The sequence below is a fragment of the Wyeomyia smithii genome, chromosome 2 (assembly GCF_029784165.1).
Source record: "Wyeomyia smithii strain HCP4-BCI-WySm-NY-G18 chromosome 2, ASM2978416v1, whole genome shotgun sequence".
NCBI classification, from domain to species: domain Eukaryota; kingdom Metazoa; phylum Arthropoda; class Insecta; order Diptera; family Culicidae; genus Wyeomyia; species Wyeomyia smithii.
Genome location: NC_073695.1, coordinates 269,126,963 through 269,191,950, shown reverse-complemented (window position 1 = coordinate 269,191,950; position 64,988 = coordinate 269,126,963). Strand labels below are relative to the sequence as shown.

Here is a 64,988-nt window from a genome sequence, read left to right as displayed (position 1 = left end):
ATAATCTGTATAAATGAATGCATCAAGATTTTAGTTTTTAACATTTTTGATTTTCTCGTCATTGTCGGTTTATCGATAACTGAATACCTACGTTACTCTTCGTCGACCAGGTAAGCACCTTGCGATCAGCTGTTGAAGGGTACTTCGTTAGCGTACGCTCCAACGTTACAAATCATTGTAATGCTATGTTTCAGAAACATTTATTTTATTTTTCGAAATTTCGCGAAATTTAGAGACCAATTTCGTTTCGTCTCGAGAACTCGAAATCCACCTTGATTTCGTTTCGACTAATTTGGCGAAATCGAAATTAAGGGTTAATTTCGTTTCGTTTCGTTTCGACACCAGAAAAGCCAGTTTCGCACACCCCTAGTTCCTTAATTGACGGATGTTCTATCGTTTACAAGATTGTTTCTAGTTGTTTTAAGAAATATCAATAAGACGGTTACCAATAGCAGTAAAATAGCAATGACAATACCAATAATCCAACAATTGACACAATTTTTCTGCCGTTCGTCACCTCGGTAGCACCGAATCATTTCATCCTTGAAGGCATCCAATGAGGTTCCTACATTACATATCGCTGATTCAAAACAGAAGCCAACCTTGTTTGACCATTTGGCGAAAGGGTTTGTGTTTTCAGGATACAGTGCGATGAATTCTTTTGAATCACAGTTTTCGAAATAGAAGAATAACCTGGATGTGACAGACAAGCAATTTTTTTGTCGATTAACTATGACGAAGAACGTTTCATAAATAGTCGAGTGTGTGAACCGAACTAGCAGGTATTCACTTTGATTATTGCCAAACCACAGATCATCAATGTCGCACGAACAATGATGCACGAAAGGAAACGATTCGTCGTTCGACAACTGGTATGAAATTTTTTTAGCCGAACTGCTCGATATGTTGATGAAGGGACAGTGAGGAGCGCTGATGCAGTGACCATAGTTCATAGTGATTATGTGATTAATCTTTAGGGAAGAAACTAATCCAAAAGTTAGCAAAAACATGCCACTGGAGAACCCACATTTAGTTAGCAGCATTGCTGTTGTTGGAATGTAGTCTAGAATTATTAAAATTCCAAATTGGTAAATTATAAAAAAAAAACTGTGGATACCTGCTGGAATAATCTGTTCTGTAGTGTTTCAGTAACCCGTATGAACCGTATCTGGAGCTTCATGCGATTAGCAGAATTGCTGTTACCTAATTGAGAAAAGTGTAACGAAGTAGGCCGTGGGAAACTCGACAGCAGATTAATAGCCTCACACTCAGGTATGTTACTTCTAATATATTGGGGCGCAACAATAATTAACTGACTGAGGAAATAAGTTCGGCGCAAAATAAAGATTTTAAGTAAAACGTGATTTGTTCGGGCAAAATTTCCTACATTGTCCTACATTGCTCAATGCTTTACCTTTGGGCCGAAAGAACACAATAAAAGGGCCAGAAAATCCCTCCGGGTGAACCTTATTTCTTTTGTCTTATTCTTGCAAGCTAGAATTATTTTTTTTTTCAAATATTTTGTGAAGTGTATTAGAAATATCAGGTCGAGTAACTGAACCCCACCAGTTCCTTTCATTTATTTACACATTTCTCAAACATTTTCTTAAATTTTTAAAACACGTTAAAGTTTTTTTTGTTGAATCAAATGAATATGTTTTCAAGTCCAATTTTGTGCAATAATATGAAGAATTCGATTGATTGATTAATACTGTAAACTCGGGAATCTTATCAAAAATGGATGAGTTATAAACGCTCAAAATCTGACCTCTTAATATTCTCCTTTTTTTTAATCTTGGTGACCGTCGAATGAAAATAAAATACCTTTGTTCGATTTTGCATTCAATCAACTAATAAGTTCTTGTTGGAAGAAATTCCGACCTAAAGTAGGGTTTCCTCAATAAATAATAAAAAAATCACATTTTTCATTTATTTACATCTATAGAGTGAACGATAGAGAATGGATATATTTCACACATATATTATTGAAACTGATTTTTTTCCAAAATAATTTACTGGCTGGCAGCTGTTTGATCATTTATACGATTGTTTATAGTACATTTTAGTACCATCAATACGATGGCTACTAACAGCAGTAGAATGAGAATACCAAAAATCCAGCAATTTAAACAAACTGTTTGCCGTTTATCACTTTCATAGCAACGGATCAATTCTTCTCTGAAGGCGTCCAATGAGGTTCCTGGATGACACACCGCTGACTCCACACAGAAGCCAACCTCGTTGGACCATTTCAAAGTTGAATTCTCTCGTCCAGGATACGGCAAGTTAATATATTGTGTACCGCAGTTATCGTAAAAAAAGAAAAATTCGGATGTAACAGTTAAACAATTTCTATGTGGATTGATAATGACGAAGAACATTACGGAAATTGCCGAGTGTGAGAACGCAAGTATGAGGTATTCACTTTGAGCATTGCTGAACCACAGATTATCATTGGTTAAATCAACGACGCATGGACAATTGTGTACCATTGTAGGAAATGGTTGATCTTTCTCTTTCAGCAGCTGGTAAGACATTTTCGAATTATCAGAGCTACTCGATATGTTAATGAAGGGAGACTGAGGAGCGTTGCTGCAGTGGCCATATTTTATCGAGATAATGTGAGTGTTCAAGTGCAATTCGTCTATGTCGAATGAAGAAACTAATCCTAAAGTTAGCAAAAACATGCAACTGCAGAATCCACACTTAGTTAGCAGCATTGCTGTTGTTGGGATGTAGCTGAAACTAACTTTAAATTAAAATTTACTAGATTCCAAAGCAAATTTTGAATACCTACTAGAACAATCTGTTCTGATGTGTTTCAGTAGTCCGTATGAATCGTTTCTGAAGTTTCATGCTATTAGTAGAATCGCTGTTGCCTGATTGGGAAAAGTGTAGTAAACTCTCTTTTGACGTAGGACTACCGCACTTTATCGAGATACATTCTGCGGAAACTAAAATCAAGGTGTAACGTCGGAATGAAAGATTTTACAAAACGGTTATACTGATGTAACCACATGGTGGATCACAATAATCAATATGTCGTTGGATTCATAAAATTATGGACAATTTTGTGGTTCTTCAGTTATCATTATCACTTTATTGTTATATAGTGAAAGTTGCATAAAAGTTTCAAGGTCGAATTTTCACGAACAATGTACCAATCACATGCGAGCACGCCTGGCACAGACTTCACGAGTAGACACCAACTGCCTACGGCAGAGCTATATGCCACTACGGGTCGGCGCGTGGCGACCGCCAATATCATGCAATATGTGCGTCACCACTGACAGTACCTGACAGTCCCGGACCAGCAGGTGAGGGTCGAACTCTGGGCAGTAGACTACTCGCAAAACCCACAAGTACCCGGAAGCATCTCCGACGGAGCGATTAGTGCCGCTCCCATAATTCAAAATGCACAATCCCGCCCATTGGGGACGATTCCAGTAAGTTCCCAATTACGGCAACTAGTCGCAACTTTTTTATGATTTGAGTCGGATTTCGTTTCTCGTACCACGATTCTGGGCTGGCACCTGCGCTGAGCTCCCTTAGTAAGGTCGTGTGACAATGGCTTGAAACGGCGAGATAACAACCGGCAGGCCTTCCAGTACGTTCCGCGTCTATTGCCTGGTGGGAATCAGGCAGGAGATGGATCAGGGGTGGGAATTGGGCTAAGGATCAGCCATGGCGACAGGAGCCAGTTATGACCATGGCGACACCATGGGACCACAAAGGCGACTACTCCATTATGAACAAGGATAGCTAACAAGTGACGAGTGTGAAGGGACTACCAAATCTCTTTGCGCGAGGTAGCATCCAGCAGAAAGGCTAACACACCAGTTTTCACACCGGATAGAACGGTCGATGGTCCCTTGCTAGTCAAGGCCGTCGAGAAGAGCAGGGACATGCGGCCTAGGGTGAAAGCGCTTTCCGAACAGCTCGAGGACTAGGAGGGCAACTGAATCTAAGCAGCTTAAAACTGATGCCCTCATGTCCTCTTCCGCCGCGATCTGCTCTACGGGGCAGGTCGGTAAGCGAACGAGGCAGTCCCCGGGGGAAGCGGCCCCCGATAACGTGAAGAAGCGCTTGGTGGAGCTAGCCTCGTGATCTAGCACACCAACAGGCTCAAAGGCCGAAACTTCGACCGGAGCGGTGACTGCGGGAAATCCATGGGTTACCGTAGTAGGAAGAGAATGTCAAAATGTCAAAAAGGCGAGAAGCAGGGGGGACGCCCTCATGCTCAAAACTGTCGGGTCTAAGTACAAGGCGGTAGTCGAGCAGGTGCTTGGCAAAGAGGTACCACCTCGGTGGTGACTCTCCAGCTTAAAAACCTGGATGAAATCACCGAGGGGTGCGACGTTGCACAAGCCCTCAAACAGAAGTGCGGGGTGGAGGTCGTTACTGCGTCAATCCGCCTCCGAAAGGGTCCAACAGGGACCCAGGTGGCCACCTTCCGGCTAGCATCGGCAGATGCGAACCTGGCACAGGTAAGCTGATCAGTATGTTTGCTTCCGGTGCTTCGAGGGAGGACATAAGTCCTGGACCTGCAAGGGGCCCGACAGGAGCCAGTTATGCAGACGTTGCGGTGGTGCAGGCCATAAAGCGAAGGATCGCGGGGAGTCTCCCAAGTGCATGGTGTGTTCCGGAAAACGGGACGCCAAACACTTTATGGGAGGCCCCAGGTGCCCAGCTGGTAAGCCGGCTGCGAAACCACGGGCATGAGGGTAATGCAACTGAACCTCAACCACTGCTATGCGGCTCAACGGCTACTATACCAAGCAGTCACTGAGTCGCTGTCGGACATCGCCATCGTATCGGACCCCTACCGCATTCCGCTCGGAAACGGTTACTGGGTTGCGAATGAGTCCAGTATGGCGGCCGTATGGACGACGAGCAGGTTCTCGGTTCAGGAGGTTGTTTCCACCTCAAAAGAAGGGTACGCGGTTGCCAAGGTAAACGGAGTGTTTTACTGCAGTGTCTATGCTCCGCCACGTTGGTCTAACGAAAGGTTCACCCAGATGGTCGACCAGCTATCCATGGAGCTAACGGGCCTAACGCCGTTGGTAGTGGCGGGTGATTTCAACGCTTGGGCTGTTGAGTGGGGAAGTCGCTCTACGAACCAGAGCTCTGCAGAGGGGTCAGATCCTGTTGGAGGCTTTGGCAAAGCTCAACTTAGATCTAGCCAACGTTGGGACCAAATGTACATTTAACAGAAATGGTTCGGAGTCGATCATCGATGTGACGTTCTCCAACCCTGAACTGATCACGAACTGGAAGGTAGTTGATGGCTACACCAATAGCGACCACCAGTCGGTTCGCTATAGTGTAGAAAACAACACGAGGCGGCAAGTGACGGGTAGAACCAACACTCCCATCGTCCGCGGCTGGAAGACATCACATTTCAATGCCGAGATATTCGAAGAAGCAATGAGAAGAGAATGCAATGGAGGCAGTTGGCTCCACCGACTGCTGATCAACTAGTTACCGCACTATCGTGGGTGTGCGACGTCACCATGCCTAGGACCCACCAGCATAGGAACGGGAAACCACCGGCTTACTGGTGGACCGATGCGATAGCGAACCTCCGCAGTGCGTGCCTCCGTGCGAGACGGAGGATGCAGCGTGCGCGAACAGACGAACAGAGGATTTGTATTTGTGTTTGTATTTGTACTTAAAACACATCTGACACTTAGTCTTAATGAAATAAAACCTAACTTACAACAATTTCGATCTAAATAGCCTATTTTTTAATCTATGTTTGGGTTTTCTACTATTGAAAAGGCATGAATGCACGCAGTGACTGGGTCGTTATAATCAAAAGATGTTCGATGGAACTCAGGCACAAGCAACGCATCGTTGCGCAACATTCTCTGTGGTGCCCCCGAATTTAAAGTCGAAAGCAACCAAGGTGAGTCGATTTCTCCGTTAACAAGCTTTCCAATTAATAGCGCTTGTTGAATGGTTCGTTACCGTTGCAATGTGTCCAAACCAAGGAGTAGACATCGGTCAGGGTACGGTGGAAGTTCTGATGGATTGTACCATGATAAATTCTTTAGGGCCAGTCTAAGAAATCGTTTCTGGATGCGCTCAATTCTTATATTCCACGAGGTTTGATATGGGCACCATACTACAGCAGCAGTTTCCAAAAGAGGACGAACTAGCGCACAATATAAAGCCTTGAAACAGTGGGGGTCGGAAAAGTCCTTAGTTATTTTCGAGATGAATCCCAGTTGACAACTCGCTTTAGAAATAATCGCCGAACGATGAAGGTCAAACGACATTTTCGTATGCAACAAGATGCCAAGGTCATTCACCTGATCTACTCTCCTCGGTGTTACGCCATCAATTTCATACGCAAAAATGATGGGCTTGGGGATGCGATGAAACGTAGTTACTACAAATTTGTCAGTACTAAGACACAGCTTATTGACACCAACTGGCAAAAATATCAATTAATGATTGCAGACGTTCACAATCCTCAACTGTAGACACAACGAAATAAAGTTTTCGTCGTCCGCATAAACTAGTTTGCAGTTATTCTGAAGTGAAAGGGCGGCATCATTAAAAAATAATATGAAGAGCAGTGGAACCAGGTTGCTTCCCTGAGGAATTCCTGACGCGCTAGAAAAACGTTTCGAAGTTCAGGAATCAATTTCAACTTGCAGTACTCTATCTGTTGTTTCAAATTTTTCGAAAAACCTTCATTTTCGAGACATCAAATTAGTCTAGGTTCATGAAGGCAAACATAAATTGGCCTATTGGGACGGGGAGACTGTATTGTTTTTTTTTTTTGATATTTATACACAGAATATCACAGAGAATGGTTGGTGTCTGTTCATGTCGTCTGTGCTAGGAATGCTCAAATGTGATTGGTTCATTGTTCGCGTATACTTGCCCTTGACACTTTTTATAGATTTTCACCGCTTTGCAATGAAAAAACAATGATAACTAGCGTATTACAAAATTGTTCAACATTTAATCCATCCAACAACATATTGGTCATTGTTATCGAACATGTGGTTATGCTGTTAGGTACTGGTATAGGTACCTGCTGTTAGATAGTAGGTATAGGTAGTTAAACGAGCTGTGCAGATGATTATATTTTGATAGCTAAATGAATTTAATATTGCAATGCTAGTTGCATCCCGCGGTGGCGGTATAGAGGAAAACTAAATTCATTTCGTCTTGATATTAGAGTTCTGACATTTATATTTGTATTTTTCAATTTTTTTTTTTGCATTATCTACATTATCTACAAGAAAATATTACTTTCCATAACCTTACTTGTAAATGAACAATACTATGCAAACATTAATTACTGGGGCTAATGTGCATCACTCTAGTCCGGTTTATTTTTGAAGATACCGTGACTGCGGGTAGTTCCGCGCAGCACATTTTTCCGCGTACTCATCTTAAAAAACTATTTTCAGTACTGTAAATTTCACTAAAACACTAATTTGTGTGCTTTACCATGTGCATAACATAGCCTGCTATGATAGTACGCGGAAAAATGTGCTGCGCGGAATTACCTGCAGTCACAGTATCAGACATATGACTTTCAAATATAATATTTTCGTTGTTTTTTGGTATTTTGAAACTGATTAAATTTTTTCTGATTGATTCTTTTTAAATTGACTTGAATATTCATAAAATTCTATGTCAATTTTGGAATTTTCTGTGAATATTCATTTTCGACTAAAAACTATGATTCCTTATCGATATTTTTTCCACGAGCTTGTAACTGCAGGAAAAAAAAGTGACATCTTTGCCGCTTTGTGATCTGTGAGTGATTTCTACTAAATTTGACTCAATTTATTATTATATGGAAAGTTGCCTTATCGCGTATAAAAGAAAACGGACACTATTAGAATGAAAGGTATTCACCAATGTTAAAGAGAATATTTGTTCTTCTAAAATAGAGTGCTGCAAAAAAAAAAAAAATCAAAATACAGACCCCGTTCGATTTTGAAAACACGTCAGAATTTTTGACGTAGGACTACGTCTAACTGCACTAAATTGAGATGCATTCTGCGGAAACTAAAACCAAGGTGTAACGTTTGAATGAAAGATTTCAAACGGTAATACTGATGTAACCACATGATGGATCCAAATAATCAATATGTCCTTGGATTGATAAAATGATGGACAATTTTGTGAATCTTCAGTTATCATTATCATTTTATTGTTAAACAGTGAAAATTTCATAAAAGTTTAAAGGTCGACTTTTCTCAAACAATGTACCGATTACATGCGAGCACGCGTGGCACAGACTTCATGAGTAGGCACCAATTGCCAGCTGTGATATCCAGTATAGCAGTGGCAAAAAAAAAAATTACAGAATCTTCCCGTCCCAATAGGTCAACTAATGTTTGCTTCTATAAGCCTAGACTTTTCTGATGTCTTGAAGGTGAAGCTTTTACGGAAAGTTCGTTTAAGTTTTAGAAGGTTATTAAAACTGATGTCTTGAAGGAAAACATGCTGGCACAGGCAACAGTGTTGCACCAAGCAATGTATGAATAAAGCGCTGGTCACTCGTCGGCTATCAGTGCAGAAGAACTCGATATTTTTTGTGTGCAGCCAACTACATTGCCGCTGTTGACGCACAGTGAGGCGTGTTGGGTTAACGCGTAGGTGTCGTTTTGCAATCTGGAACACAATCGAATTGCTGTTTGAATTGTCTTCTTCTTCTTCTTCTTGTTTCGACACCAAAATGTCGATTTTGCCCCAATTCCCCTACAATACAAAAACTGGTTTATCTGCTGACATTTTACGTCAATCAGACACCTACCATTCTATTTCTGAGAATTTTTAACCCAAAATAAAATTTAATTTGAATACCACTTTAAGATAATAGCGAATTACCATTAATGCTCCGAAATAATCGATATTATTTTGCTATGTGAAATATACTAAAACTATGCCAAAACAGGTTTCGTAAAATCACCGTTTCGAGCTCAGTTTTTGTCCGATTTAAGATCTGTTTTTTTTTTTCAAAAGATTGGTAAAAAGATGCTAATATGTGGACAAACTCTTAGAATTTTGATATTTGGTCTTAAAGCAAAATGGCGTCGAAAAAACATAAAAAATTACCGGTTTCTCAAAAATTTAAAATGGCGCCATTGTTGCCCCTTAAGTTGAAATATGTTCAAACTCGGGGAAATTTAATTTTGCATAAAAATACACACAAAAATTATATATAGAAGTCAAGGCAGAAAAAAAGTCAATTTTTGTTGCACTGTGAAATCAACGATAACTAACAAATAGGCCCCGGAAGGCAACGGGCCCATGAAATCTAGAGCAACATCCGCCCACGGTGTGTACTGTTGACAGCTTGCTGATCGGCTTCGCTGATCGGGATATTTGTTTGTTTTTTTTTTTTGCATAAGAGAGTAAAGGAACGAAATATTCTTGCTTTTGTCATCACGCATATTTTGACAATCTCACGGGCGACAACTAAAAATTCAATCAACATGTTTTCCCATTGTTAATAATCTTCCCCACACAAAACAGAAGTGTTTCGCACAACCTCGCTTACATTATAGCATCGGCTTTATCCTCGTGAGTCATAATCACCTGACAGCCGCTCGGATTTGTGTAGAAGAATTTCGCGCTGTAGAGGCTGTCAGCTGTCGTGATCGACAGCTTGTATCAGTGCGTCTTGAACTGCCCTACAGATCAGACGTATTTTCGGTTGCTTGTGGACTGGTCTATAGCTTCAAACCTGAAAATTATTTTACATCAGTCTTTATAAGGATTACCTACTTTGTAATTTTAACTTTTTTCGTATCACCTGAAATGGCAGGGCGAAGAAAGAGACCGGGCATCATTACGAGGAGCAAGAGAGCATTCTCACTCGGACAATTCGAGGGTCTGCAACGAAAACGTATTTGATATTTTGCCTGAGCGAGAAGCCGGCGAAATAGATGTTATTACTAATGAAACTCTACTAGATGTAGGGTAATCGCTCCATTATTCATTTCTACAGCTTGGTGCACCTATATTCATCTTATTTCTCTCATTTGTCCAATTTACCGTCAAATTTCAACAAATTTTTGAAAGTAAATCTATTTGCTTCTCGATTTTCTCAAGTGGTTGAAAGTTTTACGTTGTAAATATGGTAAAATTTGAAGATAAGTTGATCAAAAAGGCGTGATAAGATGAATATAGGTACTGAGATGAATATAGGAGCGGTTACCCTATTTTAATTTGAAAAAAAGAAAGTTGCACATAATGTGGTAACAATTTCTTATGAATTTTTTCAAAAAGGAACTTTCAACGTTTGTTTCAGTTATCAATCAAATTGGCCGTAGAGGCGAATGCCGCTTATGAGCAGGCTTTGTTTTGTTCATCTTCATCTTAAAGAGAAAACAGTTTTCTTCCATCTTAACAACTGTGAGTTTACTTTCAATTTGCATCACACCATCTGCTGTAGAGAGAGCGCAGAGTAATAGATTCTTTGACGAAAAAACGCTCCCAATTTTACGGAGCAAAACCCCGGTGAAACTCTTGCAAATTGCTCATCCGCGCACGCAAGAAAAGTGAAATAAATTGTTCGGCGATCAACTGAGCATTGCGTTACCATTCTCATCGCTCTGGGGTGCGGCAAAAACAGTATAAAATCGAACTTTCTGCAGAGTACGTACCCATGGTGAGTTGTGAATCTTCCTATAATATTAAATTCGAAAACGGTTAGAATGTGGCTTCATCGTGAACCTAAATATTTTGATATCTGGCCAACTTCTCTTCTAGTAAAGGAGAAGCTAACGAAAACTACTCTTAAACTGAGAGAGCAAACAAATGTTTACCCCTAACACGCGATGATTAAGAGTGAAAAGGAACCCTGGGACCAGGGCTTTGAAAAGTCCTTTTCTATAAAGACGCTTGAACGTTTTCTCGGTCAGTTACAAGCTTTCCTTTTTGTGCGATCCTTCGCTCAATTTCAACTTGTACCTGCAGCACGTTCAATTTCAACGAACGATTGAAAGCAGAGCGAATAAGAAACGAGCTGCATGCAACGTTGCTTTCCGCAAAAGGACCGCCGCTTCGGCGTTCAAGTCCGCCGTACAATCTTCTGTCGGCAGTCACGTACCATTTTTCGTTTGCGTTCATGATCGACCGAAGAAACAGTCAATCAGTTTGAAGCATTCTTACGTTTGAGGCTCATGTGCTGGTGGTATACTGTTGCACCTACAGTGCCAATTTTTACTAACCGGGACCTCATTCTTAATGAATTAACCAACGCTTACTTCAATCATCGTGAGTCGATAAGTTGTACTCCCGGAACTTATCGAGGATCTGTCGCAGGGTGAAAATTTGATCCGTCGTGGAACGCCCTTGTCGAAAACCAGCTTGGTATTCGCCAACAAAGGATTCCGTTAACGGTCTCAATCTGAAGAACAGGATACGGGATAGCACTTTATATGCGGAGTTGAGCAACGTTATCCCTCGATAGTTGCCACAATCCAATCGATGGCCCTTCTTATAGATAGGGCATATGAGGCCTTCCAACCACTCGTACAGCATTTGTTCATCCACCCAGATCGGATCGCATAGTACAGCCGCTCGCTTCCCGCTTTTAGAAGTTCAGCCGGGATACCGTCCTTCCCAGCGGCCTTGCCGTTTTTCAGCTCACTAATCGCCTTTTTCACCTCCTCCTGTGTTGGTGGCTCAACAGCTTGTTCGTCACTCATAATCGTCATCCTGTTCCTGCTCTGCTCATCCGGCTCCTCACCGTTCAATAGCGCCTGAAAATGCTCCTTCCACCTGGCTGCAACCGTCGGTTTATCAGTAAGCAGGTTGCCGTCCTTGTCATTACACATGACCGGCACAGGAAAATTCCTGCTTCTGACTCTGTTGACAGTTCTATAGAATCTCCGCATGTCGTTTTCAGCATAGCTGTCCTCTGCGCTGGCGAGCACCTGCTCCTCGTACTCGCGCTTCTTCCGACGGTGAGCTCTTGCCACCCTGTACATCTCTCTCTGTTCTGACGCGTAGCCGCAGTGAGCATGCGGCTCCTGGCACGGTTCTTCTCATCTGTCGCTCTCTGGCACTCGGCATCGAACCAGACGTTAGGCTGTCTTCCACGCGTCGTACCTACCACCTCTCTCGCAGTCGTTTCGATGGCGCCGTGAATACTGCTACACAGCCCATTTATGTCTTCTACTCCTTCCTCCTGCTGTTCTGCGATCCGTTGATCCAGCTCTCTGGCGTATTCTGCTGCCACGCCATCAACTTTCAACCGCTGAATGTTGAAACGCGTCGTCCTCTCTGTGCGAGATTTCAGCACGTTCGACAACCGTGCGCGGATCTTACAAACGACGAGATAATGGTCAGAGTCAATGTTTGGTCCCCGAAAAGACCTAACATCAGTAACATCCGAAAAGTGCCGACCGTCAATCAGTACGTGATCGATCTGGGAGCAGGCTTCCCCATTTGGATGCCTCCAAGTGTGTTTCCGAATATTCAAACGTGGAAAATAGGAGCTACATATGGCCATTCCTCTGGCCGCGGCAAAGTTTATCAGCCTCAGGCCGTTTTCATTGGTTGACGAGTGTAGGCTATGTCTTCCAATGACCGGACGGAAGAATTCCTCCCTCCCAACCTGTGCGTTTGCGTCTCCGATGACGACTTTTACGTCGTGTTTTGGGCACTCGTCATAGATTCGCTCAAGCTTGTCATAGAACTCATCTTTGACTTCATCGGATTTGTTGTTTGTCAGTGCATAGGTGTTGATTAAACTGTAGTTGAAGAATTTGCCCTTAATCCTCAACACGCATATACGGTCATCTACGGGCCTCCACCGGATGACTCTTGTTTTCCGTATTCCCAGCACTACGAAACCGACGCCCCGTTCCGCTGCTTTGCCGCCACTGTAGTAGATGTGGTACTTGAAAGAAGTGCGTGCAATAGGGTCTACTGCACGGAATTCCCTTTCTCCGGAATTTGGCCACCGAACCTCCTGAATCGCTGCGATTTCGACTCCCTGCCGCTGTAGTTCTCGAGCAAGCAAGCCAGCCCGCGCCGGTTCATTGAGAGATCGGACGTTTCAAGTACCCAATTTCCAATCGTTTACCTTACTCTTTTTCCGTATTCGTAGCCTAGGTCTTTGCCGATTGATCCGTTCCGTATTTCTGAATTCGTTGTTCGTGGTTGATGAAAGGTTTCGGTATGCTACCTTACCAGGGTCGCGATACCTACATCCTGCTGATGGGGCTGCCATCTTAGGTGTAGCTGGCGGGATACAGCATTCCATAACTCAGCCGCCTGCTCCGGTGCAGACGCTGTTGTAAGCCGCCCCTATAGTGAACGTACCTTTTTTAAAATGTGGGAAATGATTTATCTTAGTACATAAAACAGTATGGTGAAGCAACAAATGACAAGTACAGAATTATGGTCCAAAAAGGAGGATCAATGTTTTGTGATGTCAAACCCGTTCGGTATATAAGTAGATCGGATGAATAATGACAATTTGCTGTGTATAATAAAGAGATTTAATCTCATTTTGAATCGTCACCCTATAATTTTCAGCAAAATCTGTGTACACAATGGCTTTATTCGGTTTATGGTTGGTAATTTTGTGGACCAGTGTTGCCACATTTTCATCTGTACTGGAAACTACAAAAATCTTTTTCATCTGTGCTATTTACAGGAAAAATTTGTACCATAATCTGTACGACTGTACAGTAGTCTAAACTCGAAAACTTGTGATCGTTTTAGACTTGACAGTGAAATATTGATTTTATGTACCCAGTGTCTTCAGCAAGTTAAGTCCAAATAACAAGTCCTTTCTTCTTGCGTTTCTGGTTTTTTGATCAATCCCCCCTAGTAGTTAGATATAAAAACTATTTTTTCTTATTTTCAAAATAACAGATTGCTTTATTCAGTAAAGTTGTAGGAAAATCTATAAGAAAAAGAATTGCTGAACACTGTTATTTACTATCTGCACGTCCGATATGACGAATTAGAGTTTTCCGAGGAACACTCCTCAAAATTAGTTTTTCGTCCATAACTTTTTCGGTAATCGTCGAAACAGTTCAAGGTGTTCTAAGATTTTGTTCATTCTGCTAAACTTGAACTTGAAAATACGTGAAGATAACTTACCTATTTTATTAAACGACTACGATTCATTTTGGAGAAGGGGTAGATCGATGGGATTTGTTTCATAAATTGCTCCATGTAAATAATAAATAAATTCTGTTCAAAGCGAAATAAGCTAGAAAGAAGGATCGCGAACCTAATTTAAGAAACTCTCGAAATTTGTTTTAGTTTTTTCATGGCTGTGAGTAACTCCTAAATGCTATCATGAGTACATTTCGATAAAAATATAGAGTTTTAAGCGAACTTTAGGAACTATTCTCGAGCACCTTCTCTAGTATGGGCCTCCTCGATCTTATGAGGATTTTACGACTGATTTGTAGCAGTTTGTGAGAATAATAAGATTTATACACTGTTTTAAAGGACAAACAATCAAAACTTCTTCAAGTGCATCGTAAAACTGATATTGTTACTTGGGTGTGGATGGTAAAATTGTGACGAGAACATTAGGTAAGTAAAACTGAACAGATCTCTTAACAGTAGCGGCAAAGCCCAATCTGAATGGAGAACTTATCAGGTAGGAATAAATCTCAGATCAAATTGACGTCGATTACGCATCTTGGCATGATTTTCTACACCTATCAAACTGTGCCATTGCTGGCTCTTCTGCTGTCCTTATTGGGTTCAGCCCTTTGGGGTTCAGCACTAGTTTCAAGTTTAAAAAGCAACCTGAATTAATTTTCCTATGGAGGGTTAGATCTAATGTCTTGGATGAAAACTTTTATTTTTAAGGTATGATTAAAATCAAGGATCGTCAAACCGCTGATTTCCTGAAGTGTGAAGTAATGGAGATAGGGGAACTGCTCCATTATTCATCTCATTAAGCCGATGTTAACGAAGAATGCACGGATTAAACACCGAATTTTCACAAAATCATTGAACAAATAAACTAAATATGCTTTTGTGCTCTTGACAAGTAGGTTTGCAATTTTCCTACATTTATATTCACTTAACTGCCTGTGATCGCATAACTGTAACATTCGACATTTTATGGATTTTGCGTTTTTTATTGGGACATGCTTAAAATAGTATGTACTTTTTACATTTGAAAAAATATGCTTATGTTTGTTTGAAAAAAGTCGTAAAAAATACCAAGTTGTTTTGTCACATAACGTAAATAACCGCATAATTGTAACACTACTAAACCTTTTCAACTTTTTTGTCATAAAAGCTTCCATCCAAATCCACTTCTGCATCCTTTGAAACTCGGAAGTTATTCTGGTCCGGTAGCCAACTACCGGTGATCTGTTTCTGACGTTCAGCTCATGCTTGTTGAATACAAGAAAAACTTCATTTCCACTGTAATATATTCCAAAAGTAGCTTGAAAGTAACGGCATAAAAGTATCATTGCAAAAATTTCAACCAATTTGACTTCAAAAGTAGTGTTCAACGTTTACATAGTGTAAAGTAGTGCTTTTTTCGTGATACTAAGTTTAGTTGAACTGTCTATTTGCAAAAATATATTGGGAACAATGCATTCAAGGTCAAAATATAAAAGTGTCATTTGCTCGAACAACCAATTTTGCAAATGTTACAATTATGCGGTTATGGGCAGTTAACTGCGGAAGCAATTACAATCTTTTAATGAAATAAAGCTTAAAATATATGTAATAGTGTTGATATGTCACCGTCTGTGGCAGAACACACAATAAAAATTCTGAATAAATATTGGTTAATAATTAATTCATCACAAAACATCCACCCCTATTAAAAAAATTAAAAAAAATGCTTACGTGCTCTTATGGAATCGTTTAGCATTGTATATTTAGTAAAATTAGCTAGATTTATCCTGAATTTTGTAAAACAAACCATTTTTCACAACGCTTCCATATCCATCTCAAAACTTGAATCATTGCTCAATTATTCATCTCACGACGCCCCCATATTCATCACACTGCAATGCACTGTTAATCATGAATGAATCACATTATCATGAATGAACGTAACCGCAGCCCGTCGTAGTAGGTTACCTAGATATCCGCTAAAGTTGTTTACGTGCAAAATTGGTAACCTCGGTTACCACTGCAGTGCTGTCGATTTATATCAATTATGTGGGAATAATTTAACATTTTCAGTATGATTTTTTCGTATTAACAGAAACTGATTTGGCAACTTTTGATTTTCTTCAACGCAGTGAAAACAGATGAAAATACATATTGTTGAAATTTAGGAATTGTAGAAATTCATCTCATATATTTCTACTGATTCAAGCTTGTTTTTGAAAATTCGAGGTGAACATTTCGAAGATTAAAGTATTCTTAGTGTAGTGGGTGATTTTGTTCAGTGATGAAAAAAAAAACTTTGGTTGGCTGCTGAACGAGTCCCGTTGTAGCCGTATAGAACAATGTGCGGATTTTGTTTTCTGAGGTAGGTGATTGAATTGAATGAGTTTTCGAGTGCAGACGCCCGACTATAATATCAAATTTAGAGCTTTTAAGTGAGTTTTTGAGAATACTACTTTACGAGAAATCTAAAGTGACCTAAGAAGGATCCATTTCATGGATTAGCAGATTGGTTTAGTTGAGGAAAATATGCCTTTTTCCTGTTTTTAATTGTGTTTTCATGCTGCATTAGATGAATATATGAGCTGAGAAGAATAATGGAGCAGTTCGTTTACAATTATTACTATTATGAATGGCAGTAAACGTTATGTATTGTGTTGCTAATGGTTTTTTGATTTTGTAACACATAAAAGATAGTGGCTGCTTACAACGTGTGTCAAGGAATCTTTTTTTCTAACATAACTAAACTACTCAGTACCAGTGGAAAACTGTTAAAGGATGGAGTCAAGATATGCTACCAGTTTCATCATAGCGCTTATTTTGAGCTTGGTCTTTCCGGCGATGTTCGGTGAGAAAAACAACACAATGGTATTTACCTATTGCTACGCTCTTGCTGGTTCTAAAATCGTACACTATCCGAAATTTTTCCGTAATCCGTTTTGCACGTTTATGAGAGATGAAAATGTATCCAAGCTTTTCGATATCGCCAGAACAATGATAGATTGCAGTTGCGTGCTGGCAAAGTTTAGGACTCAACTGAATGAAGCTGACTTTTTCATCATGAACGATCAATTCATCAATTCATTCTCAACATAGCACCTGTTCACCTCTGTCATGATGTATATTTCGAAAATTTAGCTAACTCCCACCACATCGCGAGGGAAATCATATCTCAAGATCTTTCGGAGTGCAACGGAAACGAATTGCATGAAGACAGGATCAGTAATCTAAGCGAAAAGTCGATCTCACCTGTAGCAAATGACGGAATGAGTAAATGGTCGACAAAATTTATGCGTTGCCTGAAAAACTTGGCATGTCACGACGCTTGGTCTCGGGCAAGGATTGAGCTTTGTTTTATGGGCTATAATATAGGCATGGAACAACAACGGCTACCGCGAGCAGAAACAGAAACACGCAACATTTTCTGGATTGCTGCTGCCTGTGCAGTTTGCGTTGTTCTGTTCACCATAATGATGATACGAAAACAAGTTCTACGGGTGATGCGAGTGGGTTCTGAGTGAAATAGTAAGTCACGAAAAAGTCATACACCGCGATGCTGTCAGTTATTAGATGAGCAACTTGACTTTTTCGACATAGATTTTTTTTGGGATAGCCTACTATCTATCCATTCCTGTGAGTGCGCCTCCTTTCACTGTTGAATCAATGGAGACGCCAAGTACATCGTTCCAGGGAACGTGCTTAGGAGGAAATTTGGGTGTAGAGCTCGATAGTAATATTCTAAAGAAAAACTTTCTTTTAAAAAGTTGTTACATATGATGGAGTACACATTTTCCTGTAATTACAAATAAGGGTAACCTAAATTTCCGATGAAATCCGAACTTCTTAAGCATTCCTAATTTCATGATTGTGTCTCTCTAATTTCGATTTTCAATTAGGGAATATCCATAAATTATATAGCTTTGTTGAGAACAGCAACTCTTCTAAATGCCTGAAAAGAGAAATTAGAATTTACTATAAAATAAAATCCAACACAAATCATCCCAGAATTATACTTACCTACATTTACTCACTTTGATTCACTTTCGCTATAAAATGCACACACGGAGACAAGAGAACGAAAATCATTGTTAACAATGTATAAGACAGAACAAATAGAACCATCGTAGAATAAAATTCGCATTCCTACAAAGTTATTAGTCGTCGGTCCGAAAACCATTTTTACCTTCGCTTTTTTCGCATTTCGTTTGGTCGGTCAAATTACCACAGTGCCGGGAAGTGTCTGCCGCCAGTCCGGATAAATTTCTCGTCGATTCACCCCCGAAACAAGCTTTTTTAAAGTATTTTTTTACCCCCCTTTCCCTCATCGTAGTATTTCGTCACAAAGTCAAACCCCCCTCTAGATAATTACGTAGCTTTATAACAACCCCTCCTTCCCGATAATTTTTTTTTGAAATTTTTTTTATCAAAAACATACCTTGTATTATAAATAAACAAGAAAAAAAAAACAAAAAAGTAATAAAAATGACCCCAAACAGATAAAAACAGGGCTAAGAGAGAACAAATAAAAAAAACAATGAGTTCCATTTTCGATATCCGATTTTTCTATTTTTTTTTGTTCTGATTTTTAATTTTCAAAAGAAGGTAAGTGTTCAAATTTTTTTTCCTTCATTTTAATTTGTGTCAACGAATCAAGAGAAACTGTGGAAGATTTCGCCCCAAAACCGATGGTTTCAGTGTAAGGCTTTCACAATCTACAACACACCGAAGTAAAAAACCACCTTCTTTTCAGATCAATCAACATACACCGAATAATGGATGTGAGGGTGTGTGAATGGAATAATGAATGGATTTTATTTAGATTTCTTTTTTCAGACATTTTCGGTAACATTTTTGTTGCATCCCAATTTCGAATCTCTCCATTTCAGTTGATATCGACTTTTCGGTTTTGCTCATTCCTAGGTTGAATTTAGTTGTGTGATGTTACGTCACTTCAGGGTAAGTTCGATTGTAAATAAGTGTCACTCGATCAAACAACGATTTGGTAGTTTGTAAACTTTAGTTTTTTTTTCTTGTGTCTCCATCTTTTTCGCTCTACCTTTCCGATCTCTCGGAAAGAGAGAACCTCGCTCAATACGGTTGCTGTAGTTTTTTTTTAAATATCAATCAAAGCTAAGCTTATATCAACAATGGTAACATGTACTTGTTAGTTGTGTGGTACGCAAGAGGAAGAGGGCGATCGACAAAAAACAGACAGTTAGTAAGATTACTTTGTTGCTAATTATAGACACGAGAAACAAATAACAATAACTTTTTTTTCGAACTTTATATTTTGTTTAGCTGAACGTGTTAGATTTCGGTACGGCCCCTTCTTCCAGAAGATAAACGAAAAAGAGGAAAGGTGTCCAAACAATATGGCGTCATGATTGCGTTTTTGTGGTCAGCAACAATTTCTAGTAAAAAATTGTAATTATATAAGCAGAGCGTTTTTCTCTTTTCAACAAAATTCTGAGCAAGCAGTGTAAAAGTCAACATAGTAACCGTGTTGTTGAGCTTGATAGTTTACGATCGACAGCGCGAAGACAGTGCAGCGCCGTCTTTGAAATGTCATGTCCCACAAAGGCAAATCGAGGCCTGCTTTGATCGGAACGTCCGAATGTATACACTGTGATTTAAATGTTTTTTTTTTTTTTGTTTAGAATTATTTACTGTGTACTTGTGATGATATACTTGTACTGCAAAACACCCGCTTGCGTATTGGGGAAGAATAACTATATAATTGTTGATATAATAGATTTTGATCACTGTCGGTTAGTTGAATACACTGTAGTTTGTTATAATGTCTGCTGTTGTTTACCCGGTATTTGAGAGTATTTCACATTTTGAACACGTTATATTTTTTTTTGCTTCGTAGGGATTGATTTGATTTAACTTTTAATTTCAGTGCTTTGAGTTACCTTAAAACTGTGTGCTTCTTCACTGGAATGAATATATGTACTGTAGTTCGACAAAATTCACACAATACGGAAGTAACGGAATGCACTTGTCGGGAAAAAGGTGAACTTTGTACACGTTCTGGATGTAATTTTTCCACCCAAAATACGGCTTCAAAAAGTTTTTTTCTTCTCTATATTCGGGAAATAATCGCAAAATGGAAAAGAGATTATTCTTAAGTTTGACTTTCAATTTGATCAAGGTGACAGTAAACAACGATGTAAAATTGTGTGTGCACGAATAGAATGTCAAAAAACGCTGGCTGGCTAATAAATACTGTTTAAACACGTTTTAAAACTTTGAGCACTCTAGAAGCTCTTGCCAATTTCGAGCAGCTTCTTGCGGCGACTATCGCGCCGCTTGTGCTTGTCGGGCTTCTCCCGATTGCGTCGCTCGGCCGACGGGCAAATCGCATCCGGCGAACTGTCCACCTTCTTCAGCACGATCCGGAAGGTGAAGGTGTGCTTTGGCGATGCACTGGCGGCTCTCCGCGGTGACGGCGGCTCAAACTCGCTGCCACTGGAGGTGTCCAGGTGGGTGGACGAAAGACGAGCGGGACGAGGCTCAAAGATTGAGGCACAGCGTTTGTCGGTACACAGGAAGCGCGAGGATTCGTTGGACGATTTACGGGGCAGCTGGAAGTGCTGCTTGGAGTCTCGGTCCGAGAACGGGCTGCGGACTTCGCAGTGAGGTAAGGACTCGAAGATCGAATCGTAGCTGTCACGGGAACTGTAGTTCGAGGAAGTTTGATTCGACAATGGTGATTTGGCACGATGTGGTGCAGAATAGTGGGTCTTCATGCTGCCCACCTTGTGGTGATGATCTCGGTTTCGGCCGGGTTCCGATATTTGCTTGCGGGCCTTCGGAGTGATCGTAACGGCACTCCGCGGACTGGTCCCGTGGTAACCTTCCGCGAGATCGAAATGTGTTTCCAGAGAGGATTTTCTACCCTCCGGGTAGGATCGATGGAATGTCTCCGGATCTACCAGCTCGATCGAGGACTTGCGAATGTCGAAGGGGGAAATCTTTTCATCCCTTGCCGATGTTTTTTGCGAGGTATCCAACTCAACCAGTTCGAAGCTCGAGTTCTGGTCTTCATAGCTCGTCGATTGATAACGGCTCATATCGAAGCTAGTATCCATAGACGAATGCCGATCGCTGACACTACTCTCCCCTCGGCGATCGGTTGTCGTATCGATCAGTTCAAAACTATCCCCACCGGAATCCAGTCTACTGTGTTGGTTGGCTTCATGATCCGTATCGCTCAAACTCCGTAAATTCTCCAAATAGGGCGAACGGGGAGGATCGAACGATGCCCGCCTAGACGGAGGTTCGATCTCGAACGTGGGACACTGCACCGCCTCCGAATCCCGTCTGCCATCTTCGGCAGCCTCGTCAATCGGCTCCTGCCGAGTAAACAGCGCTTCCAGCGACTTCTTGATCTCACTAATCGGCGTAATCTTTAACCGTCCATCTTCCGCATCGCCGCTATCCTGTGAACTTCTCGGGCTGTCCTCTTCTTTGATCTGGTCGTGCTTGATGTAGGAATCTCCGACCTTCTCAAAGCGCACATTCTCCAGCTCAAACGGCAGCTCCAACGGATTACTTCCTTCCATCTTGCCACCGTCACTACTCTCGATATCACTAATCTCATCACCACTAGACTTTTTGTCCTTCCTATCACTGCTAAACTTTCGCAGTGACTTCAGGGACATCTTCGAACCGACCGCCTTCAGCTTCAACGAAGACATGATCGGCTCAAAGCCGATCTCCGACATTTGCTTCGTGATAGCGTTGCGACCGGCACAACTTGACGTGTTTGGAATGCTGGAGAAGGTACTTTGACGCATCAGCGGAGCGCCAGCGCTGCCTTCAGCTCGTGAAAATGCGGCAGCAAATTTGCTGGTTCGAGTGGTAACCTTTTTGGATGGTTTCCTCACAAACGCTAGGATCTCCTTCATCACGCTTGTTTTCTCCTTCTTCTCGGGTGCTGTCGTGCCAGAGCTGACCGACCCGGGAGTGGTGGCTCCAGCTGTGGACGATGTTGGCTTCTGGGCAGAGGTAGACAATGGTACAACAGATGGTGCATCCGGTTTCAGCGGACTGCGATCCGACTCCATGGGTTTCTGTACGATTTCGTACGTTTCCGAAGGGTTCGAGATGGTGATGGGGGGAATACTGCCCAGGGTTGTCGGACTGGTACGAGCCGAACGATCGCCATAGAAACTGCCACCGAGCCGAGACTGGAAGCCAATCGGACTGCGGCTGCGTTCTGGTGGCAGATGTATGGTGGGACTTCGACGATCCGGAACCGAGTGACTACTGAGGGAATTTGGCGAAAAACGTTCCACGTGACTCTGGAGCAGATTGGAATATTCACTCTGGAGGTTGAAACCTAAAGGACTGCGACGTCCGGAGGGGCTGCATAAGCCCGATGGGCTGCGATGTCCTGACGGACTGCGTTGGCCCGATGGGCTGCGTAAACCGGACGGGCTTCTCAGCCCGGATGGACTTCGCAGACCAGAGGGGCTACGCCGTCCAGAGAAAGACATGGCGGTAGGAGATTTACGATCAAGCTGAAAGCTTTGTGTGTACATTTGGTCGGTTATGAGAAGGTTAGGACTTTTGCGGCCCTGTGGGCTGCGGTCGTTTAGCATACTATTCGGACTTCTACGTCCTTGGCTCAGATTCAACGATGCACCCAAGCTACTCTTTCGGCGATGCGATGATCGCAATGTGCTCTGCCGTGACAGTACCGGGCTCTTCTGCGAGCTGATCGAACTTCGGTGCTCGAAGTGGGCCGAAGAGCTTCCCGGTGATCTGGGCACATGCTGCTGGATCTGTTGCTGCAGACTGTTGACCGGACTCTTGCGCTGATCGACGTTGAAGTTCCACGGTGACGGTGAAATGAAACTTTTGCGTTCCGATGGACTGCGACGGGTGCGGAAACTCTGGGACTTGGCTTTACGTATTTTCGGGAGAGACTTCGAATGATGATGATGATGATGGTGATGATGGTGGGACTTGGATGATTCTGGAGTTGGAGAGGAGGGGCCGTTTAGCCTTTGTTAGTTGCTATGAGGTGGTCCACTAGCTGGATCACTGCTGCCACTAGAACTAAGCGTAGTGTTGGACCCGTACGGATCCAACGAACTTTGTACGGACATCGAACGACCATGCGATTGGCGTGCCCTCCTTACTCGACTGGAGTTGGGGGAGAGCTTTCCGGGGTCCACACTTGTTGGGTCTGCCTGCAACAAAAGCCGAGTAACTGAGTAACATGACCCTAGGAATCGATATCTACTGTACAGCTACTCACCTGAAAAGCGAGGGCATTCATGATAATCGAGTACGGAACCAAACCAAGTGGATGGACCTCCCTCATCAGAACGTTAGCCGGAATTTTGTGAAACTGGATGTACTCCAAAAAGTTTCCAATCACCTCCTTCAGGGGAGTCGTTTGGTTCGTGTCACAGTACTTCTTGCTCCACATCAACGCAGCCTGGAATTTGGTGAACTCATCGGCGCGCAGCTCGTCCCGAGCCAGAATCAAACGCACAACATGCTGCGGTAGCAGCGTAAAGCTTCCCAAATTCAGCACCTCATTACCATGCTCATCCACGAACTCCAACACCTAACGAGGATGAAAAAATAATTTTAAAAATCACGCTGCAACAAAAAAAAACTACCCACCTTCTGCACCAGACTCTTAGTGCACTTGTACTGGATGTAGCGTTCGGCGGAAGCCAGCAGGGCGCAAACCGTGTCCACGTTGATGCAGCACTGCACGAATCCACCGCAGGCTCGACGCAGCTCCTCCAGTCCGTAGTAATCGGCAGCGTTCATCACACCGAGTAGCGTGCGAGGCTGCAACGTGACGCAGCCAGTGTGGATGTACTCGATCAGCTGACGGAACACATCCGGCTCGAACTCCTCGATGATCAACGTCTGATGCTGCTGGCCGGCAGGCTGCACACAATAGCGAACATGGATCGTGGAAGAAAAAGAACAATAAAACTCGATAGTTAGCGGCTGGTCTACGAAGAACTAAACTTTACGTTAGCATTCGTGATGCATGAGAGCAAAGGAAAAGTTCTCAATCATGAGATATTGGGGCTTGCTTTTATTTTTTAATTTCGAGAAATGATGATACTAAAACACGAATATGTGATGACACGAGAAGTTGTTGTGTGCGGTAGAAGTGTCACATCGATCAGTTGAGAACAACAAAGCATGCTAAGCTTTCCACGTAGTGTGCAATGCAATATCACTGCCTTTCGGTCACATCACAGCGAGTAATGATGGTTTCAAACACAAGATGAAATCGTCAAGTGCCATAACCTCGTATTCACAGCTGTTGCTGAAAATGTTGATATAATTCTCGAAACATGCTATTATTTTTATTTTCGTTTAACATTTAAACAACTTAAGCAGATTTGGTGATGTTGATGATCGAACAAAAGCATGGAAATGACGTCTAAACATTCTAATATCATGAAACATGACAGTTTTTGGCCCAAAAAATCGTAAAGCACTAAAATATGTATATTAGTGATTTATGATGCAGCAACAAGTTGTAGCTACTCGTACCTTCTTACGAGACACAAAATGCTTATCCAGAAATATGTTCACAACGACCTTGCAGTTCATTATCGATAATTTTGCATTTTTCACTAAAAATTGCGTTATCGTGTTGATTATTTTGATTTTTTTTTCAAACCAAAAAATGGTTCCATTGTGGTTGTGTGATTACATGAATAGATTTACAAGGAGACCATTGTGTTGATAATTAGATATACAGCAGAAACAGAAACTGCTCATCCCATTTTAACAAAATTGGTTTTGAATGAACGAGCTACTTAAAAATACCTTAACTTTTGAGTTTAATGAAGATTAAACGTGTGGTTCAGAAGTTATTCGAAGAAATGTGTTCTGGAGAGTGTTTATTCTCACTCATGTTTCTCAGAGATGGCTGAACCGATTTCCACAAAATCAGTGTCATTTGAAAGGTCTAATTACCCCATAAGACCATATTGATTTTTTTTGCAATCAGACTATTACTTTGCCTGTTATGTTTAAAAATGTGAAATCCAGCTTTGAAAAGAAACATATTCCGAAGACTACTTAAACTCACTCACTTTTCTCAGAGATGGCTGGACCGATTTCAATGAAATTATATGCAAATGAAAGTTCTAGTTGCCCCATAAGATCCTATTGAATTTCATTGCAATCGGATTTTTAGTTTAGAGGTTATGTTCAAAAATGTGAAAATCACGAAACATCAATATCTCAGAAACCACACAACCGATTTCAATAAAATTGGTATCAAATGAACGTGCTATCCTAAAAACCCTTAACTTTTGAATTTTCTATAGATTGAACGTGTGGTGCAAAAGTTATGAAAAGTAACGTCTTCTGAATACTGTTTAATTTCATTCATGTTTCTCAGAGATGGCTGGACCTATTTCCACAAAATCAGTGTCATATGAAAGGTCTAGTTACCCCATAAGACTCTATTGATTTTTTTTTGCAATCGGAATATTACTTTGCCTGTTATGTTTAAAAATGTGAAATCTAGCTATGAAAAGAAACATATTTCGAAGAATACATAAACTCACTCACTTTCTCAGAGATGGCAGAACCGATTCTCACGAAATTAGTGTCAAATGAAAGGTCTAGCTGACTCATAACACCCTATTGAATTTTACTGTAATCGAACTGTAACTTCGTCTGTAATGTACCGAATTGTGAAAATCACGAAACTCCATTATCTCAGAAAGTACACAACCGATTTGATCAATAGTATTATCAGATGAACGGGCTAGTTAAGGTTTAACTGATGAATTATGATTTAACACGTGGTTTCAAAGTTTGGCTGCCCTAAACGTTCCCATTTCATTTGATTATAATCGAACTAAGCAACCGTTATGTATTAAATTGTTAATAAAACAACGAAATTATATTATCTCAAAGATTACACGACTTATTTGAACATAACTAGTGTCATACGAACGAGTCATCTCTCAAACTTACAAATAACAAACTTCATAACAATTTGATATGTGGTTCAAAAGTTATGGAAAGAAAAGAAATTCAAAGGCTATTTAAAAATATACCTGCTTTGATCAATATATGTGGCCACAATATAATTTAAATGTGGTATCGTACCATTTGAATGTTCCCGGTATCGCACGTGATTGAATTGTTCGAAACTAAGAGTCATTTCTTTTGTTTCGCTATTTTTTGAGCATTTACATTACATCAAATTTCATATTTTATACTTCTATTACAACATCATTATTTTAGAACCCAAAAAGTGAATACACATTTATTGGATTGAAGCGTTTATGTAAATCTATTTTTACAAATAATAAGTTTGAATGAGAAAGGCTGGGTCTGACCGCTAGGTGGATTAATTTAGATTTTTTCGCTGAGATGACCAGACAAGAAGGTGATTTTAAAACTACCCAAATAAGGCCCAGAATTTAACAATATTTGTGTCTAGGTATTAAATGAGAAATTACAGTCTATGAAAGGGAGGTATTCGATACCCTGGTATATTAAAACTGTCTGAGAATTAGTTAAAATGAATCAATTAGTTCTAGCAAAAAATAAATACCATGAGAAAGGAAAATTTCATCTGACTCCAACCGTTTTCTGTTTTTTTTTTTTGCATGGAAACTTCAAGTTAATACAAAACTTTTGCAAAAGAAAAAAATTCATCTCTTAAAGATTAAGCATATTCCAATGATCAGGGATGTCATGTAGAAAACCTCATGTAGTTTTCGACGCGTTTTCTATGTAGAATACCTCTGGTAGAATACCGAACCAAAAACGAGTATTCTACGACTTCCTGCAACCGCTTAAAGTTGCATGGAATTTTTGGTGGACTCTTTTTATATATGCCAGGGGAACCATGAACCATTGAGATGTTGGGTACTCTCTTAATATATGAGATCTGACAGCGATAGCATAGTTCTGTAGAAATTAGGCCTTAGATCCGCCTTTGCTGTTGCACTGATTTTTTTAAGTGACGTATATTATGCGATTTTGCTTTCATTAGCATTTTTGGATGACAACAAATATGTTGTTGAACCGTGAATTACGATTGAAATTATTGAGTGAAAACTTTGTTTGCTTTTTCGAGTTTCTTTATCATTGCTTGTTTCGTCATAATTACAAAGTAGTCCGGAAAAACACTTTCTTACTTCTTCGTGTTTATTTTTTTTTGTTATATTAATTCTCTCGTTACTTAAATGCACCTAATCAGTAGTGCTGGGACCTTTAACCGGATATATTCGTGATCCGGTTATCCGATGTTCGGATTACGGATCGGTGAACAAATACTATTCGGATGACCGGATATCCGGATACGGATAATCGAATAGTCGGATATTCGGATATCCGGATATTTAATATCTGGATATCTGCATTTTTTTTTGTCTTTTGAATCCCATTCAAATGAAACGTAACGCGAAAAATGGCTTCTTTCACAATTAACCATCCTCTGGTATGTAATTATTTACATAATTCTCATTAAACTATGTTCGGATACAAAATTCGGATATCCGAAAATCCGGATATTCTGTCGGATAATATCCGGATATACGATTGATCCGGATTTTGGATATTTGTCGGATATCCGAGGTCGGATATCCGGATATTTTGATCTTGATAGTCCCAGCACTACTAATCGGCGAATGGCAATATATGACTCATACTGTGAATTTTCGAGTGTTTGAGAGTTTTCTACTTGCAAGAGGTTTTCTACCGTAGAAAACGTAGAATACAGTTTTCTACGTAGATTACTTACGAGTCCCGAAAAATCGCGTAGAATACCATCCCTGCCAATGATGTATTATGACATGAGTAGTAATTTTAGATTATTGTACGGTCGATGATGAAACTTTCATTTATTTACAAAAATACGACTTTTTGTAAGTAATTGGTGACTCTCCAGCAACAACCATAAATCCATAGCAAAATTGAAATTTGTGGTCAAGAAAACTTACGGTGTATTTTCAAAATAATTCTAAATTTTCAAAATTTATTCTGTAGTATCTCTAAAACGAAGGCAAATGAAAAATCAGTCACCAGAAGTTTCATACTTTGAAAAAATCCTAGAAATATGATTATTCTAAAACAAAAAAAAATGTCCATCATCTTTCCAAAAGTTTTTAATAAAATATATGGAAAAGTTCAAAAGATAGATGGCAACGCTCGGTGCGGTTATTTTGATGGGTGTCAAGCCAGCTATGATAACAGAAATTTAGCAACTGGTGCACTTGCTCTGACAAAACAAAAGCCGTTAGTGAGCTGATAACGTCTGGTGAACCGCCGATAATGTTAATGTTTTAAGACGCTATCGTCATCGGTATCGGCGATGACGATAATCGACGATAATGCAACGTATTAACTAAGTCATTAAGCAGACAGTATGAGCAGTAGTGAGAGCGAAAAATAAGCGGACTGGATATATGATACAGATTTGGAAAAATATACCGCATCCCGACGGAACTAACAACCCCCTCCCCTCCTCTCTCTCTCTCTCTCTCTCTCCCCTCTCTCTCTCTCGCCTCTCTCTCTCTCTCCTCTTTCTCTCCTCTATCTCTCTCCTCTCTCTCTCTCTTTCTTCTCTCTCTCTTTTTCTGTCTTCTCTCTCTCTCGCTATCTCTCTCTCGCCATCTCTCTCTCGCTGTCTCTTTCACTCGCGTTTCTCTATTTATTCACTATCACTATCACTATTACTATCACTATCACTATCTCTATCTCTATCTCTCCGTTCCCATTCTCTCTCTACTTTTATTCTTATTTCTATCCACCTCTCTCTCTCTCTACATCTTTCTCTTTATTCTTCTCCTAAACTGAAAATCCGATTACAATGAAATTCAATAGCAACCTATGGGACAGCTAGGCCTTTCATTCAAGACTTATTTTGTGAAAATCGATCCAAGTGAGTGAGTTGAAACAGCCTCTGGAAAACATTTCTTTACATAACTTTTGAACCATATGTTTAATCTTTATGAAATTTTTAAGTTAAAAGTTCTGAAGAAAGTCCGTTCATTTGACATCAGTTTTGCTAAAATCGGTTGTGTAGTTTCTGAGATATTAATGTTTCGTGATTTTTACATTTTGATACATAACCTCTAAACCAAAAATCCGATTACAATGAAATTCAATAGCAACCTATGGGGTAACTACACCTTTCATTTGCAATTAATTTCACGGAAATCGGTCCAGCCATCTCTGAGAAAAGTGAGTGAGAAAAAAGTTGCACATACACACACACACGCACACACACATACACACACACACATACACACATACATACATACATACAAATGCTCAGCTCGTCGAATTAAGTCGAGTGATATACGACCTTTGGCCCTCTGGAGCACTTTCATACCTTTAGTTTTTTCAGTGATTGCTATACCTTCTTAAAAGAAAGGCAAAAACTCATCGCGTACTTTCAGAATAGACAGAAAGGCAGAGCAGAACAAATGGATGAAAGAATCACAGGAATAAAAATGCTGCAAAACAACTGGAAGAATTTTAAACATCGTCCGCCAAACCTGAGAAATGAAATTAACACTTCAAAGACCATATCGGTGGCAGAGAAAATCAATTGTTTTCTAATAATTCATAATGTTTTAGATGCAGGTAAAACATGTTCTGATTCGTGAAAAATAGTTCACGCAGCCTACTGCTGACAGTGCGCACAGTTTGATACACACAAAACAGGTGAAAATATAAAAAAATAGGAGGGTGGTATCCAAGACACAACCGCATGATGTTGGACTACAGTGTGTATTTTTACATTCCATTATAACAAACAGTAGACGAAATTGTAAACCTAGTGTTTTCTGCAAATTTATCCAACAATTTCCAAATACTGAGACGTTAAAGCGTTTTAAATAATAATATATACTAGAAGAATGGATCTTTTATATTAGCGCTGTCACTCCAGAAAAACCTTAGCATATAACTTTATGTAGGGGAACTGCTCTATTATTCATCTCAGCCCATATATTCATCTCATACAACATGAAAACACAATCGAAAACAGGAAAAAATGTATATTTTCTAACTGACCCAATCTTCAAGTCCATGAAATGGATTCTTCTTAGTTCACTTTAGATTTCTCATGAAGTAGAATCCTCAAAAACTCACTTTAGTTTTTAAATAGTTTATTTGACACGGCACGATACAATTTATGTTTAACTGAGCCAAGTACATTTTTTTTAAATTCTAAATTAGCAGGGAAAAGAGGGAGGCCTTTTCTTTATTCTCGCGGCCGACTACGAGCTAGTGGGGATTTAAGGTGAGAGGAGGGGAGTTACAATTTTGATTTCAACTATATTGAGTTATACGATTTATTTATTTGTACATGGCTAAGCAGTGATGTTCTATTTGAGCAGTTTGGACTGAGGTGTCTGCGTGAACATGAAGATGCCGAGTCTTCGTTTGGGTGTCTCCAGCTTAGTGTATCATCTTCTTTCAGCGTGTAGCGGGAATGGTAATCTAACAAATAGATAGAAGAGTTTCATATTTTAATACCAGCGTGTTTTATGAACACGTATAGCTGTGTCATGTACTGGAGATCACCGCTTCCCAGAACGTCTCTAACGGGTACGTTCGGTTGTTTTCCTCGGGCCCGAAGGGAATCTATAAGCTCAGACCTAACACCACAGTATTCGGTACACGACCAAACAACATGCTCGATGTCATGGTAGCCATCGCCACAAACGCAGTGATTACTGTCTACAAGCCCTATACGAAAGAGATGCGTGTTTAACGTATAGTGATTGGACATAAGTCTGGACATCACGCGAATGAAGTCCCAACCTACATCCAACCCCTTGAACCAAGCTTTCGTCGATACCTTAGGAAAAATGGAATGTAGCCACCGTCCCAGTTCATCTGAGTTCCATGATGATTGCCAACTGTTGAGTGTTCTCTGACGCAAAATGCTATAAAATTCATCAAAAGCAATTGGTCTTTCATAAATATCGCCGTCAATAGCACCCACCTTAGCTAAAGAGTCAGCCTTTTCGTTACCCGGAATCGAGCAATGAGAAGGGACCCACGCTAAGGTAACCCGGTAATTTTTATCTGTTAAAGCACTTAAAAACCGCCGTATTTTCCCCAGGAAATACGGGGTGTGCTTCACAGGCTTCATTGATTGCAGAGCCTCAATGGCACTGAGACTATCTGTGAAGATGAAGTAGTGGTCTATGGGTAGGGTTTCGATGATTCCAAGAGAGTACTGAATAGCAGCGAGTTCTGCGACGTACACGGAAGCAGGAGCATCGAGTTTGTAGGAGGCGGTAAAATTTTCGTGGAAAACACCGAAGCCAGTGGACTCATCTAGATTAGATCCGTCAGTGTAAAAGCTTTTATCATAACTAACATGTTTAAACTTATTGGAAAAAATCTTAGGGATCTCTTGGGGTCGCAATTGATCCGGGATACCAGAAATGTCTTGTTTCATGGTGGTGTCGAAGAATATAGCATTATTAGAAGTAGCTAAAAGTGCGACATTGGAGGAATCGTATGAAGAAGGATTAATATCTTGAGCCATATAGTCAAAATATAAAGTCATAAATCTGGATTGAGATTGAAGGTCGACCAACCTCTCGAAATTTTCAATTACTAATGGGTTCATAACTGTGCATCGAATTAGCAACCGGTAAGAGAGATTCCAAAAACGATGTTTCAACGGAAGAATACCCGCTAGCACTTCAAGACTCATCGTATGGGTCGACTGCATGCAACCCAAGGCAATACGCAAACAACGATATTGTATTCTCTCTAATTTTATAATGTGCGTGTTCGCGGCGGAGCGAAAGCAGAAACAGCCGTACTCAAGAACTGACAATATCGTTGTTTGGTATAACCTTAGAAGGTCTCCTGGGTGAGCACCCCACCAAGTTCCGGTAATCGTACGAAGAAAATTAATCCTCTGTTGGCATTTTTGTGTCAGATACCTAATATGACAAGCCCAGGTGCATTTGGAGTCGAACCAGACCCCGAGATATTTAGCGACTAAAACCTGAGAGATCGTTTTACCCGTTAGTAGGAGCTGCAGCTGAGCTGGGTTATGCTTCCTAGAAAAAACGACCAGCTCAGTTTTCTCCGGAGAGAATTCGATACCCAGCTTAAGAGCCCATTCAGACAAATTGTCTAAGGTATCTTGCAATGGTCCTTGCAGGTCGCTAGCCTTGCCACCAGTAATGGATACAACGCTATCGTCTGCAAGTTGCCTTAGCGTGCATGAATTTGCAAGACATTCATCGATGTCATTGACGTAAAAATTATATAAGAGAGGACTTAAACATGAGCCCTGGGGGAGGCCCATGTAACTAATTCGGGAAGTTGTCGAATCGCCATGTGAGAAATACATATGCTTTTCTGACAACAAATTGAGCAAAAAGTTATTCAAATATGGTGAAAGTCCCTGCGAATGAAGTTTCGCGCTTAAAACTTCTACAGAGACAGAGTCAAAAGCCCCCTTAATATCCATGAACGCAGAAGCCATTTGCTCTTTTCGAGCAAAGGCTAGTTGAATTTCAGTAGAAAGCAACGCTAGGCAATCGTTCGTCCCTTTGCCCCGGCGAAAGCCAAATTGAGTATCTGAAAGTAACCCGTTTGTTTCGACCCATTTGTCTAACCGTAAGAGGATCATTTTCTCCATTAATTTCCGGAGGCAAGAGAGCATCGCAATCGGCCTATATGAATTGTGATCAGAGGCAGGTTTCCCGGGTTTCCGAATAGCAATGACTTTTACCTCCCTCCAGTCATGCGGAACAATATTTAGCTCAAGAAACTTGTTGAATAAATTCAACAAGCGTCTTTTTGCAGAGTCGGGTAGGTTCTTCAACAGGTTGAATTTTATTCTATCTAACCCTGGAGCCTTATTGTTGCACGACAGGAGAGCCATTGAAAATTCCAACATCGAAAATGGAGGCTCTTCCGTAGTTACTAATAACGCGTCGCGAAAGGTTTTCTGTTCCGGTACAGAGTCTGGACAGACCTTTTTGGCAAAATCGAGTATCCAGCGATCTGAATACTCCTCGCTTTCATTCGAAACGTCACGGTTCCGCATGCGCCTGGCGGTATCCCAAAGAGTGCTCATCGCTGTTTCCCTGGACAACGCGTTTACGAACCGCCGCCAGTACCCGCGTTTTTTCGCCTTTACTAAGCTCTTCATCTGCCTGCCCAGTGCCTCGTACTTTCGAAGCAGGTTGACAGTGCCGTACTCCCGGTAGTCCTTATACGCCGCGGACCTTCGCGCGTACAGCTCAGAGCACTCTTTGTCCCACCATTTGTTGGGAGGGCGCTGTCTAATCGTTACCCCGGGTATCGGTTTCGTCTGAGCTTGAGTCGCGGCGTCGATTATCAAGCCAGCTAAGAACGCGTATTCTTCCTCCGGAGGAAGTTCCTCGTGAGTCTCGATAGATTGCGCTATAATAGACTCATAACACTTCCAATCAATATTACGTGTAAGGTCGTAGGAAATATTGATTGGGTTCGGGGGAGTTGAACCATTAGCAATTGATATAACGATTGGAAGATGATCACTACCGTGGGGATCGTTGATTACTTTCCACCGGCAATCTAGCGCTAGTGATGTCGAGCAGAGGGATAGGTCAAGCACGCTTTCACGTGCTGGAGGATTAGGTACACGTGTCGCTTCCCCAGTATTCAAAACTGTCATATTGAAGTCGTCGATCAAGTTACAGATTAAAGAAGATCGGTTGTCGTCGTACAGCGACCCCCATAGCGAACAGTGAGAATTAAAATCTCCCAATATCAAAAAAGGCGCGGGAAGCAACTCTGCTATATCAGTGAGATGCTTCTGTTCAATCCGCGCGGATGGAGGCATATATAACGAAACAAGGCATAGGTCTTTTCCATCCATATTCGTTTGAATGGCAACGACTTCAATATTCGAGATCGAGGGGAGGTCGATTCGGAAGAAGGAATAGCACTTTTTAATCCCTAAAAGTACCCCTCCACCGTGTGAGTCTCGATCTCGACGAATAATGTTAAAATCGTGGAAATTGAGTTGATCGTTTGAATTGAGAAAGGTTTCACAGAGCGCAAATGCGTCACAATTGTATGTATTTATTAAATGAGAAAATAGATCGAATTTGGGGATGATACTTCTGCAATTCCACTGTAATACAGTGATAAAATTCCTAACCTCTTTCGCCGTATTAGTCATCGAAAGATATGATAGCTGAAATGAGGGGCCAAGTTGCTGCTAGTTGCATCAAAAAGGTTTTCACTGTAGGAAGAAGGGCAAGAAGAATATTTTGTAGGGGATCTGGTATGTTGAATGTTTTAAATATCCAGTCCACAATATCAGAAAATTTTATGAACCCTGTTTCTATTTTATCTTCTGATCGAGAAATGGGTGCCCGAGGGGTTTTTGGTGCCCCAGGAAGCGGTGGGGACTCCTGGTTTGATTTAAAATTAAAACCGGGAGGTACTTGCTTCGGTTTTTCTTCACCGCTTCCTTTTTGTGTTGGCTTATTGGTCATTCCGCTAGGGGTTATCTTGCGACCTTTGCGAGAAAGATTAGGAGAGTTGATCATTCTCCTCTTCCTAGATCCTTCTGGCATGGCATAAGAACACCCTTCGACGGGATCGTCAGATGTACCCTCATCGGTTGGCAAAAAGGAAAAGATGTTTCCTGTCGAGGGTGGCTCAGCACTCTTCAGCATTTCTGCGAAAGAGCGCTTTGATCGTTCCTTGAGGGAACGCTTTATTTTTTCCTCGCGCTGTTTGTACGCGGGACACGCCGAAAGGTCATGCCGAGTTCCCTCGCAGTAAAGACACTTTTCAGTATCCTCACTGCAAGCGGTCTCAGCATGATTGCCTCCGCACTTGCTGCAGCGTGCCTTGTTGCAGCAGTAGGTGGCTGTATGACCTAACTGCTTGCAGTTTTGGCAATGCATGACCCGCGGTACGAACAGGCGTACAGGCAGACGAACCCTGTCCAAAGAGATGTAGTTCGGCAGTGCGGATCCGGCGAATGTTACACGGAAGGAATCCGAAGGGAAGAATTTCTTCTTCCCTTCTTCGATGGATACTGAATGCAATTGCTTGACATCCAGTATCTTTACATCTTGAATCAGGGGGTTTTTGAAGCAGCCAACCCCGTGACGCAAAATGTCATCGACCGTGAGGCTTCCTTCGGTAACCACACCGTCGATCTCCACGTCCTTGGCAGGGATGTACACGCGGTACTCTCTCGTGAAGAGCTCGGAGCTAGCAATTGCGTTTGCTTGCTTCAAGCTACTCACAACAACTCGCAGTTTGTTCGGTCTAGCCTTTGTAATTTCGGTTACGTCCGAAAACTGTTTTGCCAGGTCCTTGCCGATTTGAATTATATTTAGAGGCTTCTTTATGGGCCTGAAGTAAACTACGAACGGACCTTTCGAAGCATCTGGGTAAGCTTTCACCCGTGTTGCCGGTACCCTTGGTACGGGGCTAGGTAGCGGGGAAGGTAGAGGGGAATTGATGGGGGAGATCTCAATCTCTTCCCCAGTTGTTTCCACATCCAGGAATAGTTGCACCTGCATGTCGTCCATTTTGCGGGAGCGTTACGCTCTACCGCACACAAACGATAAATATTCGAATGTGGGGGGGGGGGGGTCAAATAGTTGCTATTAAATTTTAAAAACAATTTTTCAAACTACAATGGATCAAAATTAAAAAAAAGGCAGTAATACTAATACTAATAACAATAGTAATAATAATAATAATACTAATAATAATAATAATAGTAATAATAATAATAATAATAATAATAGTAATAATAATTATAATAATAACAATAATAATACTATTAATAATAATGATAAAAATTCTAAAGTGAATACTTCACCGAACGTCTAAGTCACGACCTCACGGCTGATAGTAGGATTAATCGAGCGTCTCCGCAGAACAAACAATGACGATCCAGCTTCGTGTTGTGACACAGGGCCGTATCCTACACGCGACCTTGTAGATGCCACTTGTAGTTGACTTCCACTCGCTCGATCGTATGGTGGTCCGTGCTGCTAGCGGGGTAACAGCGGTGCGGGAGAATTATTCTTGCTGATATATCAGCTGCGTATCGGATCACTGGCGGGGTAGCCTGCCCCTACCAGTGTGCAGAAGATGTTTCTGCCGATAAACTACCGGCTATTGTTATCGCGCAGCACAAGAAATAATCGACAAAAAACACCCGTACGATAACTCGTGTATTGTTATTTTGCAAACTCAAACGGAGATGAACAATTTGCGTCTAATCGAGACGAAAGCAAAACAACGAATGTGAAAAAAAAAAAAAAAAAAAAAAAAAAAAAAAAAAACTCACTTTAAAGCTTAAAATTTAATATTATAGTCAGGCATCTGTACTCGAAAGCTCAGTTTATTCAATCACCTACCTCAGAAAACATAACCCACGCATTGTTCTATACGGCTACAACGGGACTCGTTTAGCAGCCAACCAAAGTTTTTTTTTCATCACTAGTGGATCACTTCTTATTTTAATCATTAAACAAAATCACTCACTACAATAAGAATACTTTAATCTTTGAAATGTTCACCTCAAATTTCCTAAAACAAGCTTGAATTAGCAGAAAAATATGAGATGAATTTCTACAATTCCTAAATTTCAACTGTATGTATTTTCATCTGTTTTCACTGCGTTGAAGAAAATCAAAAGTTGCCGGTTCTCCTAAAATCATTCTGAAAATGTTAAATTAATCCGACATAATTGACATAAATCGAAAGCACTGCAGTGGTTACCGAGGTTACCAATTTTGCACGTAAACAACTACAGCGGATTTCTAGGTAACCTACTATTAGGCTTCTTCCGTTCTCTTGATTTTTGTTCGAATTTCCTTCTCTACCTGCCAAACCCCTTGGAGAACTAGACTTTCTCCTACACAGGGTGAGTAATTATCCACATTTAGGCATAGAGTCAGGTTTCGAAATGGTCACGGTCGAACCACTTTTTACTGCGATAATCGTCTTCTTCTTTCTCTGACGCTAGCAAGGCTTGCTGTCTTAATACTGTTTTGAACAAACATGTCAAACGAGCACCGCCACCACGACGTTTTTTTTCCTTTAAACGTATTTTAACATTTTTTTCTAGAAATGAGAATTACGCACGTTGGGTGCGGATATTTATCAACAATATTTATCAACATAAATAGAACGAAGTAGACAGAAATAGGCCGAAATAACATCGCCAAACGAATGGCAGTGAATGACCATCCTGTTCTTTGTTTGAGAGGCGACGGTTGTTTTACATTAACGAGCGAAAGCCGACTGTGATGCACGATGAGGAAGCGAGATCAAATGAAAATGCTGACCGTTTCGAAGCCTGCATAGAGTATTTCAGTCGCAGAGTTCCTTTTTACTCTTAATCATCGCATGTTAGGGGTAAACATTTGTTTGCTCTCTCTCCGATCCGCCATAGGTAACACTGCAGTAGCGCTACTAGGTACAAGGGCCCCAAATCATAGAAATGACTGGTTTGACAGCGAATGCAAACGGTTAGTCGAGGAGAAGAATGCAGCACGGGCGAGAATGCTGCAACACCGTACGAGAGCGAACGTGGAACGATACCGACAGGCACGGAACAGCCAAAACTCAGTCCTCCGAAGGAAGAAGCGCCAGCTCGAGGACCGAGATCGCGTAGCGATGGAAGAGCTGTACCAAGCTAACGACACTCGGAAGTTCTACGAGAAGCTGAACAGCTCCCGCAAAGGCTTTGTGCCGCAAGCCGATATGAGCAGGAGCTTGGACGGCAACCTCCTAACAGACGAGTGTGAGGTGATCGAAAGGTGGATGCAGCACTTCGACGAGCATCTAAACGGCGATGCAGTAGAGCGCGAGGACGGTATGGCAATTGATCTTGGTGCACGAGCAGAAGACATCAGAACTCCAGCCCCCGATCTTCTGGAGGTGGAGGAGGGGATTGTTCGGCTGAAAAACAATAAAGCTGCTGGAATGGACCAACTTCCCAGCGAGCTATTGAAATACGGTGGAGAAACACTGGCTAGAGCCGAGCACTGGGTCATTGTCAAGGTTTGGGAGGAAGTACGAGTACCGGAGGAGTGGATGGAGGGTATTGTGTGTCCCATCTACAAAAAGGGTGACAAACTGGAGTGCTGCAATTACCGGGCAATCACTCTGTTGAACGCCGCCTACAAGGTACTCTCCCAAATACTTTGCCGTCGACTATCACCATTTGCGGAGCAGTTCGTGGGGCACTACCAGGCGGGATTTATGGGTGCCCGCGCCACCACGGATCAGATATTCGCGGTTCGGTAGGTTATGCAGAAATGCCGCGAATATAACGTGCCCACACATCATTTGTTCATCGATTTTAATCGGCGTACGACACAATCGATCAGGACAAGCTATGGCAAATTACGCGGTTGGTGACGCGGTTGGTCAAAGCGACGATGGATCGAGTGATGTGTGTAGTTCGAGTTTCGGGGGCACTCCTGAGCCCCTTCGAAACCCGAAGAGGTCTAAGGCAAGGTGATGGTCTCTCGTGCCTACTGTTTAACATTGCCCTGGAAGGTGTCATTAGAAGAGCGGGGATTAACACGAGTGGCACGATATTCCAAAAGTCGGTTCAACTGTTTGGTTTCGCCGACGATATTGACATTGTGGCTCGGACCTTTGTGAAGATGGCGGATACGTACATCGGACTAAAGGCTGAAGCCAAACGGATTGGACTGGTCATCAATGCATCGAAGGCGAAGTACATGAAAGGAAGGGGTTCACGAGAGGACAGTGCTAACCTCCCACCTCGAGTTCAAATTGGTGGTGATGAAATCGAGGTGGTTGATGAGTTCGTGTATCTGGGCTCACTGGTAACTGCCGACAACGATACCAGCAGAGAAATTCAACGGCGCATTATGGCAGGAAATCGTGCATACTTTGGTCTCCGGAGGACGCTCCGATCGAGTAGAATTCGTCGCCGCACCAAGTTAACCATCTACAAGACGTTCTTCCCCTGTTTACTCTTCTCCTTTTCTTTCTCGTACTGTTCCTTATTTTCTTTTTCTCTCTCCCCCCCTCGTTTGTTGTATTAGATGTTAGGTATTAGGTGTGTTGATTAAGAACTATGCACGGTTGCATATAAATATAAGAAACTAATTAGATTCTAGTGTATTTTGATTTTGATGAATAATCGTTGAATTTAGAACATTCTCCTATCCTTTTTCTGTTTCTTCCGCTAGCTCCCTTTCTTATGAGAAATTTTTATTTTCCTCCTTATTGTACTTTTTTCTATCTTTTTTTCTCTCTCTCTAGTTGAGTTTTCTTGATACAAAAACAGAAATTGTTTTGAAATGATTCTATTCGATTGACATTAACCTCTTGGTATGGAGATCAAGCTATACTGAAATACTCGAACATAACTTACAAAAAAAAATTTCATTGTGTCCTCGAAATGATAACTAAATCGTTTGATTAAACCAAGCATGCTCTTGGCTTTGTTGATTACTGTGTAGTGATAATCCACGGAAATCAGTTTTGAATCAATAATTACTCCCAAGTCGAGTGCGTTGTGAATTTTTTTTAAGAATATGATATTATCTGTTTCTTTGAAAACAAACGCGACGAATTCGGCGCGTTTTATTTGAAAGAAACAGATAATATTATTTCTCAATATATATCTGTACATATAAAAATGGAGTTCTGTCTGTCTGTTTGTCTATCTCTCAGTCTGATCCGTAAAGACTTGGAAACTACTGAACCGATCGACATTTAAATTTGTATGTAGAGGTTTCTGGGGCCGTAGATGGTTCTTTTGATAGTTCGAGACCCTTACCTCCTCTGGAAGGGAGGGCCCTCGTACACATGAAACACAAATATCTGTATATCACGAGATTTTATTAAGCAGATGGAACAAAATTTGGCGTATGGTGATTCACGCGAGTAAGAAATAGTTTTGTGCTAGATCGACAGGCACTAAAAATGCACCTCAGACACCATTTTGAATTCTAGGATGGTGACCTCCGTTGTCAGGAAAACCACCCAAAAATGACTTACCACCACCCAATATGGGTATTTCCAAACGCCAGTTTGAAATCCAAGTTGACGACTTTCTTCTTTGGGAATCAGCTGAAAATGACCGAATGTCATCGAATATGGATATTTTTAGAGTGGTGGTGATGTACAAAAGCTGGAAGAATATTTTCAATCCGATAAAACCAATCGTTTCGAACGATTTTCCTCTAATTATATTTTCATTCCGAAATGTTTGAAGTTTAAGACTGTTCGATATTGAGATCTAGTCGGCGGAACTCTGATACCAGACATCGGAAAAAATTTTCTAATAGGAATTTCTAGTAGTCACAAGCAGAGCCATTGTTTCGCTATATATAGTGTCTTTAAGTACTACATGTTTTATTATAATTGGATAAACCATATTGTACGTGGACTAGTTTTTGGTAATTTTAAACCCCTTCCCAGCCGTGGACAATCGTTCATATATATTCTAAATATTCCGCATGAATCTTAGACATTCGCTATAAACTGTTCAAATGGAATGCGAATGGCCCATAAATTGCTCCTTATATTTATAAACTCATTTTAGTCGTTTTATACTATTCAAATTTGATGAAACAGCAAAGTTTTACTCCAAATCACCCAAAGTCACCCGGGAATGATGATTGATGTAAAAATTTTAAAGCATATTTAAAGCAAAGAAAAATTATTTTGAAGTAGCAACTGGATCTTGCTCAATGCATGCCAGTACTCATTTTGTATTCAGTATATTCTTAAAAAATTAAAATATATGAAATAAGTTCAACTTATTGAAGAAAGCAAACTGATTGGTCGATAACTTGAAACTTCAGTTGGATTCTTATCCGGTTTTAAAATTGGAGTAATTTTTGCATCTTCCCATAATTTGGGAAAATATGCAATTTTGAAGCAGCAATTGAAAATTTTCACTAAAAATTCCATTGTGCTCTCAGGGAGATATTTGATTAATATATTAAAGATTCCATCGTCACCAGGTGCTTTCCTATTTTTGAAATTTTTAATAATTGATTAGTGCTGGGACTATCCGGATTAAAATATCCAGATATCCGACCTCGGATATCCGACAAATATCCAAAATCCGGATCAACCGGATATCCGGATATTATCCGACAGAATATTCGGATTTTCGGATAGTCGGATATCCGGATATCCGGATATCCGGATATTGTATCCGAACATAGTTTAATGAGAATTATGTAAATAATTACTTACGAGGGGATGGGGGATTGTGGAAAAAGCCATAAAAGGGGGCCTAAAAGACAGAAAAAAAAAATCCGGATATCCGACTATTTGATTATTCGCATCCGGACTACCGAATAGTATTCGTTTACACATCCGTGATCCGAGCTTCGGATAACCGGATTACGTATATATCCGGTTAAAAGTCCCAGCACTATAATTGATTTTATTTCATTCAAGTTAGTTTCAATTATTTCTGCAGGTAAAAAATTCTGGGAAGGAATTAAATCAAATTGACGTGTGACTTCATTTTCAATTGGACTCACAAAATTAAAATTTGAATTGTGAACACTCTCAAACTGCTGAGCAAGTCTTTGAGCCTTTTGTTCATTGGATACAAGAAAACGTTCACTTTCTTTTAAAACTGGAATAGGCTTTGAAGGTTTCTTAAGAATCTTCGACAGCTTCCAAAAAGGTTTTGAATATGGTTTCAATTTTTCAACTTTAGTCTCAAAATTTTGATTTCTCAGAAGAGTAAATCTATGTTTAACCTCTTTCTGTAAATCTTTATAAATAGTTAAAAAACATGATCACGAGAACGTTGATATTGACGTCTGCGGACATTTTTCAAACGAATTAGAAGTTGAAGATTATCGTCAATTTTTGGTGAATCAAATTTCACTTGAGCCTTTGGAACAGAATAATTGCTGGCATCAATAATTGCACATTTCAATGCTTCTAAAGCGGAATCAATATTCACTTCGTTTTGCAAATCAAGCTCATTATTAAAATTATTCTCAATATGAGATAAATAAATATAAAAACAGAGCTCGTAGGGTTTAAAACTGATTCATGTGATAAAGAAAAAGTTATTGGAAGATGGTCAGAATCAAAGTCAGCATGTGTGATCAAATCACTACATACATGACTTTGATCTGTTAGCACCAAATCAATTGTTGATGGGTTTCTTACAAAAGAAAAGCATGTAGGACTATTAGGAGACAAAATAGAATAGTATCCTGAAGAACAACCACTGAATAAAATTTTGCCATTGGAATTACTCTGAGAATTATTCCATGATCGATGTTTAGCGTTAAAATCGCCGATTATAAAAAATTTCCGGAGCGCTATTGACGATTTCTGCTGGCAGACGGTGTTTGTACGGAAACAATACCATCGGTGGTGCCAGAACTCCTGCCGCGCTTGCAGAAAACAACACCGTGTAGCATTCCTTTCCGGAATTGGCATTAGAAGTGTGCACATACTTTTCTCCTGTTTTGGCGAACACAGTTTCTTTTGTTGGAACAAGACGGATGGATGATTCGTCCATATTAAAAATTCGACTTGGGTGCAGCAGAACTTCTTGCAAGCCAGCCTCTAGGATATAATTATGTACTTCTTCAAACCAGCTTCGAATTTTATCCTCGGTGACATGGGTCCGCTGTTTCGAAAGAGCACTCGGTACTCTGCGAGAAATTTTTGGGTGTCGTTTTAAAAAATTATTTAACCATTTGCGACCAGGAGCATGGGCTCCGACGAAACTAGATCGCCCAATTGATTTAAGGTAATGTGCCACAGATGTCTTCAACCGCTGAGAATCCACCGGAAATCCAGCTTTCGCCATTTGAATGATCCAATCGACGATCCGGCCTTCCTCTTGCGTTGTTAACGCTGTTGGCCTCCCGGGACGCGTCGCAGAGTTCAACTCGACACCAACAGAAAACTTTGCACGAAGTGTGCTTTCGGGAATCCCATATTCCCTTGCGGCTCGACGTATGGAAAAGCCTCTTCTTACCTTGTCCACAGCCGCAAGCATTTTGTTCTTGTCATATTGCATGTACTTCTGCTCAATTTTGCCAGAATTCATCTCTGTAAAAATGCGCATATTAGGAACACAAAAAACAAATTTGGTGCCTAAATCCGCGCATTATTTTTTTGCACTTTTCAGTACTAAGCGCTACTTAGCGTAAGCTAGTATTTCTTTTTTACCTAAATCATGACTAATACTAACTTTTCTTACCAACTACGATGTTTGTTCAAATCGTTGCACTCGTTTTAAACGGAAATGAATAAAACTATTTCCAGCCGTTGTCTTTTCGTTATTACGAACAAAGGTGTTTGCGACGTTGACAGTGTTGACAATTCATATATTTTTTTTATTCGAATGTATTCTGGAGACTATTGTGACCACTGACACAGAATCAATAATGTTTTCAAAAAAAAAATATTTATATATGCTCATAGTTACAAAAAATACTACAAAACTTAAGTATAACAGAAATTGCGCAGAATTAGGAACTGCGCAGAATTAGGCACGGTAACGGTAATTGGGATCATATTTTATTTTGATGTTAGGTTTCGAAAATGTGCCAGTAACAATTGCAATATGCATATTATTTACTGTTAAAAAATTAAAAAGCTCATTCTCATTTGCCTTTAATGAGCGAGAATTCCAATTTAAAATTTTGATTGGTTTATTTAAAATCATTGCTAAATTTTAAATTAGAAACAATTTTAATTGTAAAATTTGTACCTATTTGGATGGTTTCGAACATTGATTTTGCCTGCAACATGGCGTTCATAAGATCGAACATTGCTTGTTGCAGAAAAGAAAGTTTACCTGCCGTAATAGGCCCCAGGCAGTTGACATTAGAAAAAATATTTTCAGTAGTAATATTAGCTGGGGTAATAGGGTGTACATTTATTTACCACCGTGTTTTGCTCACCTTATTAACGGTCATTTTCGAACTACCAACATTAGGCGGTAGAATGTTCGAACTACCTGTAACTTGTGCATATGTTAAACGAGTATGCAAAGTAGTAGAAGAAGTGAGCGGTACTGGTACGCTTGGAGAATTTTGTTTTGAAGTTTGTTTTGGATGAGAAATTGATATATGTTTACCTTGCCTTGCCTTAACAATTGTTAAACGGGCTACTCTATTTCACAGGACATGTGTCCTTTCGTGAGAAAAGTCTCCACAAATGAGGCATTTTTGGTCCATGTTACAGAATTTTGAACCATGGCCATAACGTTGGCAAATACGACATTGGGTGATATGCTTTTCACCTCCGCCAAACTTTCAATACAATTTTATTTCACTCGCACATTATAGATAGCATGTGCTTTGTCAAAAAATTTCAAATTGTTAACCTCACTGCGGTTAATATGAAATAAATAATTAACAAGGGAAATTCCAGTTCTCTGACTGTTTTCGTCTCGTGATTTTTGTTTCATTAGAATTACTTGGGTAGGGGCTATGCCAAGTATACTTACTTTTAAAAATACTTTAGGCGGCATCCATAAATAACGTATTTCTCATAGGGGGGAGGGGGGTATCTTAGAGCGATACGATTTGTTACATAGGGGCCCGTATACCCTGTTAAGATTAGCGTTACGAGCTTGAGCTTGATTGATCACCACAGGTTGCCACTTCGTTACTGACCAGGATCGACCGGAATTGCACATCGAATTTATCGAATATTTGCCTGGGATTTCTGTGTTAGTTTGTTTGTCGCCTTCCTTTGCGAAATTTCTCCGTATGTAATCACGATTCTGATTCTATCGATTGCGAGAAGACGACGACGCGCGTCCGTCTAACCCAACCCAACTCCAGAGACGTATAAATGTTCATTACGAAAACCAAGCGAAGGATATGTGTATCACAGTTCTATCGATGCGGGAGAAATGTTGTTTTCAGAAGCATATAAATGTTCTCTACCTCTATGTAAGAAAACAAACGGATTCGGACCATAAAGGGGGTGGTGGTGGTGGTGGTGATGAGGAGCCTGAGAATAAACCCAGGCTTACGTCTTCTAACAGGATTCGATTTCACGACCATCTGCTTATCAAAGCGAAGGTAAGAAGGTATCAACGTTATGTAACAACGTAGATCAACGTTATGTAACAAAAAATCTCTGGGGAGACTCTACAAAAACCAACATTTTTATTGAGCAAATTCTTCTTCAGCGTTACGTAATTTTTATGGGGGGATGGTTTTGGCGTTACGTTTCGTTACATATGGAAGAGTGGGGGTCCAAAAATTGGGTTTTTTTACGTCACGTAGTTTATGGATGTCGCTTTAGTGTATGTTATAACTTTGTGCGTTTTTTAACTAAGTAGAGTAATTTACGTGATCGAAATAATGTTGACTCAAAAAATTGATACGAGAGTCGTAGTGCCTTCAAAAAAGATGTTCCATTCATAGTCTTTTCGGCAGCCGAGCAGGAAAGTCGTTTTTCTAGAGTGCTCTGCGGACCGAAACTAATTTCCCGCTCTCTTTTTTAGCGTTCGCGTGTGCAGTGGTGTTGTTTGGTGTTCGAATACGCGTCGTTTTTGGTGGGGGAGCCCCGACTGCCGAACAGCGCCAGTGGTAGTGGTGCTAATCGGCGCGATTGCTGCGTTCGCGTGTGAGGTGGTGAGTCGTGCTTGTTTTGGCGCGAGTGCTGAAAGGTGTCGTGCTGGTCCAGCATCAGCGTAGGTCGATTCCCGCAGCAGAGGAGTACGGAGCTGTGGTAGTGGTTAGTTGGCGCGTGTGCTGTGGAACCCCGACGGGGGGAAAGCGTACGGCGTCGCCGCTCTGCAGTTGAAGAGACAGCGCAAGCAGTGCTGCTGATTCACATACATATAAAGATAAGTGACACAACCTTTATTTTTTTTTTAACTTTTTATTTCCGTATATACATACAGATATATTTCGATTTCGTATTTCCTCTCCTATTTATATATAGTCATACTCTTTAGCTTTAAATATATAAGTATTTCAATATATTCCATATATTAATTATTAGCGGCATATAGTTCACAACCGCTATGGCGGTAGGTGGATTGCCTATTCCACCGGACATCTCATCTTGCTCAGAAGGTGACGAGTCCGGGATGGATTTTTCTGACATCCCCAATAATGAAAATAACGCTTTTTTCGATGTCGTTAAAAAGCGTAAAAGACCCCGTAAAACTGCCCCGGTTATCCCATCCAGTAAAGATGAGTCAACTCGGGTTAAAATCTATCAGGTTAACCAACCTGGTCTACGTTGGGTCGTGTATTTCCGACCCAAAAACAAGCCTCTAAGAGTTTTACAGATATGCAAAACTCTAAAGGAAAAGTACTCGAGCTTGACCGAGGTCTACAAGGTCAAAGCGGATAGACTCAAGGCAACATTCTCGGATCCCCGACAAGCAAATGCTGTCGTCCAGGATCCAAATTTCAATATCGAGTACCACGTTTATATACCGGCACGCGTAGTTGAAATAGAGGGTGTTATAACCGAGGCTGACCTCACCGAAGAGGATGTTGTGAAAGGTATTGGATGCTTAAAAAATCCATCCCTTCCTGAAATAAAAATCCTCGAATGCAGGAGAATGTATTCGAAGGATAATACGGGCAATTATTCCCCAAATGACTCGTTTAGAGTGACTTTTGAGGGAAAAGTACTCCCGGATTTTGTCGAGCTCCACAAGCTTCGACTACCTGTGAGACTTTTCTTTCCAAAAGTCATGACGTGTACGAATTGTTTGCAGTTAGGGCACACGAAGACCTACTGCAACAAGAAACCCAAATGCTCCAAGTGTGGTGAAATCTCCGAGATTAACCACGCTTGCGGCGATCAAAAGACAAAATGCTGTCTATGTGGTGGTGATCCACATGAAGTCGAGGCGTGTCCGAAATATAAACAACGCTCAGAAGCGTTAAAAAAATCGACAAAACAACGCTGTAAGCAGTCATTTGCACAGATGCTGAAGACTGCCTTACAGCAACAGGAAAACCCATATTCCAGCTTGGAGCATGACGATCCCAATGATGATGAAGAGGTATATCAACCTCTTCCGTCAAGTGGAGCTGTGCGTAAACGACCAAGCGTATCTTCCCCCAAGCTTCCTAGAAAGGAGCAGAAGAAAACACATACAGATACCCCAAGTGGTCCACCTTCTAAGCAAAATATTGCTAAGCCGTCACCTCCAGGATTCAAGCTTAATCCTGAGAGTAACAATTTCGATAAAGAGTTTCCCAAACTACCAGGAAAACAATCTGCTTCCGCCAAAAAACAGTCATCGGAATCTGAAATACCGACCACTGATGGACGTATCTCATTCAAAACGATCGTTGAATGGATATTTACCACTTTTGGTCTATCTGATTCCCTCAAGAGTATGATTTCGGCTTGGCTTTCAACAATTTGCATGTTGGGTAAGCAACTAAGCACCAAATGGCCCCTCCACGCGTTCGTATCCTTCGATGTCTAAATCAGACAGCCGAAGCGACGAATCGACAACAAGGATCATACAATGGAACTGTAGAAGCTTGATCCCCAAATTAGATAAATTTAAACTCCTGCTTCACGATAGCAAATGCGATATTTTCGCGCTATCTGAAACATGGTTGTCAACTGATACGACACTTGCCGTTCAAGACTTCAATGTCATCCGTTTAGACCGAGGAAACTCTTATGGCGGAGTGCTCCTTGGTATCAAAAAATGCTACCCATTCTTCCGAATTCCTCTCCCAGCAATGCAATAGAAATTGTTGCTTGCCATATAACAATTGCTGGGGAGGGCCTCACTGTCGCATCAGTCTACATTCCGCCTAGAGCGGTTATTAACCGGTTGCAGCTGTCACAAATAACGGAACTGCTTCCGTCTCCACGCCTCATCCTGGGAGATTTCAATTCTCACGGTACGACGTGGGGCGCACCCAGGGATGATAGCCGCGCTGTTCTTATTGAAAGCTTTCTCGATGACTTCGATATGACCTTATTGAACATACCTGGGTTAGCTACGAGAATTGAAAGGCCTCCAATACGAGAGAGCACATTAGACTTGTCGATGTGTTCCTCCTCAATGGCTTTGGACTGCAAATGGGAGATTATTCAAGATCCCCACGGTAGCGACCATTTGCCAATCAGTATTTCGATTAAGAGCAGGCTCCATTCTGCTACCACAGTCGAAGTAGAGTATGATCTTACCGGGAATATTGATTGGGAAAAATTCTCGAACACAATATCCCAGGGTCTCGAAACAACGGATGAGCTTTCTTCATCCGACGAATACAACTTCCTTGCAACATTAGTGCTAGATAGCGCGATGCAATCTCAGAAGAGACCTGCCCCTGAGAACAAGTTGAAAATTCGTCCCAACAAGCAATGGTGGGACAAAGAATGCACCGAGATAAAAAAAACTCTAAAAGCATCATACATAGCACACAGGGATGGTGGTTCAATTGAGCTTTATGATCAGTTTAGGGAGCTGGAAATAAAACAGTCTAAGCTACACAAACTGAAAAAAAGATCATACTGGCAAAATTTCATAAGCTCGTTACCCAGAGATGCTTCTATGAGCTATCTCTGGAATACGGATCGAAAAATGCGCAATAGGTCCGACAGTAATGAGGCTAATGAATACTCTGAACGTCGGATCTATGATTTCGCGAAAAAGGTATGCCCAGACGCTGTCCCATCACAGCAAAAATTCAGCGATACAACGGCTATTGAAGAACCAGAATTTACCATGTTGGAGTTTTCAATTGCCCTCGCGTCTTGCAAGAACAAGGCTCCAGGACCGGACAGGATCAAATTTAATTTGATGAAAAACCTGCCGGACTCGGCCAAGCTACGAATTCTTAAACTGTTTAATAAGCTTATCAGGAACAATATGATTCCGGAAGCTTGGAGACAGGTTAAGATTATCGCAATCAAAAAGCCAGACAAACCAGCCGCAGATCACCGTTCGTACAGGCCGATTGCGATGCTCTCATGCATACGCAAATTGCTTGAAAAAATGATCCTGCGTAGACTTGACAACTGGGCAGAAACAACTAACCAACTTTCAGAGACCCAGTTCGGCTTTCGTAGGGGCAAGGGCCCTAACGATTGCCTGGCATTGCTAGCCACAGAAGCGGAATTGGCTCTTGGCAGCAAACAACAAATGACCTCGGTTTTCCTGGATATCACAGGCGCATTTGATTCAGTTTCAATCGAAATTCTTTCCGAGAAACTGCATCAAAGAGGATTCTCCCCTATATTGACAAACTTTTTGATCAACCTGCTGTCTGAAAAGCATTTACTTTTCAATCACGGTTCTTCAACAATAACACGAACAAGCTACATGGGTCTCCCCCAAGGCTCTTGTCCGAGTCCGCTGTTGTACAACTTCTACATCAGTGACATCGACACATGCTTGACGGACGGCTGCACAATGCGCCAGTTAGCTGACGACTGCGTTGTATCAGTCACGGCGACTCTAGCTGTAGACATGAAAAACAGCCTGCAAAATACGTTAGATAATCTGACCGGCTGGGCAAGTTGTCTTGGAATCGAGTTCTCGCTTGAAAAAACGGAGATGGTAGTCTTTTCAAAAAAGCGACCTCCACCTCGCTTCGAGCTAGTTCTGTCCGGAAGACCCATCACTCAGTCACCTAGCTTCAAGTATCTAGGAGTATGGTATGACTCTAAGTGCACATGGGAAAACATGTCAATTACCTGAAGCAAAGATACCAACCGAGAATTAATTTTCTTCGGATGGTAACAGGAACCACATGGGGAGCTCATCCAGAGGATTTGATACGACTCTACCAAACCACGATTCCGCCCGTAATAGAATACGGCAACATATGCTTCAGAGGTGTCGCAGCCTCACACATGCTGAAGCTAGAGAGGATACAATACCGTTGTTTGCGTATCGCTCTAGGCTGCATGCAATCGACACATACCATGTCTCTAGAGGTCATTTCGAGAGTACTACCACTCAAAGCAAAGCAATAGCAAACCCAATGATAATCGAGAACTATGCGGAGTGTTTGGAAGTTGTTCAAAAACCCTGTATGTCAGTATACCAGCAGTTTTTGACTATGGAGATAAACCCTTCGGATGTTGCTCCATACCGTGAGATTTCACCATCGCTCAACAATTCTTCTGTTGTATTTGATTTGACGATGAAACAAGAAATCCAGGGAATCCCCGAACACATCAAACCAACAGTTGTGCCATCAATATTTTCGGCAAAATTCGGCCACCTCCCAGAACAGAATTCCTTTTTCACGGATGGATCTGTAATGGATGGACATGCCGGATATGGCGTTTTTAACACAGATCATCGCAAATCCCGCAAACTGGCACAGCCTTGCTCCATATACGTAGCTGAATTAGCTGCCATACACAATTCACTGCGAATTATGGAGCTTAAGACACCAGGCAATTATTTCATTTTCTCGGACAGCCTCAGTTCTATCGAAGCTATCCGATCGATCAAACCGGTCAAGCACCCGTCCTATTTCCTTCCGGAAATTAGACGGATATTAGAAGTGCTGGTTGATCGGTCTTTCATTATCTGCTTTGTGTGGGTCCCCTCTCATTGCTCAATCCCAGACAATGAAGAAGCTGATTTATTGCCATAGAAGGAGATATATTTGATAGACCGATCACCTATATCGAGTATTTTCACCTGCCTCGATAACTGGCCCTGGCAAACTGGCAGGAAAAATAGGATAAAGACGATCTTGGGCGATGGATGCATTCGATTTCGCCCAAAGTGTCTACAAAAGCTTGGTTCAAAGGCTTAGATTTAACTCGAGATTTCATTCGAGTTATTTCGCGCCTAATGTCCAATCACTATGTTGCACACCTTTATCGAATAAACTTAGTCGATAGTAATCTGTGCGAATGTGTAGGGTACGAAGATATTGATCATATAGTCTTCGTATGCCCTAAGTACCACAGAGCAAGGACCAAGCTTATTGATTCTCTCCGGAAACAGAATGTGACAATGCAAGTACGGGATGCGCTTGCTAGCCGCAACCCCGCGCTTATAATACCTATTAATGACTTTTTAGGAGATATCAAGTATTGAATTTGATTATCTCCTTGCTTTTTCTTCTTATTTTTACAACACAACCTCCATCAAAAAGTTTCACACTAATTCTGTTCTTTATCTTCTTTCTTTTATTGATCTTTTAAGAGACACATGAATCATCGCTTCTTTCTGAGAGACATGATCCATCGAACATAGATATAAGTTTTGATTTCTAAGAGATAAGGAACCTTCACACCTCAACGAATAGTACTAAGAATTGATATTTACCCATACAGAGAAGAATAATGTTATTGTTAGCCGTAGGTTTAAATGTTATGTATTTTAAAATTGTATTTATGAAAGAGAAAAGATGAGAGGGTTTTTATGCCTGTTTGAGGAGGAGCAGTCGGGATACAGACTCTACTCAAGCTGGCTTTTCCCTACTCCAAAAGATATTCGGCCCCGTTATGCTTTGCGGTTGGGCCTAAATAAATATTAGAGTTTAAAAAAAAGTAGGGAGGTGGTATTCAAGACACGACCGCATGACGTTGACTATCGTATTCTTATATAAAAAAAAAAATATTCCATTGAAGCAAATAGTAGAAGGAATTGCAACGCTTCTTTTACAAAACTTCTGTAATGAAATTTCGAGGCACCAAAAGGTACCAGTTGCCGATTATTCTCGTTTACTGTTTAGTCCGTCCAGAATTCCAGCCATTTTAGTATTTTGCAGTAGCCATTTATTACTAACAGCCACCAGCATAACAGGTGAAACCGGCACGAGATGACCGGTACTATTTTGTTTTTCCTCCTTTTAGCTGCTAACACCGAGCGTCCGTATGTATCCGGTACGGTTTAATAATGAAACTGATGTGGTGAAATGTTCGAACGATACGTTTTATACCAAGGCTTCGTCAGATAATTAGAAAGAACTAGGGGCTACATAGATGATGGAATGGTAGAGACAAATGTTCCTTGAAAGCTGCGCCAGCCGCTGTCGTAATATTAACACCAACACAAATATGCATTTTTGCAAGGTTTTTTCCGCTAGCAGCAGCATTTAGGAAAACAGAAAATTCAATTAGCCGCTTCTATTACACAATTTCGAGGCACCAAAAGGGGCCAGTTGCCGAATATATCCTTGTTTTTGGTTAGTCCGTCCAGAATTCCAGCCATTTAAGTGTTTTGCAGTAGCCATTTACTACTAAAGCCACCAGCATTACGGGTGAAACCGGCACGAGATGACCGGTACTATTTTGTATTTCCTCCTTTCAGCTGCTATCACCTAGCGTCCGCATGTCACTGGTGCGGTTTTGGAATCAGAGTGATGGGGCGCCGGCCGCTGTCGTAAAATTAACACCAACAAAAAGATGCATATTTGCAAGGTTTTTTCCGCTAGCAGCAGCATAAACATCGGAAACAGAAAGTGACAACAACAATAACAACAAAGTCAGATCGATTGTATCCGTTAGTGTCGACTGTGCTTGGGAAGAGAGGTAGTGATTGGCTGCGCGGTATGATTTAGACAATCGATATTAATTACCAATTTTTCAATAGTGTATCTCAAACAATAGTTTGTTTTTGTTACATAAATTTAACCGTAAAAGAATTTCTGATCGATTGATGCCAAAACCTCGAAAACCTGATTATAGATGACTGCAAAATAAGCGCTCAAAACCTGACCACTTTTCTCTGGTTTTCCCTGGTTGAATTACTAAATTTTCGAATTCAGGGGCCGAACTTCGATATAGACGTTAGTCAACGTCAAAAAGATGTTCCATTAATTATTCTCCATGAAATAAAAGTTTCAATTTTGTGATAAATCCCCTCAACAGTAAGAAACGAATTTCACTTTTCTCATTTTGGAATATAAAAATCCACTTAGCTCGGCAAAATTGTACCACATTTTAAAAGAATACTATTTCACACAAATTACTTTCCATTCGTTGTTTTGCTTTCGTCTCGATTAGACGCAAATTGTTTATCTCCGTGTGGTTCGCAAAATAACAATACACGAGTTATCGTACGGGTGATTTTTTTTCGATTATTTCTTGTGCTGTGCGATAACAATAGTCTGCAATATATCGGCAGAAACATCTTCTGCACACTGGTAGGGGCAGGCTGCCCGCCAGTGATCTGATACGCAGCTGATATATCAGCAAGAACAATTCTCCCGCAGTGGAAGTCAACTACAAGTGGCATCTACAAGGTCGCGTGTAAGATACAGCCACTGTGTCACAACACGAAGCTGGATCGTCATTGTTTGTTCTGCGGAGACCCTCGATTGATCCAACTATCAGCCGTGAGGTCGTGACCTAGACGTTCGGTGAAGTATTCACTTTAGATTTTTTATCATTATTATTAATATATTACTATCAATATTATTATTATTAATATTATTTTTATTGTTATTATTATTATAATTATTATTATTATAATTATTATTATTATTATTACTAATATTATTACTATTGTTATTAGTATTAGTATTACTGTCTTTTTTTCATTTTGATCCATTGTAGTTTGAAAAATTGTTTTTAAAATTTAATATCAACTACTGGACGACATGCGGGTGCAACTTTTCCTGGATGTGGAAACAAATGGGAAAGAAATTGAAATTTCCCCCAGCAGTTCTCCCTTACCTTCCCCTGTACCACCCCCGCTACCTAGCCCCGTACCAAGGGTACCGGAAATACGGGTAAAAGCTTACCCAGATGCCGCTAGCGGTCCCTACGTTGTTTACTTCCGGCCCATAAAAAAACCTTTGAATATAATTCAAATAGGCATAGAACTGGCAAAACAGTTTCCGGCCGTAACCGAGATTACGAAGGTGAGGCCGAACAAACTGCGAGTTGTCGTGAGTAGCTTGAAGCAAGCAAACGAAATTGCCTGCTACGAGCTCTTTACAAGGGAGTACCGCGTGTACATCCCTGCCAAGGACGTGGAGATCGACGGTGTGGTTACCGAAGGACGCCTCACGGTCGATGACATTTTGCGTCACGGGGTTGGCTGCTTCAAGAACCCCCTGATTCAAGATGTAAAGATACTGGATGTCAAGCAATTGCATTCAGTATCCATCGAAGAAGGGAAGAAGAAATTCTTCCCTTCGGATTCCTTCCGTGTAACATTCGCCGGATCCGCACTGCCGAACTACATCTCTTTGGACAGGGTTCGTCTGCCTGTACGCCTGTTCGTACCGCGGGTCATGCATTGCCAAAACTGCAAGCAGTTAGGTCATATAGCCACCTACTGCTGCAACAAGGCACGCTTCAGCAAGTGCGGAGGCAATCATGCTGAGACCGCTTGCAGTGAGGATACTGAAAAGTGTCTTTACTGCGAGGGAACTCGGCATGACCTTTTGGCGTGTCCCGCGTACAAACAGCGCGAGAAAAAAATTAAGCGTTCCCTTAAGGAACGATCAAAGCGCTCTTTTGCAGAAATGCTTAAGAGGGCTGAGCCACCCTCGACAGGAAACATCTTTTCCTTTTAGCCAACCGATGAGGGTACATCTGTCGATCCCGTCGAAGGGTGTTCTTATGCCTTGCCAGAGGGATCTAGGAAGATGAGAATGCTCAACTCTCCTAATCTTTCTCGCAAAGGTCGTAAGATAACCCCTTGCGGAATGACCAATAAGACAACACAGAAAGGAAGCGGTGAAGAAAAACCGAAGCAAGTTCCACCCGGTTTTAATTTCAAATCAAACCAGGAGTACCCACCGCTTCCTGGGGCACCAAAAACCCCTCGTGCACCCATTTCTCGATCAGAAGACATAAAAGAAACAAGGTTCATAAAATTTTGTGATATTGTGGACTGGATATTTTTTTTATTATTACTTTATTAGGGTGGCTTTCAGCCACAGGCTGGTTCGCCACCATGGACTGGATATTTAAAACTTTCAACATGCCAGATCCCCTTCGAAACATTCTTCTTGCCCTTCTCCCTACAGTGAAAACCTTTTTGAAGCAACTCACAGCAACTTGGCTCCTCATTTCAGCTATCGTATCTTTCGATGACTAATACGTCGAAAGAGGTTAGGAATTTTGTCACTGTGTTACAGTGGAACTGCAGGAGTATCATCCCCAAATTCGATTTATTTTCACATTTGATAAACACATACAATTGTGATGCGTTCGCGCTCTGTAAAACTTTTCTCAATTCAAATGACCAACTTAATTTCCACGATTTCAACATCATTCGTCGAGATCGAGACTCACACGGTGGAGGGGTACTTTTAGGGATCAAAAAGTGTTATTCTTTTTTCAGAATCGACCTCCCCTCGATCTCGAATATTGAAGTTGTTGCCATTCAAACGAATATGAATGGAAAAGACCTTTGCCTTGTTTCGTTATATATTCCCCCATTCGCGCGGATTGAACAGAAGCAACTCCTTGATATAGCAGAATTGCTTCCCGCACCTTTTTTGATTTTGGGAGATTTTAACTCTCACTGTTCGCTATGGGGGTCGCTGTACGACGACAACCGATCTTCTTTAATTTGTAACTTGATCAACGACTTCAATATGACACTTTTGAATACTGGGGAAGCGACACGTGTACCTAATCCTCCAGCACGTGAAAGCGTGCTTGACCTATCCTTCTGCTCGACATCACTTGCGTTACATTGCCAGTGGAAAGTAATCAACGATCCCCACGGTAGTGATCATCTTCCAATCGTTATATCAATTGCTAATGGTTCAACTCCCCCGTCCCCATCAATGTTTCCTACGACCTTACACGTAATATTGATTGGAAGCGTTATGAGTCTATTATAGCGGAATCTATCGAGACTCACGAGGAACTTCCTCCGGAGGAAGAATACGCGTTCTTAGCTGGCTTGATAATCGACGCCGTGACTCAAGCTCAGACGGAACCGATACCCGGGGTGACGATTAGACAGCGCCCTCCCAAAAAATGGTGGGACAAAGAGTGCTCTGAGCTATACGCGCGAAGGTCCGCGGCGTATAAGGACTACCGGGAGTACGGCACTGTCAACCTGCTTCGAAAGTACGAGGCACTGGGCAGGCAGATGAAGAGCTTAGTAAAGGCGAAAAAACGCGGGTACTGGCGGCGGTTCGTAAACGCGTTGTCGAGGGAAACAGCGATGAGCACTCTTTGGGATACCGCCAGGCGCATGCGGAACCGTGACGTTTCGAATGAAAGTGAGGAGTATTCAGATCGCTGGATACTCGATTTTGCCAAAAAGGTCTGTCCGGACTCTGTACCGGAACAGAAAACCTTTCGCGACGCGTTATTAGTAACTACGGAAGAGCCTCCATTTTCGATGTTGGAATTTTCAATGGCTCTCCTGTCGTGCAACAATAAGGCTCCAGGGTTAGATAGAATTAAATTCAACCCGTTGAAGAATCTACCCGACTCTGCAAAAAGACGCTGGTTGAATTTGTTCAACAAGTTTCTTGAGCTTAATATTGTTCCGCATGACTAAAGGGAGGTAAAAGTCATTGCTATTCGGAAACCCGGGAAACCTGCCTTTGATCACAATTCATATAGGCCGATTGCGATGCTCTCTTGCCTCCGGAAATTAATGGAGAAAATGATCCTCTTACGGTTAGACAAATAGGTCGAAACAAACGGTTTACTTTCAGATACTCAATTTGGCTTTCGCCGGGGCAAAGGGACGAACGATTGCCTAGCGTTGCTTTCTACTGAAGTTCAACTCGCATTTGCTCGAAAAGAGCAAATGGCTTCTGCGTTCTTGGATATTAAGGGGGCATTTGACTCTGTCTCTGTAGAAGTTTAAGGCACGAAACTTCATTCGCAGGAACTTTCACCAAATTTGAATAACTTTTTACTCAATTTGTTGTCAGAAAAGCATATGTATTTCTCACATGGCGATTCGACAACTTCCCGAATCAGTTACATGGGCCTTCCCCAGGGCTCATGTTTAAGCCCTCTCTTATATAATTTTTACGTCAATGACATCGATAAATGTCTTGCAAATTCATGCACGCTACGGCAACTTGCAGACGATAGCGTTGTATCCATTACTGGAAGCGAGGCTAACGATCTGCAAGGACCATTGCAAGATACCTTAGACAATTTGTCTGAATGGGCTCTTAAGCTGGGTATCGAATTCTCTCCGGAGAAAACTGAGCTGGTCGTTTTTTCTAGGAAGCATAACCCAGCTCAGCTGGAGCTCCTACTAACGGGTAAAACGATCTCTCAGGTTTTAGTCGCTAAATATCTCGGGGTCTTTTTTTTTTTTTTTTTTTTTTTTTTTTTTTTTTTTTTTTTTTTTTTTTTTTTTTTAAAGGTGGCGGGGAAATCTGCAAACAGACACCTGAGAAGAGAACTCAGGGTGTGGGGATGAGACTAGGGGAGAGATGCTGGGGTAGTTACACTCGCCCAGACACCTACTGATCCCTGTCCCGACCCACTAAAACCCCTCCAGTCTCCAGCCCTGGTCTTCCCGGAGCGACGGTTAAGTATTACGTCGGGGAGTGGCTTTTGTGCGTGATGCACCCTCTTTACTCTTATAACCTCCTAGCTAACTACCTGGAGACTGGTAATTAGCTACCACTGGCGTGTTGGTGGTTGACCCGCCACACACGTTGCAGCTCCAGAACAATCTGAGAGGCGGCCGCACAGACCGCGTTCCAGATGTCCGGGTCGTCGCACATCCTCCGGACTAGATTGTCCGGAGTAGTGCCAGGCCCGCTCACAGCCATCATGTTGCTCCTCGCTCTTGCGAAACGGGGGCATACGAAGAAGACATGCTCAGCAGTCTCCTCCTCCTCCACGCACTCGGGACACATGGGGGACATCTCGGGGTCTGGTTCGACTCTAAATGCACCTGGGCTTGCCATATTAGGTATCTGACACAAAAATGCCAACAGAGAATTAATTTTCTTCGTACGATTACCGGAACCTGGTGGGGAGCCCACCCAGGAGACCTTCTAAGGCTTTACCAAACAACGATATTGTCTGTAATTGAGTACGGGTGTTTCTGCTTCCGCTCCACAGCAAACACACATTTGATCAAACTGGAACGAATACAATATCGTTGTTTGCGTATTGCCTTAGGTTGCATGCAGTCGACCCATACGATGAGTCTTGAAGTGTTAGCGGGTATTCTTCCGTTGAAACATCGTTTTTGGAATCTCTCTTACCGGTTGCTAATTCGATGCACAGTTATGAACCCATTAGTAATTGAAAATTTCGAGAGGTTGGTCGACCTTCAATCTCAATCCAGGTTTTTGACTTTATAGTTTGACTATATGGCTCAAGATATTAATCCTTCTTCATACGATTCCTCCAATGTCGCACTTTTAGATACTTCTAATGATGCTATATTCTTCGACACCACCTTGAAACAAGACATTTCTGGTATCCCGGATCAATTGCGACCCCAAGAGATCCCTAAAATATTTTCCAATAAGTTTAGACATGTTAGTTATGATAAAAGGTTTTACACTGACGGATCTAATCTAAATGAGTCCACTGGCTTCGGTGTTTTTCACGAAAATTTTACCGCCTCCTACAAACTCGATGCTCCTGTTTCCGTGTACGTCGCAGAAACCGAAACCCTGAAACCCTACCCATAGACCACTACTTCATCTTCACAGACAGTCTCAGTGTCATTGAGGCTCTGCGATCGATGAAGACTGTGAAGCACACCCCGTATTTCCTGGGGAAAATACGGCGGTTTTTAAGTGCTTTAACAGATAAAAATTACCGGGTTACCTTAGCGTGGGTCCCTTCTCATTGTTCCATTCCGGGCAATGAAAAGGCGGACGCTTTAGCTAAGGTGGGTGCTATTGATGGCGATATTTATGTAAGACCAATTGCTTATGATGAATTTTATAGCATTTTGCGTCAGAGAACACTCAACAGTTGGCAATCATCATGGAACTCAGATAAACTGGGACGGTGGCTACATTCCATTTTTCCTAAGGTATCGACGAAAGCATGGTTCAAGGGGTTGGATGTAGGTCGGGACTTCATTCGCGTGATGTCCAGACTAATGTCCAATCACTATACGTTAAACACGCATCTCTTTGCGATGCTTGTAGACAGTAATCACTGCGTTTGTGGCGATGGCTACCATGACATCGAGCATGTTGTTTGGTCGTGTACCGAATACTGTGGTGTTAGGTCTGAGCTTATAGATTTCCTTCGGGCCCGAGGAAAACAACCGAACGTACCCGTTAGAGACATTCTGGGAAGCGGTGATCTCCAGTACATGACACAGCTATACGGGTTTATAAAAAATGCTGGCATTAAAATTTGATTTCTTTTATCTATTTGCTAGAATACAATTTCTGTCACAAACTGAAAGAGAATGATACACCCGGCTGGAGACACTAAAACGAAGACACGGCATCTCTATGTTTACGCAGACACCTCAGACCAAAACTGCTCAAACAGAACATCACTGGTTAGCCACGTACAAATAAATACATCCTGTAATATAAAATAGTTAAAAACAAAATTGTAACACCCCTCCTCTCACCTTAAATCCCCACTAGCTCGTAGTCGGCCGCGAGAATAAAAATGAAGGCCTCCCTCTTTTCCCTGCTAATTTAGAATTTTAAAGAAAATGTACTTGGTTCAGTTAAACATAAATTGTATCGTGCCGTGTCAAAAAAACTATTTAAAAACTAAAACAAATTACTTTTGACTCAAAAAACACTGATTTTGGTGCCGTAGCGTCTTCAGCAAATTTGTTTTGTCAATTTTTCCCAATTTCGTAGAAGTTGGAATTTTGTGATTATTCTATCTAGAAGAGAGAAACAACTTTCATTTTTCTCATTTTTCCATACAAAAAACTACTCGGAAACCTCTCGGCAAATATCTCGATGGTTCCTCGACGAATTTTCAGCTTTTGGGTACCAATAAACACAGAATGAATAGTTTATTGGAAACATATAAACTTAAAAAAAAAACAAGATGTCGTGGCAAGAATGCACATTTTGATACACACTCCTAAAAATCCGAAACATTCCCGGAGTCCTTTGGTCCCGTCGAATTCCCTGGTAATTTTTAGAAACTAGAATAGCTTTCCAGTAACAAAAAAAAAACCGGTTTCATCAACATTGATTCATTTTCTCGTAAAGTTCTGGGTTTTTAAAAATTGAAAAAATTTTCCCTGTCTCAATCATTTGGCCACTCCCTGTATGCAATTAATATTTTTTATCAATCATCAAGCGTGGCATTTGGCTTTACGTCCGCTATGCTTAGTGTCCCGTCCCCTAACAAACGTTGGTTAGAAACTAAACTAAAATAAAAACTCGAGCAGACCTTTATTACAATCTAAAACTAAACATTTTTGTTAATAGGGTAGGGAATTTATTTTAAGCAGTTTATGTGTATCGAGACGGAATACTTGAAATGTGTAAAGTGAAATACATACATAAATAGCAACTTGCTCACTTTCTTTTAATCTCTCAGCACTCCTTTTTATTATCGTACAGATTTAGCAAACTAGAACAATTTGCTTCACTGTTTAGGCGTTCCTTTCCCCTTATTTGCTTTAGTTTGTCATTTGGTTTTGTGCAGATTCGCAGGGCTTTTGAATTAAAAAAATATATACCCTTCTTGATATCTTACATGGTAGGTAGGGACGAAAATGCTGAAAATCCCTTGCGTAATTGTTGGTTAGATACAAACCCAAGAAGCGGTAAAAATTAACGCACGTATTCTTAACGTACGATTTCGTATTTTTTCTCAAAAGGCCTATTGGTGTTCATACATTTACACTAAAAGATTTTATATAAAGCATACGGTTTAAAATTTACACTTTTGGAAATACTTCAACATCAGTATTTTTAAATTGAGATAGACGAAAAAGTAAAAATTCAAAACAAATATTGTTGAAGTGAGATTTTTTTGTGGACTCCACTGCGACCTGTAATTTTTAATCTTGAGAGGCATTGTCCGAAGGTTTTTTGCTATTCGCACCTTTTGTTTGTTTGTCCTTTTTGCAGTGTCACTTATCAAGAAGTTACCTGATGCGTGTTGTAGTACTTATATTCCCCAAACTTACTATCCTATTATTTTCTTTATCGACCACATTATCGGCTCCAGAAAGTTATTGGAAGGTATAACGTGCTGTGGATGGTTAAATTCCCAAGTGTTTAGATAAGAGGATATTTTCAGTCAGGAGAGTTGTCCGCTGCAGATTTGAAGTATCAAATATTCTAATAAACTTTTTCTTTAAGGAAACAAACCAATGTGAGTAGGAAACTCCATAGAGTACGCTTCCCAGCGCAACCAGTAGAGGCACTAGCACTAGAGCAGAGTAGATAGAACAATCCATGCAAAACAGTATATTTTCCATCGATTTGCAGAACGGTCGAGTGAGCGTAGAAGGCTGTGATGCAATGCGCTTTCAAGCACACAGGAAGTACGCACATCAAGGAAGCAGAATACAGCTTTAGACATAGTGACAGAGACAGTGAAAGAAGAAAGGAAACAGAGGAGTGAAAGTGGATGTTAGCTCGATTAGCTTCCGTTTACCTCAGCGATAGGAGCCAGCTGTTGGTTGAAGCCGCTACGCTGTTTGATGTGTTTGTTTGAAAGTGGCAAATCGTGACAATTGTAGTTGTTGTTGTTGTTGTTAACAGAGGGCAGTGGAGAATGACAAAGATGAAATTTGACATACAGTGATGGCACGTGTCGAACTATTTACAGTCGGAGGCTGCACAGCAAGCTGTGCGTGTGTGTAGCACAGCTTCCTGTGCAGCGTTGAAGTTTTTGTTTTGGTTGAAAAAATAAAAAAACAAATACATCGTTTAATGGTATTTACAGGTTTTGAAAAAATATTTAGTGAATTCTTGAAAACATCAAAACCACAAAACGCAAAGTGCTTCTTACCTGCTGAGCAGCATTCTGCAGATTGAGCAGCGGTTCGGACGAACGCTTCAGGAACAGCCGCAACTTGTTCTCCCTGGGTGGTGGTTCTTTCTTGCGTTGCGGTGATGGAGCTTGGTAGAGCATTTTCTGGAAGACCCGCGAACGGGCTGCCAGGACGGCCTTGACGGCGCACACGGGTTCCCGCGTTTCACCGACCAAAAACGTCACGTCGCACAATTCCGGCATCGAGGCCAAAAACTTCATGTCCTCCGCCAGGCCGGACTTGTTTTCGAACGTCGACAGGTCCGGCTCGGTATCAGCCATGCCAGAAAGTGGCAACACTTCAGGCATAGCTGTGATTTCGATTGCTGCGGGTTAAGAGCGAAAATGCGGTCTAAGTGTCAAGTTGAGACTCGTATCATCAAAATGATTCTAACATCAAACGAAACACTATTTACAATCCTGCCAAAAGCATAATTACAACACTGCCTCGGAACGCATTACCGTGACCGACCAATGAACTGAAACCGAAAAAAAAAACCGTTATCGATCCGAAATTACTTCGACGGGAACGGGTTTCAACGCCCATCGATCAACATGCCATATTGAAACCCACAACGTAGCAGGCTTTGGCTATTCCAACCCAAACCATGTAGGCACAGGAAACAATGACAATGGACACACATAAAAATCCAAGCAACCGTGTCAAAGGAACAGAAAATTAATTTCGCATTAAAAACGAAGTAACAACACCACTGCGTACTGCGGCTAGGAATACGCACACATCGAACACGAGAGTAGGTAGGAGTTGGGAGGTGAGGATGAAGATTAGGACTGCGGGAGGGGTACGTAAGGTTTGCGGAAGAGGCGGGAGACGATACAACCAAAACAAACCTGTTGCAATTTTCGGTAGCTTTTCTGCGTACGGCTGCTCAGGAAAATTGGGGGGATCAAAATTTGGCGTGACGGTTGAAGGTGTTTGTTTTGGGTTGTTTATATTATGGCGGTCTGGTTTGTTGGGTTATATGGCATTTTTTTTTTGGCTGGTATCTGTTATCACCCGTTCTCTCAGCGCGGCGGCGGACCTCAGGCCGCACCGGATGGGGCAGGGTGGCGCACCCCCGAGAGAACCAAGTGTTGCTTCCTTACGCGCGCGCTCACACACATACACACTCACACGGCTGGTGTCGGTAGAGAAGTCTCGGATACAAAAGCGTTCCCACACGCTCACGTTCACCAACGCCTACTCTTCTGCGCTCAGGCAGTGATGGCCTCCAAAAAAATTTTTCACTTGTCCACCTGGGCCACTAAGAGTTGCCGTTTTGTTCCTGAAATATAGGAAAAAGGAGAAAATTAAAGCTTACTGAATATTGCTTTTCAACTACTTGAAAAACTACTGGAAGAAGTATAAACTATGACGAACAGTTGAATCTCTGGCAGTTTTTTTTTTATATCCGTATGGAAAATTTGGACACAGAATTTTAAGCTCAACAGTATTCTACAGTTTGCCAGTCAAAAACCAAAACCACTTGTACACTTCTAACAAACTGCCTGCATCTTAAAACTTATCGAAGTGAACTTGAGCAAAAATTACACAAAATTCTTTCAGAAGCAAAAAAAAAACCAAGGATGAAAATTTCTTACCCTGAGCTCAGTCAAAGGGATAACCCGTGTTGACGGCTAGCTGGTGATAAGAGAACTGATGAAAAGTTCACGACGACAGGCAGTGCGAAAAGAAGGAAACCAGAGCGCATGTCCGTTTGCCGGGAAAGAGAAAGGTAGCGAGTTCGGGCAGCTCCGACACCCACAAACTAGTGACCACCCGATGTTGGACAGTTTGTGCCACGTGACTAAGTAAACAAAGCCAGCAAGCGCAAGGGGCAAGGGGAGCTACTTGTTCTCGTTGGTAACCGTTGTCATGGCTCAGCGTTGATAGCGACGCCATGTTCTGTCACTCACGAACAACTGACGGATCAACAGTTGTTGGCTGCAATGATGTCATTAGGATTTTTTTGGGGTGTTTTTTTTTTAATAAATAAACAAACTGAGCTTGAACAAAAAGTGTAGTTCAAGCATATTTGGCTTTTGACACAAAGACCAGACAGACAGACAGACAGACAGACAGACAGACAGACAGACAGACAGACAGACAGACAGACAGACAGACAGACAGACAGACAGACAGACAGACAGACAGACAGACAGACAGACAGACAGACAGACAGACAGACAGACAGACAGACAGACAGACAGACAGACAGACAGACAGACAGACAGACAGACAGACAGACAGACAGACAGACAGACAGACAGACAGACAGACAGACAGACAGACAGACAGACAGACAGACAGACAGACAGACAGACAGACAGACAGACAGACAGACAGACAGACAGACAGACAGACAGACAGACAGACAGACAGACAGACAGACAGACAGACAGACAGACAGACAGACAGACAGACAGACAGACAGACAGACAGACAGACAGACAGACAGACAGACAGACAGACAGACAGACAGACAGACAGACAGACAGACAGACAGACAGACAGACAGACAGACAGACAGACAGACAGACAGACAGACAGACAGACAGACAGACAGACAGACAGACAGACAGACAGACAGACAGACAGACAGACAGACAGACAGACAGACAGACAGACAGACAGACAGACAGACAGACAGACAGACAGACAGACAGACAGACAGACAGACAGACAGACAGACAGACAGACAGACAGACAGACAGACAGACAGACAGACAGACAGACAGACAGACAGACAGACAGACAGACAGACAGACAGACAGACAGACAGACAGACAGACAGACAGACAGACAGACAGACAGACAGACAGACAGACAGACAGACAGACAGACAGACAGACAGACAGACAGACAGACAGACAGACAGACAGACAGACAGACAGACAGACAGACAGACAGACAGACAGACAGACAGACAGACAGACAGACAGACAGACAGACAGACAGACAGACAGACAGACAGACAGACAGACAGACAGACAGACAGACAGACAGACAGACAGACAGACAGACAGACAGACAGACAGACAGACAGACAGACAGACAG

The 64,988-nt window shown here is 41.5% G+C and overlaps 1 protein-coding gene across 3 annotated transcripts; it reads right to left on the bottom strand.

Annotated features, from left to right (window-relative positions):
- Positions 1–18,837: 18,837 nt before the first annotated feature.
- LOC129725905 (serine-enriched protein) lies at positions 18,838–63,594 on the bottom strand. Of its 3 annotated transcripts, none has more exons than XM_055682335.1 (7): positions 63,532–63,594; positions 62,782–63,215; positions 61,909–62,255; positions 23,743–24,018; positions 23,369–23,683; positions 23,250–23,300; positions 18,838–23,072 (listed from the first exon to the last, which is right to left on the bottom strand). In XM_055682335.1, exons 3-7 carry the CDS (start codon positions 62,236–62,238, stop codon positions 20,358–20,360), a joined length of 3,687 nt encoding a protein of 1,228 aa, XP_055538310.1. In that variant the 5' UTR covers positions 62,239–62,255; positions 62,782–63,215; positions 63,532–63,594; the 3' UTR covers positions 18,838–20,357. The 3 variants fall into 3 exon arrangements, with proteins under 3 accessions (XP_055538310.1, XP_055538308.1, XP_055538309.1); XM_055682333.1 differs by adding an exon at positions 61,552–61,590 and having other exon boundaries at positions 22,967–23,300; XM_055682334.1 differs by adding an exon at positions 61,552–61,590 and having other exon boundaries at positions 22,967–23,300; positions 63,065–63,215.
- Between the last annotated feature and the right edge of the window lie 1,394 nt (positions 63,595–64,988).

Excerpts from the sequence above, each read along its gene's own strand:
- LOC129725905 (XM_055682335.1), bottom strand. The coding sequence starts at position 62,238 with ATGCCTGAAGTGTTGCCACTTTCTGGCATGGCTGATACCGAGCCGGAC. Across the intron at positions 23,684-23,742 it reads CTAAGAGTCTGGTGCAGAAG|GTGTTGGAGTTCGTGGATGA; the intron begins GTGGGTAGTTTT and ends CATCCTCGTTAG. Across the intron at positions 23,301-23,368 it reads TGAATGCCCTCGCTTTTCAG|GCAGACCCAACAAGTGTGGA; the intron begins GTGAGTAGCTGT and ends CTTTTGTTGCAG.